This window comes from Aristolochia californica, unplaced genomic scaffold, assembly GCF_029961685.1.
Source record: "Aristolochia californica isolate CCGP_79_NKW_82.1479 unplaced genomic scaffold, dmAriCali1.0.hap1 SCAF_2, whole genome shotgun sequence".
Lineage (NCBI taxonomy): Eukaryota > Viridiplantae > Streptophyta > Magnoliopsida > Piperales > Aristolochiaceae > Aristolochia > Aristolochia californica.
In genome coordinates this window covers 45,006,734-45,076,210 of record NW_027181881.1, presented here as the reverse complement: position 1 = coordinate 45,076,210, position 69,477 = coordinate 45,006,734, and the positions used below count along the sequence as shown (strand labels likewise).

General features: G+C 38.1%; 8 protein-coding genes, 1 long non-coding RNA gene and 1 pseudogene across 10 annotated transcripts; 4 read left to right on the top strand and 6 right to left on the bottom strand.

Moving 5' to 3' along the window:
• Positions 1–530: 530 nt before the first annotated feature.
• LOC137956699 (rho GTPase-activating protein 4-like) lies at positions 531–5,450 on the bottom strand. The gene is made up of 5 exons (XM_068804291.1): positions 4,732–5,450; positions 2,572–2,692; positions 2,371–2,490; positions 1,783–2,013; positions 531–1,244 (listed from the first exon to the last, which is right to left on the bottom strand). Exons 1-5 carry the CDS (start codon positions 5,127–5,129, stop codon positions 657–659), a joined length of 1,458 nt encoding a protein of 485 aa, XP_068660392.1. The 5' UTR covers positions 5,130–5,450; the 3' UTR covers positions 531–656.
• An 8,847-nt stretch (positions 5,451–14,297) lies between these two features.
• LOC137956988 (ribonuclease H2 subunit A-like) lies at positions 14,298–20,775 on the top strand. Of its 2 annotated transcripts, none has more exons than XM_068804677.1 (6): positions 14,298–14,464; positions 14,573–14,642; positions 19,496–19,633; positions 19,767–19,797; positions 20,175–20,312; positions 20,392–20,775. In XM_068804677.1, exons 3-6 carry the CDS (start codon positions 19,611–19,613, stop codon positions 20,488–20,490), a joined length of 291 nt encoding a protein of 96 aa, XP_068660778.1. In that variant the 5' UTR covers positions 14,298–14,464; positions 14,573–14,642; positions 19,496–19,610; the 3' UTR covers positions 20,491–20,775. The 2 variants fall into 2 exon arrangements, with proteins under 2 accessions (XP_068660778.1, XP_068660779.1); XM_068804678.1 differs by having other exon boundaries at positions 14,298–14,472.
• A 549-nt stretch (positions 20,776–21,324) lies between these two features.
• Positions 21,325–22,190, bottom strand: LOC137955902 (glycine-rich RNA-binding protein GRP1A-like). Its single transcript, XM_068803110.1, has 2 exons — positions 21,934–22,190; positions 21,325–21,825 (listed from the first exon to the last, which is right to left on the bottom strand). Exons 1-2 carry the CDS (start codon positions 22,045–22,047, stop codon positions 21,481–21,483), a joined length of 459 nt encoding a protein of 152 aa, XP_068659211.1. The 5' UTR covers positions 22,048–22,190; the 3' UTR covers positions 21,325–21,480.
• A 5,440-nt stretch (positions 22,191–27,630) lies between these two features.
• LOC137956001 (kinesin-like protein KIN-5C) lies at positions 27,631–34,483 on the bottom strand. Its single transcript, XM_068803278.1, has 23 exons — positions 34,369–34,483; positions 34,155–34,284; positions 33,561–33,719; positions 33,075–33,424; positions 32,658–32,796; positions 32,422–32,519; positions 32,182–32,338; positions 31,723–31,792; positions 31,567–31,643; positions 31,002–31,055; positions 30,816–30,896; positions 30,625–30,736; positions 30,463–30,549; positions 30,218–30,393; positions 29,741–29,902; positions 29,519–29,626; positions 29,279–29,437; positions 29,115–29,198; positions 28,833–29,038; positions 28,606–28,707; positions 28,407–28,516; positions 28,100–28,251; positions 27,631–27,996 (listed from the first exon to the last, which is right to left on the bottom strand). Exons 1-23 carry the CDS (start codon positions 34,425–34,427, stop codon positions 27,796–27,798), a joined length of 3,033 nt encoding a protein of 1,010 aa, XP_068659379.1. The 5' UTR covers positions 34,428–34,483; the 3' UTR covers positions 27,631–27,795.
• A 517-nt stretch (positions 34,484–35,000) lies between these two features.
• LOC137957206 (uncharacterized) lies at positions 35,001–36,559 on the top strand. The gene is made up of 2 exons (XM_068804950.1): positions 35,001–35,765; positions 35,848–36,559. The coding sequence occupies exons 1-2, from the start codon at positions 35,025–35,027 to the stop codon at positions 36,469–36,471; spliced, it is 1,365 nt and encodes a 454-aa protein (XP_068661051.1). The 5' UTR covers positions 35,001–35,024; the 3' UTR covers positions 36,472–36,559.
• A 3,343-nt stretch (positions 36,560–39,902) lies between these two features.
• Positions 39,903–42,997, bottom strand: LOC137956837 (uncharacterized). Its single transcript, XR_011113277.1, has 2 exons — positions 42,705–42,997; positions 39,903–40,465 (listed from the first exon to the last, which is right to left on the bottom strand). It is a non-coding gene; the product is annotated as an uncharacterized lncRNA (long non-coding RNA).
• A 350-nt stretch (positions 42,998–43,347) lies between these two features.
• Positions 43,348–46,287, top strand: LOC137955151 (pentatricopeptide repeat-containing protein At4g21065-like). Its single transcript, XM_068802022.1, has one exon. It carries the CDS (start codon positions 43,348–43,350, stop codon positions 45,241–45,243), a length of 1,896 nt encoding a protein of 631 aa, XP_068658123.1. The 3' UTR covers positions 45,244–46,287.
• LOC137956406 (putative germin-like protein 9-2) lies at positions 45,606–46,212 on the bottom strand (annotated as a pseudogene).
• A 242-nt stretch (positions 46,288–46,529) lies between the features above and the next one.
• On the bottom strand, positions 46,530–48,915 carry LOC137956404 (beta-fructofuranosidase, insoluble isoenzyme 1-like). The gene is made up of 4 exons (XM_068803889.1): positions 47,899–48,915; positions 47,238–47,476; positions 47,041–47,131; positions 46,530–46,945 (listed from the first exon to the last, which is right to left on the bottom strand). The coding sequence occupies exons 1-4, from the start codon at positions 48,913–48,915 to the stop codon at positions 46,766–46,768; spliced, it is 1,527 nt and encodes a 508-aa protein (XP_068659990.1). The 3' UTR covers positions 46,530–46,765.
• Positions 48,916–57,622: 8,707 nt separating this feature from the next.
• LOC137955150 (uncharacterized) lies at positions 57,623–62,076 on the top strand. The gene is made up of 9 exons (XM_068802021.1): positions 57,623–57,862; positions 57,987–58,403; positions 58,502–58,664; positions 58,743–58,984; positions 59,093–60,004; positions 60,157–60,565; positions 60,649–60,912; positions 61,021–61,226; positions 61,366–62,076. The coding sequence occupies exons 1-9, from the start codon at positions 57,623–57,625 to the stop codon at positions 62,074–62,076; spliced, it is 3,564 nt and encodes a 1,187-aa protein (XP_068658122.1).
• Positions 62,077–69,477: the final 7,401 nt, after the last annotated feature.

Sequence of the window (69,477 nt, the reverse complement as noted above, 5' to 3'; positions counted from 1 at the left end):
CTGTGAGATTTTCAAGTTCAAATGCAAAGAATATGCAGATGAAGATGTTGAATGATGAATAAACGAAGGACAATGAGCCACTTGTTCGAAAGCTCCTTTTTGTAGTTTTGTATACACACAGGCTTCCGACTGCCCCACACAAACCTGTTGATTGGAACTCGAGTAGAGGCTTTGATTCTGTACAGCTCATAAAGAAATTCGCTGATATGGTCATCACTATCCTGTGGATCAGTAGTATAAATCCAAAAGGAAAAACTGAACACATTCAAAGGAGCTGGATGAGAGAATACCCACATCCAATGAGTGATGTTGAATCTTTTGTATTATTGCCTACATCTTGTACTTCGACAGCCATTCAGAACATGAATGAAGGGTACCAACTGAAGAGAGCCAATTATACAAGTAAAATCAATTGGTAAGTGTTAAGAGGTTTAGGTTCATCAGTATCTGGATTGCAAGAAAGGTTAGCGTATGACAACAAGAAAAAATGACTTAAATCAGAAGGTTAAATAACCCCATCAAAAACAACAACAACAACAACACAAGCCTTTCCAATATCTCAACTTCCAATCCAAGTGTTAAGAAACACTCCACATCAAACAAACAGAACATACATGGCAGCAGCGCAACAAGGCAGTCCACCAGGAGTACAAATTTCACCGCCAAGCTTCAACTCGCTCTACCCTTGAGTTGATGCGGCTTATAATACTAGTCCCCATAGATTTCTCAGTGGGGTTTGAGAAGCAGACAACGTTTTGACCATTGACCTTTATAGGTCCTTCCCAAATGTTTGTATTGCTCGACTGCCCATTCCTGTTTCCACCTGTGCATCTTTGCAGCCGGTCACGAGGAACATTGCTAGCAGTAGCTGCATCTCTCGTCTTTGAGAGAAACTCCGATCGAGGTGCCTCAAGCAGGCAACTGTCATGGATGGCCTTGTCTGATGAATTCAGAATATTTCCATCATAATGACCAGTAGTACTATTTTCTTCCAATGTGCAAGTCTCATTATCTAAAATGGGCTCATTGGCAACAAAAACTGGTTCCAGTTCCCCATGTCTAGAAGGCTCAATGGATGGCAGAGAAGAGCTCTGATTACCACTTTCATCACAATGGCCAGGATGACAAACTGCTGCATCATCTATAACAGATTCTTCTCTTTCTTTGAGTGTCTTAACAATAAGTGTCTTGAGAAAATTCATCACTTGAACAGCATACATCAGTGCTGTCAACGGGTCTGCCATCTGCAATTCAAAAGATTCAATCAATTTTTTGTTTCTTGTGACATTTTTCACCTTGAACTGTAAAATAATTCATTCAGATGGCAAATGATATGATGGTACAGCCAATCAGTCTGGAACCACAACTTCCCACATAACAAAAATGGATTATGCATGATATCATGGTGGACATTTTCATCACCCACCAAAGCCTGATGGCATTCTTCATTAGGTGAAAGCTTATATCACATGTCAATAGAGAGTAGCAGTTTGTTACTCCAAAAGGATCCAGCTCCAGTCAATCAGCTGGCAATCTTTTAATAGGCATGGTAAACCAAGACCAATCAATTCACCTTTCGATTTATTAGTCCCACATTGCAAACTGTGAAGACAATGGGACAGTTGATAGACTCCATTCTCCACAATGGGACAGTTGATAAACTCCATAAGAACCGAATGCAGAGTAAGTTAAATAGCATAGCATACTTATTTTTGTTTTGTAAAGCCACAGCATATTTGAATTGTGGGAGTATAATCTCAGGAATCATCTCTTTCTCATCACCTGAGTCATGTTTGGCGCAAACACCATGGCGACATTGCGTGCATTCATCTTATTGTGTTGCTCCTCCTGAACCACGTCAGCCATTAGGTTGACCGCCCAATCAAGCAGTGCAGCTTCAGTTGGTGGTAGAAGCCTCACAAGTTGAGCACACTCATCTTCTGATTGACATTGCATTACCTGCTCAGGAGAGAGAGAATCCAAAACCCCTGTAGGAAGTTCTCTAAACCATGCCTGCACATAACACAATTCTTATTTAGTAATACAAATTTATTCTCCTTCTAATTTGGAATGGCAAAAAGTCATTTTCTGAAAAAGAATATATATATTTCCCACCTGATCTATATGATATTTTTTAACCTTCTATACTGACACAAGATTCACCACATCAACAACACTAAGCAGTAATGAATAAAATACTCAAAAAGACTGTACCATGTGAAGAACCAACATTTATGGTACTTGACATCTAATCAAGAATCCAAATACTTCCACAGTGCACCAACAAACCCAGATACACGCACTTGCTCAAATTAAAAAGAGAAACATAAAATAAAATAAACCACAGAACTGAGAATCTCAAGTGAATACCTTAATCAAACCAGCCAAACAGTGAACATCGATGCCCTCAGGAACAATCCCCCGGTTAAGCTGATCTCTAACATATTCCTCTTGGCTATTCTCGGCATTTATTCGGAATAAGCCTTCTGCCTGTGGACAAGTTGACATTTTCGTTCATTAAGATATTGCCATAAGTTTAAGCAATCCAAATATCGACGTATGAAAACATACTTGTAGACCTCCTTGAGAATACAAGCGCCTCTGCATCAGAAGAAGTATGGTGGGTACACTATTCCCTCTTGTGTCATATGAACATTGCATAGATTCTGTAGAAACCCCAAAAACATTTGCACTGCAAAAGAGGAGACCAAATAAAGGGCCTGAAATTCTTTAAACATGGAAACAACCATTGCACATGGTCAAGGTCCATGCCCCTGAAGCACTTTACAGAATCAAATGCCATGACTGACATATACATAATGTGTATGTGTTGTGTATATAGTTTGAACAAGTTTAAGAACCAAGAAACACATTTGTCTGCATTCCAATGTTGATTCCAAAAGGCCATAAACCATTGAGCACAAGGACGCTTGCTTTCTAGGTGCTACGGAGCATTTTCATAGATATTAGGTGAATGAATTTCATGTTCTTCTCCTGGCCTGTAGTCTTTGACTAAATTGAGTTGTTGATGAAGTGAATTAAGCAAATTAACGTCCCATTTTTTAAATGCTGACAATTTTCTTAAAAAACAGAGGGGAACATAGCAACTAGAGAGAACCATATTCACAACAAGATGTTGGAGAAGTTAACATCCTTGATCTCTAGTCTGAGTGTGAACCAGGTGTATAAAGAGGAGTTATACACCTGCTTCTCTCGTTATCACCAAAAAAAAAAAAAAAAGAGAGAAGCATGTGTATAACACCTTGAACATAAAAAATTTGATCACCAGTCAAAACAAGCATCACATATTAAAAACTGAATCCAACATATGGCCCTCCCCCTTCAAATGTGTCATGATAAGGATCTCAAAACACAGAGGCAGTATAGACATGAAACTTCTCCATGCCTCTTTCAAAAAAGAAAAGAAAAGAAAAGAAACTTCTCCATAAAAAATATGAAAATTTCTAAAATATGAACATGTCGACCAAACACTTATCCAACTCCCAAAACCTAAAAGAAGACTTCTTGCTGAAACACCATAAGTAACCTAAAGAGACTTTCTACTCATTGTGATTACAGTTCTACACATTTCTAATCATTCTCAGAATGTAGATTAAAAATGAGTATAAATCTTAAACTTCATTCCCCACAGATTAATGCCAAACTACCATACTCTCTAGGAAATCACCTCTTTTTCAAGAATCCATGTTCTATGGTGGACAGGACCAATTACAACATCATCAAGCCCTTAGAAGTAAACCAAACATCTCCATAGACAATACAAACAGCAAACCAACCTCTAAGAATATCCACCTCTTACATTTGAAATTTAAAACTCAACAGCATAAAAAATCAAGATTCGACAAATATGATGAAAATTTCATTTTTTTCCAAAAATCGTAGTACTGACAAACAACAACAACGCTGATACTTGCACAAATAAAAAAAACAACATCAACATAAGATGAAGAATAACAGTGATAACAACGGCCAAGGATAGCACATAAAACATACAATTTGCATCTTCACAGCCACATTCAGCGTCAAAAAATTAAAACTAATGAGGGCGCTTAAACAATATCGAGCCCATCAATTTCCAAAAAAAAAAAAAGTTCAATTCTAAGCGAGCCAAAAAAACACAAACATATCTTTGAAATTCGCTTCAAACCAGGTGAGAAGTTTAAAACTGGTAACCAAAAGGGAAAAGATCCTCCAATCCCACATTACGGATTTGATTTCGAAGAGAAAAAAGATTTCTGGCAAGATGAGACTCCAGAAGCCTTCTACCAACAAAAACAACACATCTTCAGAATTCGTTTTTGCAATAGCCTTAATCAGCTCAAGGAACAACATACGGAACGAATAAATCAACCCACCAAAACGAGGACTAGAAAAGATTAATTTCAGGAGAAATATGAACACTTCTCCAAAAAGTCACACTGCCAGATAAATCTGTATTTCCGAAATTCTTCGAGGCGCTAACAATAGGGAATCCGGGACAACAACCAAACTCAAAACCGCAATGGAAGGTTTTAGCAAAAAAAACTCATAAACGACAAATTCATCTGAAATAGCCACAAATAAAAAAAATCCGTAAAAACAGAAACTCAACGAAGCCAAAATCTTTAGCTTCTCCTTGAACGTCCAGAAAGGTTCATTTTTTCCCCCAGCCATTGTACAAACCAGAGCAGAAGTAAATTGGGCCTGTAGAGGCTTCAAGCGTTCTCCTACCTCGCACTAGGCGCTCTCCTCGGAACCTCAGGTTCAAACTCAACCGGCAACCCAAGAAACCCATTAAAGCGATCGAAGGTAACGTGTGCAACATGTTGTACATTAGTCGGCCAGCCGATCTCCATTGAGCAGAGCTCCTCCCTGCCGGTAGTCTTACAAGCGACAATGGATTTTCTGAAAAGGGTCAGCAAAAGGGCCAAAAGCGAAAGCTGATCCTCTTCTTTTTCTTCTTCCTTGACTAAATCCTCTTCCTCCAAGATTTCTCTTTCTTCTACAGTACTAGAAGAGTTTGAATTAATAAGAGACTGAGTCTGGTGAGAGCTATCATTGCTGGCGCAGGATATGGAGCTTGGAGAAGAAGGGAAATGGGAAGGGGAATGGAGGACTTGGGCAGTCATAGCTGGCAATGCAAATAGGTCCAAAACGGTGAGATGGGGCTAATTTGGGGAAAGAGCTTAGGTTATGAGAATTGAAATTTGAGTAGAGTTGGATTGAAGGAAGGGTTTGGGGTGGTGGGACGTGAGAATCATGAAGTTTTTTTCCTCCGTTGTCTGGCTGGCTTTGGGGGTTTGAAGAAGTAAAGGTGGGAGAGAGAGAGACAAGACAGGGAGGAAGAGAGATTTAAAAACTTTTCTTTTATTCTGATGTATATTTTGAAATCTGGGAGAGATAGGAGAGGGTGGGTAGTGATGCAGATGGGTATATAGAGTGCTTTTTTTCTGCGTGACTCGGACGCGTCGCTTACGGATTTTTTATTACGAAATTTGTGACAGAAGAGGAGAACCATAGGAGGGACATGGCGGGAATTTCTTGTTTGCCCAGAAATCCCTCCCTTTGTTTCAAATTTCATCGACCCACAGTCCCAAATGCAAAAACTGCACATGAAAGAAACACCCATTAAAACTTGAAAACTTCCTTTTGAAAACATGACATTTTGAATAAAAGCTTAACACATTAATTGAAGTTACAGTGACACTGTACAAACTACAATACAAAACATGAATCCCCATTAAACATGTTTGGTTTTCAAACCATGAGAGACTTGAAATTTCGATGATAAGAATTCAGTTTGCATAGCACAGACGATGGAGTGCAGAGGAAGAAAATCATAAGAAACTCCACTGTTTGGTGAGTGTACAGGTGTTTGGGAGGAGGGAAGCACGGAGCCAAATGGGTCTTGAAAAGAAAGCCAAGACCTCGTCATAGAACAGAAAAACAGGAGGGGCATCATGGGAAGCTTGAGGGAAATTGGGGTAGTTAGGATTCCAAAGACATTCCGCGTACTGTTAGGTGAACATGTCTGAGTAGTCTACTGCAAGTCAGTTCAACTGATTAAGAACACATAATACCATAAGTAATTCATTTGTGAAATGAAGATAAATGAGTAAAGTTGGTGTAGGCTCATCGATTTTTATACTGGAAGTTATTTACACCCAATTCCTTTTTCCCCATCTAATTCTTCCCTAAATGAAGCCACCAAAGATCATGAAAGCATAAAAGTTGTAATAATGAAACTGTTTGAAAAACGATTCCTTGGATAAATCGACATGATCATTTATTTAAAAAGTTTATTCCCATTAAATTCAAACCACAATTCCAGATTCAGCTCAGCCTCTCCTTTACCTTTGAGCTTTCTCATCGGGACCCAGACACACCAAAACCCTGTTCAACTTAGATTAATTTTGGTGGAGAGAAAACTAAAGAAACTAACAAGCAGAGCTGATTACAATATAAAATATTTTTAACAGAATTTTATTTTTCGGTGACAGCAAGCACAGTCTCATAAATGGCAAAGTCAGAAGTGGGATTCTGAAGGTGATGTTTTCTGATGGGCAATGATTAGACATGATTGTAAGCCAAGCTTGAGTCAAAAGTACAATGTTTGCATTTGGGAGTGGTGTCTGGATTTGATCACTGGTTGGTATGGTGGGAAAGAAAGGAGAGATGATTGAGAATCTGAGAGCCCCATGTGTTCGCTAATTTTGTATTATTGGCCCAAAACTCTCCTCTGCAATTCCTTTCTTTCGAGTCAATCCAGCGGTGATGGTCCTCGATGTGGAAAAGGGCGACATTGTAAATGTAGGTAGAAAAAGCATCAAAATGAAGGACCGAATAATAAATGAATTTTTTTTATTTAAAGAAAAAGGGTTCACTTCTTCCTTTCTCTCATAGAGAGGTATTTGGGCTTCCCCTCCTATTGCACAGCAGCGACTAGTTATAAATAGACATTGCAACAACGCAAACGCATGTGATAATAATAACCAATGTGCAACATTCAAAACTAAAGTTAAAAATTCAGAATTAGATACAGTTCATCATTGTAGAATGCAGATGCTATCTCAACAGAAATTTCTCACTGAACATATTAGATCCGAAAACAAACCATAGGAAACCTAAAGTATTGGTTGATTGTTAAGAGTAATGTGCCCAGTTTCAAATTAATCACCTCGTCCTTAAGACTTAAATGACAATGTACGAACTAAGACATTTAAGCTGGCACTGCCAGACCCTTCTTTACCACAAACTCATCATTTTGACTTTTAAAAGACAATAAAGCCTAAAATTTAAAATGTCCCTTGTATTCGCATACATTCATTCTAATTTCTTATGTACCAGATCTACTTCACATTTCCTTGTTATTATATTCTGCTGCATTTGCTGCAATAGATTAGAGCTTTTCCCCTTCCTCTATTAGTAGTTATTATTATTATTATTTTGGAGAAATTTGACTGATAGGAACCGACCAGCTCTACTCTACTCTAATTCATGAACTGACCAAACCCACAAAGAGTTCCAACCGCAACCATGTTTGGGTTCAACTTAACTGCAACATCCAAATATTTTTGGCTATAGGAGAAACTCTTTTGAAATGAAAACGAGAAACAACAAGTCTTTTATTTGCTGATCAGCACAGCCTCCCTCGAACAACATAGAGAGAACATGGCAAATTGTTTCACTCAAACCCCAGCTTATGCATCAATCTAGTTCAGGTCATATCTTACCTAAGCAACATAAACAATTGATAACATAACAGAGCTAGGTCAACACAAACAAAATAGGTATAGTGGGTCAATACCACTGTTTTTTTTTCTTGAATAGTAAAAGGATTTTATTAAAAGAGGAGAAAAGGAGAGGGAAAAGAGCCCCCACAACCCGGGGTCACCTTGTCACCTGAGGAGCAGTCAAAATTTTGAAATCATCGTCAGAGCCTACTATCAACTATAAAATGGCTGGCCACATGCTCTTTTTTTTTTTTTTTTCTGTCACAGATCTATCATGTGCATGGTTCATTAATGTACAGTCTTTCTCTAAGTCTTTAAAGACCAACATCATCCATATTTTGCTGCCCCTCGTATACTTTTCAGTTGTCCATCAACTGACAATGACAAACCTCAACTTATCAGCCCACTGTCAGGTCTGTATCTGGTAAGTCCAGACCATCTCAAGCACATCTCAACTGTTACTTGTGTATTGGTGTTATTCTATATCTTCTATAGTATATCCATCTATAGTTTCGTCCTTCTCCTCTCAAAACATTTGTCTGATATCTTCCAATCTTCAGAATCCACTATCCATTAGCTATCAAACATTCTTGTCAATAATGAAGGTTTTGTTAACACCTACTGATCCAGAATTTTCCCTTCACTCATTAGTATCTGATTAACCATACTGTTTTTTTATAACAGCAAAATGTTCCTCATTTTGCATCAATGCAATTATAAATCATATAATTGGAATTTATTTTTATTTTTTAGAAAAGCAGCTAATGTCATCGTTTTCAACATGATGATGGGATATATACTACTATACATCTCTTAGATGCTCCTCCCACTGGTGCATTTTTTGGTACATGATAGGAGGTGTCAGATAAATAAGCCAAGATCGGTTAATGTACTGCATGGATGGAGTAATGAAACATTGGGGAGTTGCTTAACTGAATATTTAGGGAGCCTTCGAATAAACTATTCTCCCATAAAGAGATACCAATTTCATGAAAAAGTTTAATCTGCTCCCATACTAGAGAAAAACCAAACATGAAGGGTCATCATGCTTAGACAAAATATGATGTTTCTAAAGCACATTTTTTTGTGACTGAGCATGGATACTTTGACCAATAAAAACGCTGGGGAGAAAGTGACATCAGACAGAACTATGACTGAATGCAATTTTTAAGCAGTGTATTGCACTTGCCTGTACCGAGGGCAGAAAAAAAAAACTAATTTGACCGATAAAGCTAGCTTTGAAGCTTTGAATTCCAGACGTAGTAATCCAATAGGAACCTCACGAGGCAAATGCTGCAACAACCAGCATTTTACACAAATGCTCCGTATACCGGCACTTTGCATCACAGGACCACATTGAGAGTTTATGACATAGAGGAACTGAAATTTTGGCTCCCTTGAATTTCACCGCTAGAGATCTTATCTAAGTCAGCTAGTAATCCGGCACATAATCCCGAAGTCTATAGTGATATGCAGTTTTTGAAACTTCACATCTATGGATTCTTGATCCAGATTTTAAAAAAAAATGGAAGCTTCGCAGCAATATGGAAATTAGATCTGACCAAATTCCAACATCTCCAACATTTCAGTACACAACAGCTGAGGTTTATCTTTGTTTAACTAAACCAAGGTTATAAAAGTATGTCTTAGGCCATTGTCTCAGCTTCAAATCTGAGAAAATGATTCAAGTGAACTATGAATAACAAGTCATTAATAGAAAATGGCAGACACTATTAACGTGTTATCAATAGTTATGAAATTCCAAACTTACTTTGAAGCTTGTTGTCCATGTATCTGCGGCAGAAAGGTGAAAACCGTATCAGATTCGACGACAATGAAGAGCCTTGAAACTTGAAAATGTGAACAGTTAAAAATAAAAATGACTGTTACTTCTTCAAATCAGGGGGCTGGCCTGATCTGCTCTGGCGACAAGAAAACACGAAGCATACGCATGAAGCGAAGAGAGAAATAACGGAACGCTTCTGTACCGTCTCCTTCTCTCCCGCTTAAACCCTGCACCCCGAGACACCGCGGGAATGGAAACTCTTCGAAAATAGCTGACCTTCCTTAACAATGCTTTCAACATCTGTCACGAGTGCCTAAATATATTTCGATTGTAGGTCCGATACTTTTACTCGTACCTGCCCGGTTTAGACCGAAGCAGAGGGATGGCCCAAGCCGATCGTAGAAAACTATTCTGGATCTACAATGAAATTACTTATATCCCTATAATACCGTAATAAGAAAATTAAATTTTGTTTAAACTTTATTAACTGCAAGTTTTATCCAGAGATAGGGCCAATTTTTAAAAAATTAAAATTAAATAAGAAAATAAATATATAAAAAAAAGTAGATCACTTTTAAGAGGCTCCATTTATGAGACAGTTTTATATAGGGGTGGCAGCGAACCGAGCCGATTTGTGAGCGGCTCGAGTTCGGCTCGGTTCGATTTGATTTATCATGATCCCAAACCGAGTTCGCGATCCAAATAAGGTTCGTTTGAGTTAACAAGTCTGGTTCGGTTCGAAAACTGACAAGTAGGCTCGTTAACTTAATGAAGGCCAGGAGGCGGGAGTCGTCTTTGACTCTTCGAGTTCAGCTTCAATTTCTTCCTCCCCTCATCTACCGTCGTCGAGCCCCTCCCATCAACTGTTGTGTCCACCTCTGTCGCTGTCGACAGTTGCTCGTCAACCACCTTTGTCTCAAACTCTCCCCCGTGTTGTCTCGGTACTCGCTACCTTTGTCACTGCTTCCGTCGCCGCCACCTTTGTCGCAGCCGTCAATCCAGACAACAACTCTTCGTCGGTGCCGCTAGACCCCCTCTTGTCCCTCGCGTCATCTTGGCGGAAAACCAAAGACCAAAGCAAGGGGAGAATAACATCCCCCCTCCCCACCCCACCCCTCCATAAGAGCACAAAGACATCGTGCGATTTGCACATACAAAATTAAAAACACATTCAAATTGTTTGAGGTACACTCTTAATGTTGACTCCAATCAAGTTTTTCAGAAGAATAAATTGATAGCATTTAAGAACTATTGTTGTATGAATCCATGCTCCGAAGAAAAAAAAAAAATGGGCATACGATTAAGTTATTCAAAACCATTTTTCTTAAAAAATTTCTCGGCCTCGATGATCTAGTCTTCTAGTCCTTGAACCATAACGATTTGATTGAGTACAAATGGACAAAACTAGCATTGCTTTTCAAATGAATGTTTTGTTTGATTATTGAATAAAGTTTATGCATAATTATGCATATTTTATGAATAATTTTATACAGAGTTAATATACAGAGGTTATACCCAATTTTATATAAAATATATGCATAATTTTATATACAATTTATTTAACTTGTATTTTATGCGAAGTTTTAAATGTTGGTTGGAGTTCGAACTCGCTTAAAATTATTAGGCTTGAACTCGTTTTAGGCTCCAAGCTAGGTTTGGCTCAAATTCAAGTTCGAAATATTTGGTTCGAATTCAGCTCTATTCGATATCACCCCTATTCATATATGCATTCCTCAACTAAATAAACTTCTTATAATATATATATAAAATTAATATAGAGAATTTTGAGATTATGATGATTATTTTAATTTTTAAATTATCATCAATAATTATTTTGCTGTTATTATATATACAAATTCTTTGTAGTAAAAGGAATAATGGTAAAATTTCACTTAAAATTCCTATTATTTGTCAACCACATTAGCGTGGCCTATTTTGGTAGAGGCATGTGAAATCCGATACGTAACGCAAGATATATCACATATCTAGCTGTATCGATCTAGTTCAGCACAAACTCTTGGACATTATATTTGTGTTTTCAAATGTCGGATACGTTCGCCTGATACGTGACAACTACGAGCAACATGGGCAACACTAAGATAAGACGCATCTGCCGGAGCCCGTGTCAGCCGCTGAGCAGATTTTTTAGAGTTTCTCAAATTTGAATAAATCCAACGGCAGAATCCGATTAAATACGCCATCATTCGTATTTTTTGTGCTTTCTTCCCTCTAAAATTCCAAGCAAGCGCCATCATTGATCTTGACCAAACTACCAATTTTGGCAGCCCAAAACATGACGAAAAATCAGAACCGTCAATCTAGCCGTTCCTATCAGCGATGCTCGACCGGAGACTAGCGGCGCGTCACTTGCTGGGTCCACGGGTGCTCTTTCTAAAAATTAAATAGGCCTTAAGTTCCGGTTCCACTAAAATTTGGTGCTGACGTGGGGAAAACTGAGTGGATAGGCCTTAAGTTCCGGTCTCCACTTGTCGTGCAGCGTGGGAACCGGTCTTTTACAATCGTCTTTCGAAGCCGTTCCCATCAAGGATTCAGTTTTTATACCTGTTTCTTTTTCGTCAAGGACGGGTTTTATCATCTCTTTGTTCCAGGAGAGCAAGTTGAGTCCTTTAATTATTCCGAGATATGGGGAATTGCTTCAGGAAGCGCAAAATCTCATATAGAGAAATTGGACCTTGCGACAGCCTTGCCAGCTCTCCGATCGCCCGCCTTTATGGCCCTGCCTCCTGTCCTCGAAACTTCCACCATGCGAATCGCTCTGCTATACAAAAACGTGGACGCGGAATTCGTACCGCTCGAAACTCCAAACTTCGGTCCGGAAGCAGCGGCGGTGTTGCAGTGTGGGAAAGAGACGATTTCGGGTCTTGCGGAGAAGTTGGTGCGATACGTCGACGGAGGATTTCCCGGTCCGTCATTACTGCCTTCTGCTACGGCGTGTAGGGAACCAGCAATTGTGGCGGCGGGAAGGCTGCAGCATTGGAGCATGTCGTCACATCTGGATCGGATGACAAGATGGGCAGAGGAGGAGGCGAAGCGGCCAAAAGTGAGGCCGCGGATGGAGGTAAGAAAGCTGACGCAGAGCTATTCGCGGCTGGCGGAGGTGATGATGGAACACGCTCAAGTGGAGGAGAAGATCGTTTTCCCCGTCCTCGACAGGGCTAATAGAGGTAATTCATGCAAACCCATTATTGCGTGAATGGCCGGCCTTTATTTGATATTTTACTGTTATTGCGAAATCCATTCGGAATTTACATTGTCTACTCCCCTTTCTGCAAGTAAAAAAAAACGGGTGCACGACCATGCATCTGGTTGGGGGACGCATGGATTCAAATGGATGGTTTTACTGAGCTATTTGATGATATTCCTCACTGGATAATCACAAGCATCTGTAAAACCGCAAACGAGGAGCACGCAAGAGACTTCCCAATCATGAACGGGATAAGAGAGGATATCAAATCCATCGTAGCGCTTGATTCAGGAAGCTCTTCGTACGTCCAAGCTGGCCGATACACTGAAAATATAATATAATATATTATAAAATTGGTGATTGAAACATTCATGTACGCGTATAACCATCATTTTTATTAATAATAAATAAATAAAATAAAAATTATCTCAAAATAACATCAACAAGAACACATGGGATAGCAAATAAATATAAAAAATAATTAATTCAATTTTAATGGTAAAAATAAAATAGATGCACCTAAGTTCTTAGTTTTATACTTTTTTTCCTTATAAATATGTAATTTATTTTATCGAATTCACAATAATGTTATTATATTTTTTATCATTACAAATAATAAAAAATGAGAAGAAAATCTAAAAATAATATTAATATTAATAAATACGATAAATAAATTCTTTAATATAAAAAAGAAAACATCAAAACCCTAAACCCTATAATTTGGGGGAACACATTCATGTGATAAAGAACGTCAGCTCTTTGTAATCATTGTGGGTCCTACTTCTTATTAGTCTTCCTTGATCGTTTGGGCTTGATTTTATCTTCGAACAGTACTTAAATCCACCAAGGTCAAGACAACAACAATAATATCGGGTACTCTCGATATGAAATGTGTTTTTTCCTTGGGATTGAAACTATATATTAATGAAGTTCTTCTCGTTTTAAAATTAGAACAAAAAGTATAAACCAAATTTAATATAAGCTTTAAGTATATCCAGTTTTCATTTTTATCACCAAAATTGAACTGAATGATTTAAATTTTGATGTTTTCTTTTTTATATTAAAGAATTTATTATCGTATTTATTAATATTAATATTATTTTTAGATTTTCTTCTCATTTTTTATTATTTGTAATGATAAAAAAATATAATAACATTATTGTGAATTCGATAAAATAAATTACATATTTATAAGGAAAAAAAGTATAAAACTAAGAACTTAGGTGCATCTATTTTATTTTTACCATTAAAATTGAATTAATTATTTTTTATATTTATTTGCTATCCCATGTGTTCTTGTTGATGTTATTTTGAGATAATTTTTATTTTATTTATTTATTATTAATAAAATAGGAGATTGTGATATTAGTATAAATATAATAAAATAAATAACATTTAAGTAAATTTTTTTTCTCTTAAAAAAACTTGGGTGTAGCTTGACTGGAATTACCCCTACTTTCCCTCTTTTTGCATATGGAGTAACTTTAAAAAAGAAGATTTCCCTCAAATTTTTAAAATTTCCTCATTTTCAATTTTCAAGGCTTTCTCAGGACTCAGGATCCGATTTTGAAGCGGCATTTTTAACTTTCAAGAACCCAATCGAGCGAGCAGCTGCTTAAGTCGGGGATTCTGACTAGCCTAGAGCTTTCGCCTTGGTCATTTTGGTGGGAACTGGGGAATACGTCGCGGGAAATCTCTCGATGGGTTCGGAGCCTCTTCCCTCGTTGTCTTCTTAGCCTTGTATGATGGTACTTCCATTCCAGTTTTTCGAAAATGCGTCAAGTTTCCGTTGAAATGATTTTCTTCTTTGTTTCTGTTTTTCGTTTTCTGAATGCAATACTCTTTCAGGTCCTATGGTCAAAGAATCTGTACTGTCCTCTATCCTATCAGAAGACGCCGACTTCTTTGAACTTTGCAGGTTTTTGAGTTTCTCATATGCCTTTTTCTTTCTTCTCGTAGTTTTAGTTGTTATGGGATTTTTAACATTTTTAGAATCTTCGTGCTGTTTACATTTCCTGGTCGTCGTTCAATTCCTGCTGATTTGGTAACATTTTCTTCCTCCTCTTCATGATTATTTATTGGTTGATCAGCTGGATGAACATTATCTTGAGATTGTGTGCAATTTCTCTAGGAGTACTTTTAGAAAATGTTCTCCTGAGATTGTCTATGACAATTATGAGGGATTGCTGCAAACCCAAAAGTTTACTATTTATGTGGTTTCATAATTATCAGAACTGTTTGTAACTGATGAATTTAGGATCCCATGACAAGGTCCTCGACCAAGGTAGTGAAAGAAGAGAAGAAGAAAAAGAAGAGAATAAAGGAGAAGAGAGAACTTGGTTAGAGAGAGCTCGGGAGAAGAGACAATTCTAAGCATGAATTTGAGAGAGGAGATGGGATATTCAATGATCTATCCCATGGCTTGAGCATCTATTTATAGTTGCAGAAAGAAGTTTACAATGACTACAATGCCCTTAGGGCTACAAACTTTGAAAAAGAAAAGACATAAGCAGATATACATCTTCTTAGATAATTACACCCTTTTGCCATTCTTATGAGAAGACCTTTAAATTACCTCATTTGCCACCTCCTAGACGTGGGGAAGGTAATTACATTGATGCCACTTCGAGGTGTCTTCCAACACTCCCTTTCAACCCTCAAGTTGGGGGAGAGAAACATTGTAGATACCCAGCTTGCCGCATATAGTGGTTAAAATCTTGAATGTGACTGGTTTTTGTAAGAACGTATGCCACCTGCCCTTGTTATGGAACATGTATGAGAGATAAGATTCCTACCTAAAATTTCTCCTATATAAAGTGGCAGTCTACTTCAATGTGTTTTGTCCTCTTGTGGATGATAGGATTTGAGGTGATATGAATAGCCACCTGGTTGTCGCAATATAATTCCATAGAAGCATCTTTATAGAATCCCAATTCAGTAAGAAGGAATCTGATCTATAGAAGTTCACTGATTGTGTGGGTCATAACTCTGTACTCTGTTTTTGCACTAAGCCTCGCAACAACATTCTGTTTTTTGTTTCTCCATGTAATTAGATTAGCTCCAACTAAGGTGCAATACCCTGAAGTGGACTTTTTCTCATCAAGTGATCCAACCCAATCTTCATCTTAAAACCTTCTATATTGAAGTCGCCATGATTCCTATAGAAAAACCCTTTCCCCGGAGTTCCTTTTAAATATCACAGTATTCTCTCCGAGGCTTGCCAATGGGTAAGTTGTGGTTTGTGCATATACTGACTCACTACACTTATTGCATATGATATATCTAGTCTGGTCACTGTGAGGTAAATGAGTTTTCCCACAAACCTTTGATATTTACCTCTTTCAACATCTTCTCCAGAGCTTGCACATAACTTTGTGTTAGCATCCATAGGCGTGTGTTTATTCGTCGATATCTCATCATTTTTGTATCCTTTGGTAGATCTAAAACATACGTTCTTTGAAAGAAGACAATCTCATGCTTTGACTGGAATACCTCAATGCCCAGAAAATATTTTAAAAAGTCCAAGATCCTTCGTTTTAAATTATTTGCAAATTTTCTCTTTGACTTCTTTTATGTCATCTGTGTCACTGCCAGTTAAGACGATATCATCCACATAAATTGCTAGTAATACTTTTTCCTTTAAAAGTATTTTTGACAAAGACAAAATGATATACAGAGCACTTGTTAAATCCAAACAACAACATTGTTTGGCTAAATTTGTCAAACCAAACCCGAGGAGACTGTTTAAGCCCATATAAAGACTTCAATTTCCATACTAACTCCCCCTCAATCACAAAACCAGGTGGTTGATGCATATATATCTCCCTTTGTAACTCAGATCGGTCTACATTTTTCTCATTTTGAACCGAGGCTTGATTGGTAGTGACCCAATCTAGTTTGCCATGAAGCTTTCAACAGATATCTACTAGATTTTTCAATCCACTGTAGTGAGTGCTGACCCGGTTTTTTGACTATGAAGAACCAAAGCCACTTCTACCACATCTTGCTTGGCCTTCTCTATAGTTTATACCACGCCTTCGGGTGGTAGAAGATTTAGCCCAATTTCCTGAGTACATAGCAGCAGATGATACTTCAGTATGAGAGGTGGAGGAAGGATTTGGTATACGAAGTAATGTTGCACTGATGTCATCAAATGATGGAAGTGTGGAGGAGCTGAAAAGTTGAGTCTTAACCACTTCAAGATATGACTTGATGTTTGATAGACAAATAGCATCTGCTAAGGCTTCTTGCTGTTTTTCTTGAACAAAGATGTTAGTGAAGTAGGGTTGAGCAATCTTCCACTCTTGAACCATTCCTCTAAATTGAGCCATGTATGCATGTAGATTGTCCCCTTGCTTTGTATTGAACATGGTTTGGAACACATCATACAACTTTTGTAAGTTTTTTCGTATTAGAGTACAACTTAACACAAGTGTCCCAAATTTGTTTTGCAGTTTCAAGGTAAATAATATTGTTAGCCACATGTTTCTCCATGCTATTAATAAGCTAACTAATGACTAAGGTGTCATTCTTGAGTCATTTTACATAAGAACTATTTTTTTTATCAATGGGTGGAGCTGGTGTAGTTAAGTGACCTAAGAGGTCTCGAGTAATGAGAAACCTCTTAATTGATTGGGACCATCTCGGGTAATTAGGTAACCCTCTCAAGGGTATGGTGGTAATTTTGAGGAGATCACTTGAGCTTTCCACATAGTCTTCAACCATTATAATCAACAAGTAAACAACTTCTTATGTGCAATATTGAAATCCAACAAGTAGGTTGAGAAGCAAACCGATGCAAATATACGAATCAATTTGAGAAGGGTGGACCAACTTGAAGTCAAGTAGTATGCAACATAGATCTTCTATCCAAGAGAAGTCTAAGTGTTGTATCATAGAAGATAGATCTCATACTTTTATCACACATGAACTCAAAATCGGATTGGAGAATGGTCTTCAACTGAGAGAGAATAGGTAAGTTACTATCCTGTTTTAAGCAAACACTAAAACAAGAATGGGAGGCTAATCATGTGTTGCTCATGCCAATTCGAGAGGATTACAATCTTCCTCATTTAGGAGATTATCTCAAATAAAACCAGATCTGGAATTAAACTTGAATCAAATCAGAATCCAGATCTGAAATCAAATCAAATCTTTCAAAGAGGGAAACTTGCCTTCTTTATCAAATGCGCCACCTAGCAAGCAAAAAATAGCACAATCTCTTCTTCTTCTTTCATTAAACTGGTTAGGAAGCAAAAACCATCGAATATTTTAATAAAGGAAAACTCCAAATTAACCAAAACAATGACACTTTCTTTTCTGAAAACAAACAATTTTTGGATGGCTTTAAGAAGGAAACTTCCCTTCTCTAATTATGTGCCAGCTCCATGCCTTCTTTGGCCCCCTTTTTCTCTTTTTCCCTCAAATCTTTTAGGTAAGATACCAAAGAGGATAAGAGAGCTAATGAAATACCAAAAAACTGTTGCAAAGTCCAACAATCTTCTAAAATAAAATCCTTCTCGATACCCTCTAAAACAACCTTTTCTGAGCCCTTTGAGAAGAATCAAGAGGAGCAACAAGTTAACCGATATAAGAACTAAAAAAAATGGTAGAGCAACAAGCTTAACCCATAATAAACTTGGATGCCAATGACGGATATAGTGAACCTTGATTGATACAAAAGTTCCAGCCACAAACATTAGCATAATATGCAAGAGAGAAATAACATAATCGGTCTTGCATGGGGAATAAAAACTGAGCATAATCACCAGCTTCTTATTCAGATTAGACAAGAGAGCCATCCATAAACCATCTTGTAGAGATAAAGAACTATCAGCAATAATCTCATAAGAAAAAACTTATCTTGGCACAACTTCCAGAGAAAACTACTTCATCAACAAGAAGAACTCTACGTGAAGCTTGATCAATAGAGTCTTTCAAATTTCCATCTTGACATGGCAATCCTAAATCCATTGCTTTGATACCATGTGTAATTTAAGATCTCATGATAAGGTCCTTGTCCAAGGTAGTTAAAGAGAAGAGGAAGAAAAGGAAGCGAAGAAAGGAGAAGAGAGAAAGAAGAGAGATAGAGATACAGAGCTTGGGAGAGGAGACAATTCTAAGCACGAATTTGAGAGAGGAGAGGGGAGACTTAAATGATCTATCCCATGCCTTGAGCTATTTATAGTTGTGGAAGGAAGTTTACTATGACTACAATGCCCTTAGGGCTACAAGTTTTGAAAAGGAAAAGACATAAGTAGATATACATCTTCTTAGATAATTATACCTCTATGCCATTCTTATGAGAAGACCTTTAAATTACCTCCTTTGCCACCTCCTTGACGTGGGGATGGTAATTACCATTGATGCCACTTTGAGGTGTCTTCCAATTGTGTAACTAATAAAAATTTGTGCTCGATTTTTGCCTAAATGTCAGAAAGTCTATGTAAGAACCAGTTAATTTGAGTGGGCGCTCAAGACAATTGAGATAAAGTCCTTTATTGATCAGATGCAACCTTAAATATGTCCCCAAGAAAAATTAAGAATATAAGCTTTGAATTGAAATCTCTGTAGTAGGATCAATAAAAAGAACGAGTAGCCAAATGTTTGTTGTCTGGCACAAACATAATCAAACTCTTTAAGTACAACAAGTCTTACCAATCCAAGCAGATATTGAAATTCCTTTCTTATGTTTCTAGTCATCGGTCATCTATTCTTAGAAACTGAGTATAATTTCAATATTTGACCATTATGTTCTTTTTTGTTCTTCAGTTTCAAAGATTCTAAAAGAGGAAAAGAGGGAAGAACTATTTGAAAGTTTGAAGGAAGACAAGTCAATTGGTTGGGCTGTTGATGTTATATAGACCCAAGGGGTCTCTCAGCTGAAATGCTAAAAAATAATTATGCTGGGTAACATGCTGCTTTTGATTCTTTTAATGCAATCTTGAGATTTTTATCATTAGATATATTCCTGAATTGTCATCAGAGACAAAATCAATCTGAATCAAATATCTCATGAATCTGCAATGGGGCTTGTTTACAGAGTTCTTAAAAAGGGTTTTCTATTATCTGAGGTAAATCTCTTCACTTTGACACCATTACATTGGCATCCGTTGCTGAGGATTTAGTGATTTTTCATGGCTCCCTTTAAATCTGAGAAAAAAACTTATTATGCTTTACATTATTATAGGTGATTTAGATGGTCCAGAGCTATGATTCTTTCATGGATGTTTATGTTCTTAAAATATCTTTTGATCACTGTAAAGCTTTCAATTGTTAAATTGCAACGACAAGCCACTTTGAGAGGATGATCTAAAAGGGGCAGTTCTCTAAGAAATTATTAGCCTATTATCTGTCCTTATGAATAGTTGAGATGATTAAAAATTACTTGCTGTTTACATATGATTTTTTTCATATGTGGCTAACTTATCTATCACCTAACTGGCCTCAGGTTTATGTGGATACAGTTGGAGATGGTGAGAAATATAGGAGCAGATTGTCTGAAGAATTTCCTGGAATAAGATTTGTAGTTGCCAAAAAAGCTGATGGAGTTTATCCAGTTGTCAGTGGAACCTGTATTGTAACAAAGGTAAGTTCTTTTGTCTCCTCTTCAGGGTTTCTTCACTTGAGCTCTCATAGCATCTATACTACTGACCTTTATCATGCAGGTGACAAGAGATGGGGCCTTGCTTAATTGGGTACTAGATGAAACTGTAGCACATACGTGCTGGAACTTTGGATCTGAATATCCAGGAAGTAACCAGTAGTATTCCTGTTTTTGTTTTTTGCTCGCGACATGCTCTGGAAGAAAAAAATTACTCGTTTTTTTGGTTATTGAAAACAGAGAGGAAAACAAAGACCATGACTCGTTTTATTTTTTTAATTTGTGACAAACTATAACATAGAACTCTCCCAGCTGTTCTGAACTCGCTGAAAGTTGAGTCCAGTGCGTGAAGGACGCTGCGAGTTTTTCCAACCCTGCAAGCTGGAGCTATAGCTGGTCTGCATTGATTGTACCCTGATTTATTTGTAACAGACCCAATCTATCATCATTTATGACTCGTGTATAAATTGGCTTTAGATTTATCATGTTTGCTGATCAATTGGCTACATAAATGGAGAGGAAATAAGATCTGAATGTGCAGTTCAGTAGCATGGGTTTTCAAAGTATTTCACCTTATATAGGCAATTGACATGGGTATAAAACAGGGTACGAAATCAACCGTGAAACGTTTTCAGATTATAACAGAGCGAGACCCTAATAGATAAGTCTTTTTATAAGATGAAAAGAAATAGACTGCTCTCTGATTAACAAAGCCTCGCATTTCCATGAATCCAAGTCAGCCGCGAGCCCAATAAGTTAAACGAGCGACCACCGTAAAGCAGAGCTTCACCTGAATTTTCTTTTCGCTTTAGCAACAGCATTGGTTGGTATCCGTTCAAGGCCATTGGCATCAAGTTTTTTTTTTGCCAGGTATGGGATTCATTAATCGTCATCAAGTAAACCTAAATCGATGGCTCGTAATGGAGGCAATTATGACTGCCACTCGGACCATATAAGATTTTTGCTTGGTTTCGCACTTGAACCAAAACAGATGATGGAAACGCAAACATGAGCTATATAATCATCAACCAAAGATAGATGTAACACCAAACATAGTACCAAGGACATATGAAATCCTTTCAAACACAACGGAACAAACGCCAGACTATACCCATGCAAGGGCATACAACTACTCTAGGATAGTTAAATATAATTAGCTTCTCCAGCTACCGCCGTCAGAGGCGCCATTCCTGGAGTAGCGGGGTCCGGAATCATAACCACGGTCTCGGCCACCACCGCCTCCGCCGCCACCACTACCTCCATAGCGGTTATAGCCTCCACCGTCACTACGACGCGGTCCGCTGCGGAAGCCGCCGCCACCGCCGTTACCGCCACCACCACCGCCGCTACCTCTTGACTGGGCTTCATTGACGGTGATGCTCCTCCCGTCGAGATTCTGCCCGTTCATCCCCTCTATGGCGTCCCTCATAGCCTGCTCGTTGCTGAACGTCACGAATCCGAACCCCCTCGACCTTCCGGTCTCTCGGTCGCTGATGATCTACACACACAACAACCACACCTTAAGATTAAAACAATATTCGCCAGATCTACACCAAAAAGAGAAATAAAAGTAAGAAAGAACACAGATCTGGAAGCGATCGGTTACCTTCGAATCCACAACATCACCGTAAGCGCTGAAAGCGCGTTCGAGGGAGCGGTCATCGGTCGCCCAGGCGAGCCCGCCGACAAAGCAGCGGTATTCGACATCGGAACTAGCCATGGATGGTTAATGGGTATGAATAAAAACAAAGGAGGAGATACAAAGAGAAAAGACGAACCCAGAACCTAGAACCAAGAACCGAGAACCGACGAACTGAGAAAGAGGGGGAAGATAACCCACCTCTGAGAGCACAAAAAACCCTAAACGCTCCCAACCTTAAATTTATAGTCGTCGTCTCCGGCTTTAGCCACTGATCTAACTAGGGTTAGTTTCTTAACTCGAATGAGTTTGCATTGACGGGATCTGATTACTTCTGACGCGAACGCACTTCTTATGGCTTCCATGGTGGCGGGGTCAGAAAATATCTTATGATGAAGTTACCAAAGTGCCCTTCCATCGTTTCGGATACCGAGTGGCACGGGGGACTAGGTCAGACTGTAATAAGTTTTAACGCTCCTCCGTCGTCCGATTAAAACTTTAGATTCAACGCTCAATTCTGACCGTAGGTGTAGATCCGATCGTTATAGAGCCGACTACAGTTTTGGATAATATCAAAGGAGAGATTCCAAGCACAGAACTTGATTCGATTAGGGTTACCGAGCCGAGTCAACACGAAGCCTCAAGCGATTCTCCGAACTCACGAAAACACAGTTAAAATATATTTAATTGTGTTGGGGCCAATCCGAAGGTTAAAAAAAAAAACGTAATCATGGGCCTACTCCAATATGTTGGCCCATGTCCAGAGCACTTCCATTAAGATTAAATTTAATTTTAATTTTAGACAATTGACAATTAAAATTAAAATTACATTTTGAGGTGAACTTTAGAATTTATATTAAAGTGAGCCTTTTAAAGTAAATAACATATTTAAGGATTTAAAAAATAAATTTTATAAAATTATAGGTAAATTTTGAAAAGGTCAAGGTCTGAAAAGAAAGCTGCCAACATTTTAAATCATTCAAACCGGTCGAGAAAGGCCCTGGAAGGCGATCGAGTGGTCAACCGTCCATTTCCTGGCTTTCGTCCCCATTTGCTCCCTCGCACCCCGTCACTGACCTTTTCGCACCTCAACGTTTCCTCCTTTTCGTTTTCATTTTTCCTAATTATTCTCCTCCTCAAACTGGTGCCAACTTCGTCTAACCTTCTTCACGAGACTCTTTTTAAGTTTTTTTTCCTTCATTTTCTGCTCTATTCTGACTTACGTGCATGGGTTTTCTGAGCTCTCTTACTCCTCTTATATCTCAGTTGAACAAAACGAAAAGTGTAATCTGTTTGATAAGTTATGTCCAACCCCCAATTCCAGTTTCTCCCAGATACAGAAAGATAATGAGCTAATGACTGGCAACCCAACCCAACCCAACCACTCTTTGTTTTTCTCTTTTCGAGGAGTGGATTCGTAGATTACTTTTATATTTATCTCAGTAGTTGAGAGGGAAAATTAATTATGATTGAACTTAAATTAACAAAAGATTGAACTACCAAAGCTGAAAATTTTCTGGATACAAGATGCTGTTAGTTCTCGAACAATCAAGTTTTCTGTAGAGATTTTTATTATATGTTAAGAATGGAATAAATTAAGGTTGAAACTGGGTTTCGAAAGGTCTTCTTACTCTTCAACAATTGGGAAAAGTCATACAAAGATCAGTCCATTGACATTTTAATAAAGCTGAGATTCCGTTTGTTTGGTCACTAGAATTATTGAAAATTAAACAACCTATCGGAGCTCGTGGACTTTGAAACTTTTATGACATTCCCTACACAGAACAGTACAAAAACGCATCGGCTCAATCAACCTTTCCACCTACAGCAATGGCAACAGGACCACTCGCTCTGTAGCTCGCCATCCCTCTCTAAAAGTCATCTTCTTCGTCTCTACTTATACCCTGTAAAGAGAGCCTCAACCCAGAAGGAGAAATCATGATGAAGATGGAGAAGGTAATGAAGCTGGCCAAGAAGGTGAAGGGTATTAGAGGGAAGGAACCGCAATATGAAGCTCTCATGCGCCATTCCTCCGGTGAGTATATCGCACAGACGACGCCTATCGGCTTCTTGGCCGTTTACGTTGGGGCCGAACGGCAGAGGTTTGTAGTGCCCACGAGCTTTCTGTCGCATCCGCTTTTCAAGATGTTGCTCGAAAAGGTGTACGAAGAGTATGGGTTTGAGCAGAGAAGTGGGTTGGTGGTACCTTGCAGAGTTTCCATCTTTGAAGAGGTGGTGAGCGTTGTTGAGTGCTGTCATGGACAGTTTGATCTTCATAAGCTGGTCGATGAGTTCTTGTAGCTGGATTCGGATACCCTTTTCAGGATTTTGTAGAATTATAGAGTTGAATCGCAGAAACCAGGTTCTGGGGTCTGCTGGTTGTATTCAGATATTGTAAATGTCTAGGTGAGTTCGCCGTTCTCCCAATAGGTTGAATGGATTGTGCGTAGAGTTAGATTCAGTGTAATCTCACAGATGTAGAAATTAATCTCTGATCCGGCCGAGTTTCCGTTCTCTTCAAAACTCTCTTGTTTTTTAGCTGATCAAAGAAAAGAAATAGCAATGTTCGTTATAGATAACATTTTTTCCTGTCTCTTTTCCCTTTGAAGTTTCTTCAAGACAGACCTTTCAAAAACCTTGAAATGATCCTGAAGGTATGATCATCTTTTACTTAACCCTTCTCGATCGCACGGAAAAAGGATCGCAAAAGATCCTCCGAACTGGTAGCCTGCAAAAAGGATGAAATCCAAAACGACAAGTTCGTCCTGTGATTCGTTAGAAGGATTAGTTGTACGATTAGCATACGGGATTATGATTGCCGTACACGAAAATTGGCTACATTAAAATATCAAAACGGATGATTGCTGAAGACAAAGGCCACTTCTTAATCCTTTTTTTAAAGCTTTGATTCGTTATATAAGACAAATCGATGCGGCCAAATTAAAAGCTTTGATCCTTGCAAGTTGCAAGGCAGAACTTTTATTGGTTTAATGGAATGAAATCTGAGACTCTACAGAAAAAAAAAAAAAAAAAACTTAGTATGAGACTAAGTCTATCTGAGCTAGGTGCACCAAAATTTTAATTTAATAATTAAATTTAAATTAATCATTTAAACTTTTTATTGAATATCTTTTTAATATTTTATATATTTATTATTGATGTTCTTGTTAAATGATAGACCCAAATACATTAGTGAGTATACAAATCTTGTATTTATTAACTGAGAGAAAAAGTTTCCTAAGTATCTAGTCATTTTGGGATAAGACCTTCGACTCAAATTTAACATGGTATCAGAACAAAGTTCTCATATGTGGGCATTTACCTAAAATTATCCACGTGTCACCAGTGAGGGCCTCCACCCAAATTATCCACGTGCCTACACGTGAAGGGGAGTGTTAAAGGATAGTTTCACATACATTAGTAAGTATACAGATCTTGCATTTATTAGCTGAGAGAAAAGGTTTCCTAAGTATCTTAGTTATTTTGGGATAAGGCCTTCGACTCAAATTTAACATGGTATCAGAGCAAGTTCTCATATGTAGGCATGTACCCAAAATTATCCACGTGCCTACATGTGAAGGAAAATGTTAAAGGATAGTCCCACATACATTAGTGAGTATAAAGATTAATGTTTCCTAAGTGGCTAGTCATTTTGGGATAAGGCCTTTAACCCAAATTTAACAGTTTTTTTTAAGTTTTTTCTTATAGTCCTTATTTCTAATGATAAAATGAAGATAACGATATCAATGTAAATATATGAGAGTCAATAGAATAACTTTTTGAAAGAAACAAGAATTGGGTACAACTAAAGTCGTTTCAACTTGAGTCCAACCTTGTCTCCCTCTTTACAAATTTAAACGCCAATTGGTCACATATTCCTAAACTCACAAAGAAGACAATGTAGAATTCAATAAGGGAGTCAAATGGATGACTAAGGAAGTAACTCGTTTTTCAACACCACCTCCTCTTTATTTTTCTCACTACCATTGGATCTTTGTATTATTTCTCATTTCAGGAGCCTCTTTTTTCTCATTGTTATAACAAAAAATAATAATAATAAAATCAAATGGTCACAGACTCACACTGCCACTTTCAACAGGAGCCATATTCTTGTCTCTCTCAAGGCACCTTACGTAAGAGGCTTTGACGAATGAAGAATAGAATTTTTCATTTCCACTCGTTCGCCGAAGAAATCAAGTGATTCAACTATTGACTTCAACGTTCAAAGCCCAAGCAACCCTTTTTCACATTTAAGACTCTGTTTGTGCTCTTTGTTGAATCTACGGCGTTCCAGTCCAGCAACCCTCAAGGACCTTGCTTCAATTTCCTTCTTATTCAGTACAATGGGAGCGACATGGTGACGAGAAAGATCAGCCAAATGGGACTATAATGGGAAAACGTGAGAGAATGAGTCCACACTGGTTCATGCTCCTAATCAAATAATAGGATAATATGAGGTATTCATCGTCTTCTTTCTCCTATTGTCAACACTGTCTCAGACAGCCACGACTGTAATTATTCAACCTCGACTATCAAGTATCAGGAAATTCGTTTACACATTTAGAGTGGGTTAATGGGATTCAGGCTAAGCTATTTGACGAATCTTTCTATTGACAAAAATGAAGGATCGGATTGGTAGTGTGCCGACGCCGTCATCTCTGAAACTATCTCGAGCTTTATAGGCTTCAGAACAACGCCAAAATTTTAAGCAAAGTCGGTTTCATGTAGTGGAAGGAATTGCCGATAGGTGCCTGATTGGGTATATGGATTTGAAGGACTACACTTTCCAAATCTTTATCTGCAGGAATACACAACATTTACAGATAGAGTATACGTGCAGCAGCGACTGAAAGCTAAAGATTAGAATTTAGAAGCCCAACCCAAGACGATTCTCCTGCTCGATGGCCTCGAGGAAAATCGGATCGACCTTGACTCGGCCTTCCATGAGGGCTCTAAACCGATTCCCCCACCACAGAAGCTTCGCTGTCCCCCCGACCTCCACCGCCGTGTTCAGCACCATCTCCCTCCAGGCGACGTCGGACAGAAATCGCACAGCGTGCTGGCCAAGCTCGACGCTGTGGAGCCGAGCACGGAGGTGGACCACCTTGCACGACTTTGGGGGCTGGTAGCCGGGCTCCATCTTGGCGGAGCCAAGGATGGAGCCGTCGTAATAGACGGATACGACGGATGGGCCGTAAGTGATGGGGACGACGTTCGGATTGTTGACGTGAAGAGTGACGAGGAAGTCTGCGTCGAGGAGGGGGAGGTGGAAGTTGAAGGAAGCGAGAGAGATGGAAATGAGATGGAAGCTCGGGCTTCGAGGTTTAGCGGTGATGAAGGCAACCGTGGCAGAAGTGCAGGCCGCGCCGACGAGCGCAGAGAGCCAGCTCCAGTTCATGGTGCCCACAGGAAGGAAAGTGAAGGCGTCGGGAGGAAGACGAAACCAGAGACTCCACGAAGAGATTTCGAACGACTGGTACAGAAAGAAGATAACTGGAATCGAAGATTAGCGGCGTCGCTTAGTGAGAGGTTCGTGGAGCCACCCGTTACGTCGTGGAAAAATCTGAACAATCAAAATGTATGGCTTACGTTGTTGGATGATTAATCATCGTCTCGCCTCACGTACGAAGATGACCATAATCGATTGCAGAGGATCATATTCCGAATCTGCAATGCTGAGGTAAAGATTATTTGAAAACCCATTTTACAAAACAATATAATTCCTCGATATTTCTCCCACCACCATACGAGACAATAATAAAATACAAAAAAAAAAAAAAAAAACACTAGTTTCTATATACTATCAGGCCATCACCAGATCTTTTGCTTTCAGTTGAGATGAGACAGAGGCAACCGTGGTATGAGAGATGGAGAGAGCTTTGATTCCTTGGTAGCTGATGGGTATGGATGATTTTCCCGAAATTCTTCAAGGAGAACTTCCATGGGCATAGCACGTAAGGATTCAATGGTTACTTTGCTTGGAACATCAGTGTCACACCTAGTAGGCGTGGAGCCACTCGGTTCATAGTCCTGCACACATTCAACTTCATGAGCAAAGCTGGACCCTAAAAAAAGGTAAAGCAAACTGAAATTCATTCTAAAAGACAGGGTATTGGTGTTACTATCATCATACCATGTATCGGTGCTGGAGGGTATTTCGAGTATGTTGTTCAATATCGATGACCTTTGCAGCATGGTCCTCTTGCAACTTCTCAAGTGTGTTACTATGGGCTCCCACTGCTTCTACAATTCCAGAATTTAACTGCCACTCATGCTCCGATACCCCTACAACAAATTTTGACACACCAACATTATTCTTCATAATTATGCACAGATCAATTAGGTGTAAGCTACAGAATTGATTCCTTGATGATCACAATTATATTAATGGAAAGAACCTAGGAAGCAGATCATCCAACAAAATGACATGATGAACGTACTCCCAAAGTGTTGGAGCATATCATCACTGTTCTTGGCAGTGTCTGCCTCTGCCACATCTCGTGCTGAACTAATTTCCAAATCGTGTTGCACGTTAGCATCAATGGTGGTCCTGGTCAAAGAGAGTGTACTCTTATTAACCGATGAGATTTTCTTAAACAAATTTAAATGTGATAATTAAAATTCAAAGAGATTACTGACCTAACACAAGAATCCATTGCCAAAACATGCCTACTTCCCATCTCATTAATGGCTTCACTTGTCTTCTTGAAATGTTTACATGCATTATCAGCTATGCCAACACTGAGCAAGACAACCAAGAAAAAAACAAAATAAGAAAAGAAAATGTAACAAGTGTGAGTAACTATTTCAGGAAACCAGAGTGTACCAGTTGAAGGATATAATTTCACAATAAAGGATAAATTTACCTTTGTTGTAGGAGGCCTTCCATGCAACAATGTTTGGCAGCCATGAACACCCGACACTCTTCAGCTCTGTTTTCTGCTTGACTGGAAAACGTGTGCCATTTCCTTTTAGCATCACATGTAATATTGTTCATCTTGAATGAATGTTCATCCACAAATGTTTTGCTCTGAATAGCAGCACCTCTAAGTTGGCCGAGTCTCATATCAACCTGCCCACGAAACCATTCAATATATTGCTCGAAATAACACAAATATAAAAAAAGATTTGAACTTAAAACAGCATACCAACTCTTTCTGTCGAACTAAGTGACCGGACAGCAAACTAGTCATGTCAACCAAAAGCTTTTCTGCTTCAGACCTGGATTGTTCCTGCATGTCCACACTCCAAAAATAAGGAGACTGATGAGGATGAAAGAGAAAATTTGTTGTTTTTATTCCAGATGGCCTACCTCATAGGCCAACTCGAAATCACCTATGGCCGTTATTTGATCTTCATGTGCACAACTAGCATAGGATTGAAACTTTTGAGTTTCTTCCCTAAGAGTATCAAGCAGACCGACAATGTACTCAGATGTCTCCTTTATATGCTTACTATCGGCATCAAATCTCTGTAAAAATAAATGTTAGAAGAGAGAGAGAGAAGAATGCAAACAGATAACAGAAAAGAAAGAACCCAAGTTTAAACACACCTCACACAATTCCTGAGCGAATGAAGCAATCTCCCCTTGCTGATTCAATAAGGTCCCTCGGAGAGCTGTAAATATTGAATCCGCTTCTCCAAGCTCTGCAGCTAAGAACTGATACATAGGCAAATTGCAACAGCAAGTAATCGAAAATCAGAAATGACTACAGACAAAATGTGGCAAGTCTATCTTTTCTCATCAAGATAAAAGACACTATTAGTTACTCACTTCCTCAAGACAATGGTGATTAATGGAAGCCAAATTCGCCAGCTCCTCCAAATTAGCATTGCTGGTTGCCTGATGCAAGCGCACGACATTCTGGATGCCTTCAACATGAGAAAGGTACAAAGACCTTGAAGCAGCCACCTTTTCCTTCAGCTCTTTCACTGACTGCCAATCAGTAGTAGTTATAATATACCATAGAAAACCACATATGACTTGAGGGAAAAAAAGACCCAAAACATTTCGATAATGATTAACTTATTGGATTTCATACAGTAAACTGCAGAATGGTCCAAGCAAAAACGTGTTTTCACATGAACAGATCACCAAAAAGCAATTGGGAAATTGAAACTACCAATTTAATTATGCAAATGAAGTGAAATCTAGAAAGATTACAAAATTTTCAATTATGTTCAATTACCATATATTAAAAGAAATCAAAAGTAGTAAAAACTTTTTTGGCCACAGAAGTACCAAAAGTACCATATCATGGAAATGTAAACATGACCGACAGAGCTCCTCAACACATTGAAGATATTCTTTTTGCTTAGTTATAGCAACTGCAACAGTACTGCAAAGTGTACCAATATGCTCTGAAAGTGCCAAATGGAAATCATTCACCACGGACCTGTTCTCAGCATTCAACTTATCTTCTCTATCTGCGGAAACAGAATATTGATTAGTAACCAAGAGCTATTTTTCAGCAATAACTGAAAGTTTTAACTTACCTATTTTATGAAATAAAGAAGCATTATCCTGGACAGATTTCTCCAAGTCAGCACGCAAGGTACAGGCTTGTTGTATCAAAGCATTTTCTGAGTCAAAGAATTAAGCTTAGATGCAGAACAGGTTCTGGAAACTTTCAAACAGAGTAATGAATACATGCAGACCTGCTTTCTTCTGCTCAGATATAATAAACTCCTTTTCCTTCAGAGTATACCGCGACTTCTTCAGGTTGTCATTTGCTTCAGCCAATAATTTATGTGTTTCTTCCAAATTTTGCTGCAAATGTTCATCCAGTTGGAAGTCTACTGCTTCAAATTCTAATACAAAGAATACAGATCCAACTTTTTCTGTTTACCTCAGTAGATTCAAGCTTACTGCTCAAACAAGAGGAAAGTAGAACCTCTGTGTCATACTTTGCCTGTAAATCTTCAATTTGCTGCATACGAGATTTTTGAACAATGGTTGATTTTCTAATGGCTGAAATAAAATATCTGGAAACAACCCATAAATTAAAAATGTGCTAGGATCAAATACAGCAAACCTTCTGATTTGTTTCCAGCAATCCTGTCATCTGCTCAATCTGATCAGCCATTGCCTTGATCCATCCAAAGTGAGTACATTAGTAGAAAGTAAAATTGAACTGTGAATCATTGACAGTGAGAATATAAACGTAAAAAGTAAAACAACAACCAGCAGCTAAAACTTCATAATTTAATCTGTTGTCATGTAGATTAGATGACAGGGCAAGTAATATTCTTTTTTTATAGTAAGCACAAATGATAACATACATTTTTTAATATGCTTAATTAGTTACTACGGAAGGCACAACTATGGTTCATTAAAGTACCATAAATTTCACTAGATGGATAGTTTTATTAGACTTACTTGCATTTCCCTCATGAGGTTACAGGATATCAAGAAGAATTTGAAGGTGCAGAAGTCTCACATACAGCTCAAAAAGGTTATTTGAGGAAATGTATACATCTAAGCCGTGCATAACTCATATATTCAAAGAACTCCTAAAGTTCTATTGGCAGTATAAATCAGACCAAAGAAATAAAAAGATGTAGCACAAGGTAACACAATTAAGGTATCAGCACAAATACCTTTCTTTCACTTTCTTCTTGATGATATCTTTCCTTAGGTATGTAGACACCATTTTTTTCACGAGCGGCATAAACCTCTGGACAACAACATACTCATGCTTAAGATCTAATGTGCACACAAAAAGAAAGTGACTATTGACAAAACAAGAACATTACCAGCTTTAAGCCTATCAATCTCTCCATAAAGGTCCTTAATTAGAGTCGTTTTCATCATCTTTTGATTCACCTAAAAGTAGGTACATCAAGTAATTATGATAATGGAAAAGGAAAGAAAACATCTGTTCATGACCAAGATATCTTCTGTAGCATGTGTAATGCAGTATGTTCAAATAATTATTTATAAAGAAAGTGTGCAGTGAATTACATCCCAAAGGAGAAAATTTTACCATATGTGTTTATTTCGGTGCCCTGAAAGGCATATATTTGATACATTAGACATCAGAACAAATAAATAAAACTATGATCAACTTTATATAGTGTTTTAACCAATAAAATCATGAAATCTGTCTATTGAACTAGGCAGCATATTAATGCACCAAACACTCTTTCCTAATTGCATTACAGCAGCAGTTTGAAAACCACAAACAATTAGAGAATACTGAGGTCATAACAAACCTCAGGCTTATTCTTTATATTCTTTGCCCGATGAGCATAATCCAATGTACTGAGTGTTTCCTCAAGACAATGGACTGATGGAGAGACAGTAGCAATTATGCATGTTTTTGTTCTTCCACCCAATGAATCCCGAAGTAATCGTGTGAGCTTGCTATCCCTGCACTTTCATCCAAAAGTTAAAGCAAGAGCAAACAAGTAATGTAGAAAATAAAAGCTAGTTTTATAGTTAGAAACTGGCACCTGTACGGTATGTGTCCTAGGTGTTCAACAAGAGCCGTTATAACACGTCCTAGAGTCAGCAAGCTTTTGTTTATTTCTCCAGCTTCTCTTGCCCGGCCCTGAAAAATCATAGTAAAAAACCTTATAGCTTTTTGGGAGTTCAGTAAATCACATTGAAACTGAAATTTGTAACAAGAGAACACAGACACATCTTTTTTTTAGTAAAGTCAAACACTGGAAAGCCAGAATCACTATACCTCCCTTGCACCTGATCGAGAAATATTTTCTGAGCCAGCTAGATCAACTAGATTTAGCTTGCCACATTTGATAAGTTCTTCACCTTCAGGAGTTGCTTCTTTTATATGAATTGTAATTGTAAAGAGGGAATGTGATCGACTGAAAAAAAGTAAAAAACATGTTTTCCAATAACTACCAAGTAGATAAACACATATTCTATGGTGAGAGTGAGTGAGAGAGAGAGAGAGAGAGTAACGGAACTTATTTAAAAGAGCAAATAACAACAATAGATTGCTTTCTTCCAAGATTATGATGAAGGAGCCAACAAAACCAGATGAAACAATTAGGGTGTCAGCCTAAATGCGTTTCACCTAGCCAAAAAATGTTTTCCAATGCGATAACCTGAATAAATTAGGGCATAAAAAAAGAAGATTTACCTAGACTGTTTATTCAATAAGGTTTCTGCAGTACGCCTTTTTGCAGAGCCCCTCTCTAGTAAGGTAAAAATCTCATTCGCACTTGAAACAATCTCCTCTTCTAGACCTCTTACCAGGACCCCTCCTTTCCCATCTTCCATTAGGAGAAGAGGTTTTTTCAACTTCTCCTCCAGAGCAACCTTTGACAGCTCCTCCGGAGCTAGCAAATCTGTAATCTCTTCATTATACAGCTCTAAAAAAGTGACCTTAACACTGTACTCAGCATTCTGACTCTCCAAGGTGTCAAATATTTGCTTAACAGCTCTGGGTATTACACCAGCATCAAGAGGCAGTTTCCCCGTAGGACCACTCTGCAAATTAGTAACATTATTTACGACTAGTTGGAATATCATTATATCAATAAAGATATAAAAATTTCATGATAATAGATGCAAAAAGCACTATAGATGACATTTAAGTGAACCAATGAAACCAACGAATATTCACCTTTGCCTTCTTGCATTCACCTTCCATTGTATATGTTTTCCCGGTGCCAGTTTGTCCATAAGCAAAAATGGTGCAATTAAATCCTTCTAGTACTTCATTCACAATAGGCACTATGGCTTGCTGATATAAATCTTTCTGCTGAGCTGAGGGACCAAATACCTGCACAGAGAAATTACTACTTTGTGAACCAAATGACATCAACAGAATATTTAAGAAAGGCCACTAATCAAGATTTTAAGACAGATATACGTAAATCCACTATTCGTCAGTTTTAAATAAATAAAATTTAAAAAAAAACTAAAAATTGAACGTGGGAAAATAATGCGCTTTTACTTAAATTTTTTTTTTTCCGGAGTGAAATCATATTAAAACATTTCCGGGAGAAGCATTTACTGCAAGCGGAACACTATCTAATTGAAAAATAAACGAATTTGAACCATAATGATCTGTAAAACTAAACGTATAGCTGATCCAGCCTTCAAAGGATTATGAAATTAAAGACCTAAAACACTCGAAAAAATTTATAACATAATTAACCGAGACAAAAAAAATAAAATAAAATATATATATATATATATATATATATATATATACCTTATCAAAAGTAAAAACACGGTCCATCTGCTTTCCGGCAATGCTCTGTGTAACCGCAACCTCTCTTTGATAATCATTGCAGGTAACGACTTGGGGAGCATTATTCCGCAACTCTTCCTCGCTAAATGGTCTGAACAAGAATGAATTGAAAATAGTCAAAATCCGTGAATATGTAAAACCTTAAAAACCTTTAAAACCGCTATGGATACATCACCTGCAGCGAAGCAGTACTTGCACATTTACCCCTTTCTCTCTCTCTTGACGGCAAGCCATGTCGAAGAGAAATGGTAACTAGGACGACCGACGATGGAGTCTCTTTTCCAGTTTTCTTTGCTTTGGTTTGGACAGGAGAGACGCAAAGGAGCGGATTAGTGGATTCGGCTTAAATTTGAATTTTCGATCTGAGCGCCTTTTTTAGATGGACCTGGACCGTCCCTGCACCTAACGTATGGCCCGAAAGCCCAAACCCAAAAGTAGCAACGCAATTAGGTCCCAATGGTTCCCCAAATTTACTGAAAACATGAAAAGAGAAGTATTTTAAATAATTTATTAAAATATAATTTCATATAAGGATAAAATTTCTAATTCATATTGATCCTCGTAAATCAGATTTATGTTTCTAATATAATTTTAAAAATAAAATTATTAATTTTCTATCCTTTTTTTAAATAAAAATTCGGAATTTATTCTGTCCATTGGACGAATATTGTCGCCTATTTAATAAAAAATAAGCCATCTGATTATCTTTCACACGTCTATACGATGATTGGCCGATGAAGATTGGATTGGTTAATGAAGTAACCTTTACGGCTTTGCCTCTTCTTCATTCGTCAATTGTCACTCGTCATTACTTCCCTTTGGCTGTCAGTCATGGAGGATCAGCCAAACAATCCAATCTCACGGCCGCTGGGCACGACGGAGCAGAGCTGGGTCAGAGCCGTTCTCGGCGGCACCGGCATCACCGTGTTGGCTGTCCTCCTCTCAACTCCCCCCGATATCTCTCTCCTCCGGATAGGCCTCCATAAACTTTGTAACATCCACCCTATCCTCCGCTCATCTCTCTTCTCCTCCGTAATTTACACACCTCCTCCCTCTTCTTCCCCTCTCCTCGAAATCGAATCCTTCTCCCTCGCCCCCACTTTCAACCTCCTTCTCTCCCTCTCCTCCCCTGACACACCTCATCTCCCCCCTCTCCACCTTCTCCTTGAGCGCGAGCTCAACCGAAACGCATGGTCCAATTCGACGTCAGAGCAACTTCTCTTCGCCACCCATTACGAATTGCCCAACTCAAATTCCGTACTCGTGCTGCGGTTCCACGCTGTTGCCTGCGATCGCACGTCGGTGGCAGCCGTGCTGAAGTTGCTGCCAGAGATACTGAGGGGAGCCGGAGCAGAGTGGGACAATGGAAAGAACCCCGGTTTGGCCGTGGAGAGCACGATTCCGACGGGGCGAGGCGATAAGTCGTTTTGGGCGCGTGGCCTCGATCTGGCTGGCTACTCGTTGAACATGATGAGGTGGGCTCATCTGGAGTTCGAAGACGTAGGTACCCGTCGGTCGACGGAGGTGATACGGATGCAGATGGGGGAAGAAGAAACTCGTACTATCGTCGAGGTAAGATATGAATCAGAAACCCGAACCAGAAACAGCAAACGTATTTCACATTTGATTGCAGAAGATTGAATTAATCTTGTAGGGATGCAAAGCGAGAGGGATCAAACTATGCGGGGCTATAGCTGCAGCCGGATTGATCGCTGCTCGTTCATCCAAATCCAAGCAGCTAGAAGATACCCAAACCGAGAACTATTCAATCGTCACTCTCCTCGACTGCCGAAAGCTTCTCGATCCAGTCCTCCATGATCACAATCTGGGTTTTTACCACTCTGGAATCCTGAACACACACAACATAAGCAAGGGAGAAAAGCTCTGGGACGTAGCCGCGCGGTGCTACGACGCGTTGTCAAACTCCATCAACGCCGATAAGCACTTCAAGGACATGGGAGATCTCAACTTCCTGATGTGCAAGGCCATCGACAACCCTGGGCTTACTCCATCAGCGTCTCTTCGGACTTCTTTCATGGTTGTGTTTGAGGAACCCGAGATCGAAGACGGCTCGCTGGAGCTTTCTGGTTTGGGTCTGCAGGACTACTTGGGCTGCTCTTCTATTCACGGGGTGGGCCCATCTATCGCTATTTTTGACACTATCAGAGATGGACGGTTGGATTGTGCTTGCGTGTACCCTTCTCCTTTGCACTCCAGGAAGCAGATGACGAACCTTGTTGATAATATGAAGATTGTTCTAATCAGCGAAGGAGTGTGATCGGTGTGTGGACCCAAGAAAACTGTGTGGTCGAGATCGAAACTTGGTCAAGGTCCATAATTGTAACTTTATATAATCTTACGGTCAGTTTCGGGGTTTCATGTGCCAAGAACATCACCCTCTTAGGCTAGGGGTGGCTTCAAACCGAGCAGGCTCGCGAGCGTGTTCGGCTCGGTTCCGATTCGGTTCGACTCGTTATATATCGAACTCGAGCCGAACTCGAACTCAAAAATGGGCTCGTTTAGGTTAACGAGCCGAGCTCGAGCAGAACCAAGTTCGGCTTGTCGGCTCACGAGCCGACTCGTTAATTTTACGAGCGGCAGGATGGGGCAAATTTTCGGGAGTCTTGCATTCTCTCTCTCGAACAAAAAAATTTCGGACTCTCTCCCGCCCTCGCTCTTTTCGTCTCCTCCTTCCCTTCTCTTTTCTTCCTCCGAAATTCCCTCTCTTGGCCTCCATCTCCCTTCTCCCTCTCGTTGTCGGTGCCCCTTCCGCCGCCGCGGCACCTAATCCTTTCCCCTGCTCATCGCCTTCTCTGCCTCTCATCATCGTCATCGACGACTTCGTCTTGTTGTACCCCAACTAGAGCGGCTGCTCTGGACCATCTCTCGTCGTCGTCACCCCCTACCACCGCCTGCTGCCACTGTCAAATCAATCGGCCACCGCTCTCGCTGGAACGGCACAGAACCCCCGAATACCTAAAGTTCGGATACCTAAGTTGAGGGGGGAGATTATTTTCCCCCATCGACGCTTCGTCCCGCACAACGTACGAACTCGCATGTGTAGTTCGCACATGCGAGTTTCGCATGTGTGATTTTATAAAAAAAAAAACTTACAAATCCTATTCTCAGCCTGTTTTTCCTCTGGAAGATGCAATAATACGTAAAAATATAGTGTGTTAAAGTTAGCATTTGATCAAATTTTCCTGTTTATTTTTTATTTTTTATAATTAATCATATACACATTTAATTGGCTCACGTAATTATTGTATTAATGTATAATAAACTGCAATCATTAAATAATATAATATCTAATATAATCAATTATTATTTTAATTATTTTAATTATACATTAAATTACTTATTTGTGTTGTAATCATATTTGTTTTACCAAATTTGGGGTTTAAATATTATGTTTTAATTAAGTATACTATTATAAGTTACTCATTTTCTTGTTTTTTATATTTTTCTTATTTTGGGGCACTAACATTGGAAACTGTTTTACAATGTATATGAACTCGTCCACACTAACACCAAGTTTGAAATTGAATTTCTTGTAGAAGAATTAAATAAATTTGAAGCATGAGATGAAGATGAACTTTAAATTTTAAGTTTGTTGACGTTCCCTTATAATTCTCATATCCACAGTAGCTTCAGAGTCATTATTTAGTGCCTGTGGTAGAGTAATAGACTTGTATCGTTCTTCCTTGGATCCAAATACATTTCAAACTTTGATTTGTGGTAGTGATTGGGTTCGGACTCTTCACGATATAAAGAAAAATCAAAAGGTGAATTTCTTTGATTAATTATTTATTACGATATTTTTTAGTTTTATTTATTAAAATTTTGTTTTATGTTTACACCATGAGAAGAAGAGTACAAAGATAATGCTACCAGCTACATGATTTTACTTTTTTTTCTCATCATGATAATTTTAATATTTTTAACAACATTAAGTAACTAGTAGTGGAAGAGTATTTTTTTATCTGACAATAACTAATTTTATTTTTTTGTTTTTGTCATAGGTGGAGATTTTGCTTAAGCAAGGACGTATATTATTTTCTAGCATGAAGAGAAATAACTATAATTTGTAAATTTATAATGGATTTATAGTTTTTATTTGGATGATTGTAAATTGATAGTGATATTTCATTTAATTTTGTAGTGTTTGATTATTGTATAGAATTTATTTATAATATTATGCAGTGTATGGAGTGTTTAGACTATTTTATGGAGTGTATAAACAATATCTTGGAGTGTTCATGGAATGTATAAACAATTTTATGGAGTATTTATGCAGGTATTATGTATGTTGATGATGCCCAATTTTAAATAGAGGTCATGTCAAATTTTATACAGGTATTATATAGAATTGATATAAATTAACTAAGAAAAAGGTAATTATGTAATTATTAGTTGTTTTAAATTATAAAAAAAATGATACATATATAAAATTTTATCTAATTTATTAATTAGATACTATATTATATTTAAAAATAAAATACAATAATGTAATTATAATATTATTTTATTTTATAAATGATAAAAAAGCAATCATAAAAAATTATTTATAAATACTTTATTCATAAAAATAAAAACAATGATAAAAAGAAAGAGAAGATGAAGAAAACAAAAAAAGAGGAAAACAAAGAAGAAGAAAAAAGATGAATTCAGGTAAAATTTCAGATTCTATATTTTTCTAAAGGAATGGAGTAATTTACTTTTCTTGTAAACTGAATTTCACTTCACTTTGATATGTACTAAAAGAATTTTCACTTAATCAGTAAAATTCTTAGATGTACTGAGAGAACTAGTCTCAATAGGGTAGCACCAAGCCAAACCGAACTTAATCCAAAATGTCAAAGTGGTTCCGTCCACTCTTGTAGGCGGTAGCTTTCCGCACCTAACAGATCGGTCTATTGAGTTGTATTGGCTAGCCGCTGACATGGTATCAGAGCTGGGCACGCCACGTCCCGCGTTCGAATCCCATGAGAGGCGGTCAAGAATGGGTAGGGTGGGTGTCAGAGTGGTTCCATCCACTTTTGTAGGCGGTAGCATTCCGCACCTGACAGATCAGTCTGTTAGGTTGTATTGGCTAGCCGCCGTTCAAATTCCGTGAGAGACGGCTCTAAAATAGGCGGGGTGAGTGTCAGAGCTAGGTGGTTCCGGTCTACCTAGGTTAGGTTCTGTCTGCCCCTGGTCCACTGATGGGTTAGGTACTTGGCTTTCCGCACCTTAAACGGTTAGTATTTTCGGGTTCTATTGGCTAGCTATCTGACTAAGAACTCTGAAGTTTAGCCAGCCTGAGCGAAAATAATCTTAGGATGGGTTACCTCCTGGGAAGTTGGTTTCACACAAAAACAAACAAGATGTTGAGGAATTTGAAAGGGTTGAACAATTGATAGTCTTTAAAGTTTGAGATAAATAAGAGCAATCATAAAACAATTAAAGAGGGAACCAATAATAACAATGAAGGTAAAAAATATTTTTGTAATCAAATATATCGTAACAAATTGGTTTACAAGCTAATTCAGTTATTGAATCGATTTATATCTTGAACAGCTTGTGAATCGGTTTTATTGAATGCTAATTCGGTTTTGTTGAGTACTAATTGAGAATATAATTAACTGGGGATGGTTGATGATTTGATCATATGATTCCCACCTATTTTCAGCTGGATTTTATTTAGTATGCAATTTATGAAATAAGATATTTCAACAACAATATATCTCAATTAAGCAGAATCATTTACAGGTAAATCAAAAGTTTCTCATATAAGCAGAGTGACGGAACAAGAAAAACGCAAAGAAACTGCAAACAATCTATCATCTAGTTTTCTATTTCCTAGGACCTGAACATACCCATTTGCCGGGAGAAGATACGCATTAAGCTCTCCTCGATTCTTATCTTCATCAAAGGGATTCTTCCGAAGCAGACCCATTTTTATCTCAAACCCAGCTAAAATGGGTATTCCAAGTTTCCAATTCACCCCATGAACGGAAAGATGAGTACGAATATCAAAAAGACAAATGCAGCGAGGCTCGCAGAGGGATTGAGGACTGCGACAGGGGCTGTATTAGTAGTGCGGTGGGGATGGGTAGCGCCGGCAGCCGCCCCCGCACCAGCAATCAAAGGGATCGTACCAGCACCTGAACTTGACCCAGTCCCTTTTCCAGGCGAACCTCCGGCACTTCCTGTTACACCGCGACCACCAGCACCAACACCAGCACGACCACCGGCTGTCGAAAACTTCTCACTGCTTGAACTGCCAAGAGCTGCAGAAAACTATTGATTGGGAAAGTGAAAGTGAAAGGGCAGGTAAAGTACTTGTCTGTACTTGTCTGTGTGCGGAATGGAAAGTGTATTGTTAAATATTTATTTGTGTTAGTATAAACAATAGAAAATGTAATATAAAGTATTTGTTTTTATTAGTGTACACAAAGTGTGGTTTAAAGTGCATATAGATTATTTATTAAATAAAATATTTTAATATATTTGATTATCAAAAAATTAAATTAATATTAGTAAATAAATAAATTATATTAAATATAATAATTAAATAAATGTTTACTTTTATATTATTAAATTTATAATCAAATTTTAATTTTATAATATCTTAATATAAAATAATTATACAAATATCGGTACAATACAAATATCATAATAATAAAAATAAAAATAATACAAATATAACTCAATCACCTTTTTAATATAAAAAAATTATATTTATTCATACAAAAGTACAACATAAAAAATATTTAGTGACATTAAAATATAATAGTCAATAATTTTACCACATCTAAATTACTAAAATATCTCGATAATATGATGTTCTTGCAGATTGTACTGTAGACTCCCTATGAGTACGTGCAACGAAAATAAATTATTAAAAATAAATAAAAAATAAAAAAACATAAGTGAATATAATAAATAAATAAATTATTTTTTAATAACATAAGACCCGTTTTAACCTTAAAAACCACTAATTTAATATAATAAATAAATATATATTTATCAATAACGTAATATATTTTTATGTATTATTAATTAATAATATATTTTTCACAAAATTTAAAACCATTAGTTTAATTAATTATAACAATGGGATAATTAAACCAAAATAATTTATTAAATATTTTAATTATGACTATTAAATCACTAATTTAATATAATAATTATAAATTAAATATATTAAATAGATAACAATAATTATTTTATAAAAAATATAAATTATTATTTTTACGACGGTTTAATTTTTCCTGACTTAGAAAAAATTAAACCATCGTCTTCCTCAACGGCAGGAGACTACGACAACGGGCCAACGGGCAACGGCGACTGAAGCGACGCTCCAACGGAACGCCGAGAGCGAGAAGAGAGGGAGATGAGAGGCTCTACAACAAAGGCTCGGCCTCCCGTGTTATGCGACAAAGAGGAAGAGGAGAAGGAGGCTGAGAGAGAAGAGAAGTCGAAAGTCGTGAGAGAGAAAAAAAAAAATTCTCCGAAACGTCGTTCAACAAGGTTCCTCCCCAATTATCCCCGACAAACGAGATGTATTTGAACGATGGTAAATAAAATCCAAGCTCAACCCTTCGAATTTTACTTACCATCATTTTATGCGAGAGATGGGGAAAAACGAAATACAATTGTATTTCACTTTTACCCATCACTAATGCGCACTAGAGGTTTTTTACACTTTACATGTTTACACTTTACATGTGTAATGTTAGTAGTGCGGGACAAAAAGGCAATTGACCAACTTTGCTAGTTGGCTTTTTTCACGAAGCACGCAACTGCCAGATACGACGCTCGTGAAATTCCATATTTCGGAGATATTTGTCCACCAAGATGCATGTTAAAAAAAATCACAATCTTGACATCAAATCATGTCGAGATTTTTTAATTAAGCTAAATTATTAACCAAATCATTTCTAGATCTTAATTCAAAAGCGGTTGTGCAGTAACGAAAAACACCTGAAAACGTGTTGTGTCGATAACTTGGAACGAGGTAAGCTGTAACTAGGATGAGAAGAAAGGAAATAATCAAAGTCATGTATCTGCCAGAGAAGAAAAGTTTCGGCAGATCTTTCTGTGATTACTCATAGGAATAATATTGCGATAAAAAAAATTAAAAGAAAAAAAATAGAAGCTATTCGGATTTGCTTAAAGCAAAAGAAAGCATGCTCTAATCTGTGTAATTTGTTGAGATGGTTCGATTGGCCAATTATAGATGCCATAGATTACAGATTCGTTTTTTGTTCTTTGAGTCTATGGATCCATTTTGTGCAAGTTTCGGTGATCCGGGTGAAAGTATCGTGGTTAGCAACAGCTAATGTGCTCTTCTCGATAGATGGGAGAAAAGAAGAAGGGGTTTTAGTGTTTTACAGGCAAAAGTGAAGCAGGGTAAACAGCTTCCGAGAGAGGGTTGAAAACAAAAGAACAACCTATCGATCGATAAAACTTAACATAAAACTAAACCATAAATGTTTGCATAAAGAGGAAGAAAGAAATAAATACCTGTGATCATGTTGCTAGGAATCAGCGACCCGCCGAGAAGAATGGAAGCGAAGAAGAGGAGAAATACAGTCGTTCCCATTGCCTTGTTGTTTTCCGAGTTGAGACTATTGTGGGAGAGAAATAGACAAAAAGAGAGCGAGCAGGCAACGCCGAACGGAGCTGCAAAGACCAGGCCGCGCAGTTGGATGGGCAAGTCGGCGAGAATCAAAGACGAAGGCCAGAAATGTAGGGCAATTTCTGGATTAAATTTCTGTCAGAGGAGGAGGAGAGGCAGATTTGCCCGAACGAGAGGGCAAAACACAAGAAAGAAACACGTATGACACGGAAAATGTATATTTGTTGCTCCCTAGAATTGAAAAAAAAAAAAGGAAAAAAATAAGTTAGTAAAAATAAGATAATGATTTAAATTATTATCGTTTTATTCAGGGACCGTTTGTGACACCATAGTCTAAGGTCTGCAATGGGTTGGGTTAATCTCTTATTGGGTTTTTAAATAGTCTTGGGTGGGTTTGGGTAGGTTAAGGGGCGGCTCGCCGGTGTCGAGCAGCAAAAGGCTTTGGGGGCAAATGCTTAAAATGATGTGAGGTAGAATTTGCTACATTTCCCGCTTGTTTTTTGAGGAAATTAGCCGTTGATTATCCCTATGATCAAATTCAGATGTCGGAACTGCTCTCTTTATAACTATGCAAGAAACTCTTTTTCGTTTTCTTCTGCTTTGGCTGTTGTAGATTCCTTCCAGCATCAACAGCAGCAACAAGAAGTCTCTCGCCCCGAATCTCTACCTCAGATCTCTGAAGGCCGTTTCCCCGACTCTCTTGATCCCAGATTCTTCATTTCTGATCTAAAGAGCTGTCGGAATGTCTCTGAAGTTAAGCAAATTCATGGACAAGTCACGGTCCTTGGGATGCTTCAAAGTCTTCTCGTGACGAACAAACTTTTGTATATGTATGCACGGTATAAGGCCTTGGATGATGGTTATACTCTTTTCGGTACCACAGAAGAGCGAGATGCCGTCTCTTGGGGCGTAATGGTTGGAGGGTTTGCGAAGGCTGGGGACTACGATGGTTGCATGCGGATTTTTAAAGAAATTGTGCGGTTAGGGCTTCGTCTCAACAACTACACCTTACCCTTCGTTTTTAGGGCTTGCAGGAATACCTGTAACCTTCAGATGGGTAGAGAGATTCACGTTCTTGTGTGCAAGTCCGGGTTGGATTCTGATCTTTTTGTATCGGCGGCCATTGTAGATATGTATGCCCAATGTGGAGACGTTGAAGATGCTAGGAAAGTATTTGATGACATGCCGAAGAGAGACTTGGTCACGTGGACTGTCATGATCGATGGATATGCAGAGTGTGGAGCGGCCCACGAGTCCTTGCTCTTGTTCAATAGAATGAAGGAAGAAGGGGTTGTCCCAGATAAGGTCACACTGGTGACAACTGCCTATGCCTGTGCAAAACTAGGCGCCATGCATAAGGCCAAGTATATTCATGATTATGTTTTAGAGAGGAAGTTTTCGTTAGATGTGATTTTGGGAACTGCAATGATAGATATGTATGCCAAGTGTGGGAGTGTGGAATCTGCAAGGCAGATTTTTGACATGATGAAGGAAAAGAATGTAGTTTCATGGAGCGCCATGATATCGGCATATGGGATACATGGGTTTGGACAGAAAGCTCTAGAGTTGTTTCCTTTGATGTTACAGAGTGGGATTTTGCCCAACAGGATCACCTTTGTTTCAGTTCTATATGCCTGCAGTCATGCAGGCTTGGTGAAAGAAGGCAAGAGGTGGTTTAGTTCAATGCGGGAAGACTACTCTATAATGCCTGATGTGAAACACTATACGTGTATGGTTGACCTTCTAGGTCGTGCTGGGAGATTTAATGAGGTGCTTGAACTGATGGGTGCAATGGTTGTAGAGAAAGATGAGGGGTTGTGGGGTGCTCTGCTGGGTGCTTGTCGGATCCATGGCAATATTGCATTAGCCGAGAAGGCTGCAGAATGTCTTTTGGAGTTGCAGTCTTCAAATCCTGGATATTATGTACTGCTTTCAAATGTTTATGCAAAAGCAGGCAGGTGGGATGATGTTGCCAGGGTAAGGGACCTAATGACCAGCAGAAGATTGAAGAAAATTCCAGGTTGGACTTGGATCGAGGTCAACAACAGGACCCACCGATTTGGAGTTGGGGACAGGACCCATCCTTGTTCTGTGGAGATCTATGAAAAACTCAAGAGCTTGAGTGTAAAGTTGGAGCTGGGTGGATATGTTCCTGATACAAAATTTGTGCTACATGACGTAGATGAGGAGCATAAGGTAGGCATTTTGTACACTCACAGTGAAAAATTGGCGATTGCTTTTGGTCTGATTAGTACTCCTCCGGGAACAACAATCAGGATCACAAAGAACCTCAGAGTTTGTGGGGACTGCCACACATTCATTAAACTAGTTTCAAAGATTGAACAGAGAGAAGTTATAGTTCGAGATGCAAACAGGTTTCACCATTTCGGTGAGGGATCTTGTTCATGTGGGGATTACTGGTGATTGAAGCTTTCGAGATTGGTTTATTATGACCGTTATGACCGTTATACTCAGAGTCCTCCAGGTAAGCCAAGTATAGAACTGATAACATCTGTTCTGGCTGATGTAAAAATCAGTGACAGAGGCTTTTCACTCACGGATACTATCCAAAAGATGTGGAAAATTCAAGAACCTCAGTTCGTTGATTCTACCGTTGACATTAAATTAAAGCCATATGATTGAACAGCTGAAGAACAAATGGTTGGTAAAGAAATTAAAAACTAACAACAGTGATTTATTTCAGAATAAAGATCAGAGCTTTTGGAATGATAAGAGTGAGCAAAGCAGCTTTTTATCTTCTTAGTGGCAACAGTCGTCCAGAACGTCTATGCCTTGGGTGCAAAACTGGCCTTGATTTTCTGAATGGTGGCCACATCTGTTTTGAAAGATTTGGCAAGGATCCCTTCATCAATGCTGGTGTTAAAGAGCCAAGAAGGAATCAACATAGTGCCAGCATTTGCACCACCAAATTCAGAGATTCCAGTTGCTGGGTCTGCATTATACTAGTAATGCACAAGCCCCTTGGGGAAGAGAAACATTTCTGCGACTTGCAGTGTCTGAGTGTAGAGTTTGTTAGTTGTATCAACTAAACCCACCTCGATGGACCCATCAATTACCAGAAACAGCTCAGCAAGGATGTGAGTGTGGTCAGTTGATCGACCCACGGGGAATTGCTGTAGAGAATAGGAGTCGCTCTGACCATCGAGAGCAGGGAACTGAGCTGTGCCCGCTCTTGTGATCGTTAAGGTTGGGGGATCACCTGACTCAATCGCATTCCCCAGAAAAGGTGAAGAAGTTGCCATCAACGGCATTGACATTCTGAGGCAGGATGAAGTCTGAGAGGATGTCAGGGTCCCCTGCGTTAACAATCAGTGATGTAAAGCTTGCAATTAACAGCAAGAGGACTGCGTGTCCGGCAATGCTTAGATCCATTGTTTGCAAAAAACGAGAATGTCTCCGCGCTTTGGTTTTTTCTCAGTGATTGACAAATCTTTCATTAGAGCCGAATTTATATGTTTGGGAATTTTTGTTTCCTAGGAGCAGCTGAAAACAATGGCCTGCAACAATTTCCAAAGGGACTCGTACAGTATCAGTACAACAGCAACGCACATTACCCAGCAGTGGCTCTGTCGGCCTACGGCGGTGCCAATGCTGGTTCTGTGCATATTCCGAGCACTCTTTGCGTCTGGCATCGATGTTAACATCCTTGCCAAGTTGTTTAAGACGGATGCAAAAGATAAAGGCAGGACTCACCCTTATGTCTTGGTATTTAATGGAACTGTTCCAGTGAATAATGCCTCTGTGCCTCTTTGAGGTTGTAACTCTTAATCTATTTCTTCGCTCTCTTTGTATTTCATGTCACACGACGATTCGGTTTGGGTTGTAGTCGGAGATGTTTAAGGCTAAAGTTACGATTAGAAATCTTGAGCAATTAATGTCCCTCCGTAAGGAAACTGAAATACAATTAGATTAATTGAACTCAGTTCTAATTGATTATTGCTTTAGACACGCTCCATGCTTCCAGCTTCGAAATTGTTACAGGCTGCCTGCCGTAATTGAATGCAAACAAATTCGCCTTCTCACCCAGAGCCTTTGTTGGGTAAACTCGAGCTGTCATGCAAGTTTTTCCTCCAGCGCCGAAACTCTCGATAATAGAGTGGTCAATCTACGTAAAAAACAGGAGGAGAGTATAGCTTGGTCAATTCCCCAAACAGCTGAGCATTAGTTAGAAGACAGCATAGTGGAAGGGTCGAAGCTTACCAGACTCCTGAGTGACAGCTTCCCATCCTTCAAGTCTACGTCTACAAACCCTCCATATGTAGTTTTATCTACTTCTGGTCTTAAAGTCGACCTGTTAGAAGAACACGGAAATTAATTAGCTAATTGGATATAAATGCATATTTAATCAACTTTTGTTACTTCCTGGAGCATATTAGGCAAGAAAAAGAAAAGAGTACCTGCTTTGGTCAGAGCACATGACGACTACAGGCTTGTTGCCATCTTTAAAAACACGGAAGTACACCGCACTGTATTCATCCAAATTTTCTGAGGCTAAAATTAACAAACCAAAAGGCCCAATTGAACCAGCGGCCTTGGAATCCTTTTGATTACACAGGTGCTGAGGGTTGGTCCACTGAGAGTCGAATACCTCAGCATTTTCCAACATCGGCAGATCGAATGTAACTTCGACATCAGCCTGTTGGAACGATAATCAGAGTTGTTAATGAGTCATAGTTGTTTTATCAACTGCTAAAGCTTTCCCCAGTAAAAGAAAAACTCAAAACAACTTATGGCAACTCTGTTCTATTCCCAGAACAACACCAAAAAACAGCTCTTTAGATCAACTTTAGCGCACACATCTAAAGGCAAAAAATCCAATGTAAAATTGCATTTCGACAGCTAGATAAACTAAGGAGATCATGCAAAAGAGCAAGGCTTCACTCCTGTCAGTCACTAGCATCACTGAAGTCTGATGAAATTGTTACTAGTTATAAGCATTTTCACAATCATATAGGTCTTCACTAATGAGTTAACACAGATAAACTCAACAAATTAAAGAAAAAAGGCGACTAACCCTATGATAATCATCCCCAACAGTGGAAAAATTCAGAAACTAACCTGCGAAGCTGTTATCCCCTGTACTTTAACATGCTGTCCAGGGCTAATGTGCGTATTGTGCATTTGAACTCCACTCTCTCGCAGAGATTCAATCTCCTCTACAGGCCATTGCAGAAGCTGCTTTCCGCTGGTATCAAGCCACACGGTCCTTGGAATTGCCTGGACGCCAGCCCAGCCCTTGGAGATATCATCATTCACACTATCAGACTCGTTCATCCAGCCCCAGAGCACTCTCCGGTTCTTTGATTGATCAAAAACTGTCTTCGAGGCATAAAATTTCCCATAGTCATACCTCAACCCTGTAGCATCGTCAGCAGACGTGTTTTGTGGGACGTACCTATCGAACTGGCGAATATAGCGACCAACAGTGTAGTACTCAAACTTGGTATCATCCAGACTGACTTTCAAAACATGTTTAACACCATTTCCAGTTATTGAAGTATCCAAGCCGTGTCTTCTCCCATCCTCAGAAACAGGATAGAAGTCAGGGCACTCCCACATCCCAGTATCCTTAGACGAATGCAAAGGATGTTTTGCTTTGACCCAATGCTTGAAGTCTTTGCTTCTGTATAAGAGAGCCATTCCTCTTTTTCTTCTTTTGTTGCCCACCAGGACTTTCCAGTGCCCATCAGCAAACCAGGCAGTGGTAGGGTCACGGAAAGAACTGGCATTAACACCGTTTTCCTGGGTAGGTACCATTAAGGGGTTGTGATCAGGCTTTTCCCATTCAACTAGATACGGGTCCGAGAGATCCTTGGGTACAGCAATGTTCTGGACTTGTCTATTCTGGGTATCAATCCCTGTGTAGAGTATGACAGGTTTGTTCCCAGGCAGGATGGTGGCAGACCCGGACCAGCATCCATTGATATCAAAAGGCTTAGAAGGGAAAATTGCAGGCTTGAGGGGCTTCCAGTTGATCAAGTCCTTTGAGACAGAGTGTGCCCACACAATGTTGCCCCAAACAGCACCGTAGGGATTGTATTGGTAGAAGAAATGATAGAAGCCATTATAGTACATCGGCCCTGTTTATTTGAAATAAACCGATTCAGCCATTTGAAGCGGAACTGAAAAGTTAAAGACACAAAAGCTCATCCGAAATCCCACAGTAAACCACTCCAATAAAAGAACTGCCATATAAAGTATGGGAGAGCATAGCTTTCGAGTCAGAGCCAAAACCCATTCCTTATATGTGGAGGTTCAGGCAGTGAAAACTCGAAGAACAAAGTTCTATGAAAATAGAAGAGGAAGAGGAAGAACGAAGTTACCATTTGGGTCTGATCATTCGCCGCAGTAGTCATGGGTGCACCCAAAACAAGCAGAAACTTGTGTTAGCAACAACCAAAACATGATCTTGGACAACAGAAAAACATTAAATCATTCTACATCACCCCCTCGCTGCCCCGGGGGCGCCGACGGCTTCGGCTCACAGTAACCCCGCCCTCCCGAAAAGAAACGAGAAACGGTTGAAAGAAACAAGTAGTTCGAAAATGTACACACCGTTGATCCAGTTCTTCGAGGGCTGGAAATGGTACGCAGTTCTGTAAAGCGGGGTGACTATGGATTGCTCCGTGGACTGCAGATGGATGTAGTGCGCATGTGAGGCCTCGACAGAGGTATCTGGGGCGAGTATGGTGAGGGAACAGAAGAGGAAGACGACCCAGACGGGGGGAGGGAAGACTTTCTGGGTCGCCATGGAAGGAAAGGGCCCGAGGTATGGCTGGAGCCTGGACGAAGGCTTGCTCCAGCTGCAGGCCTTAAATAGAGGAATTGTAGTGGAGGACAGAAATTATCGGAAAAAGGAACAAACAAGGGAAAGAAAATTAGTAAATTCTTGACCAGTTTTTTATAGGAAATTTTTGGATATCACACAATTTTTTTTTAACAAAATAATCAAAATTTTAACTTATTTGCAAAAATACTTAAATTTGACATCAACTGCACGTGTGTACAGTCAAAGGATAACAAGTTCCATCACTAAGCACATAATCCTCCACGTAGGATAACAAGTCATCTCACTAAATGGCACATAAGTCTAGTTTACCTTTTCTCTTCCATTTTCTTCTCAGTATTGATTTAGGTTAATTTTTAATTAATTTTTTTAAATAGTAATTTCTGGTTTTTAAAATTCTTACAAATTTTGATAAAAAAATAAAAATTTGATTATTAATTATTTCAAAATTCTTTTTAATATAATTAATATTTTATTTTACTTTAAGATACTATTTAATTTAATACAATATTTAGTTTTAAAATTCTTATTTTTTGGTACAAATATTCTACCTTTTTATAATATCTAAACATAAAATACGTATTAATTAATAAAAATAATATATTCTTAGCTATTTATCACCTTTTATTATTGATATAAAATATTTTAATTGAAAATTTATTAAAAATATTATTTTAAAGTTTAATTTATCAGTACAAGTTTTATTACCTTATATGTATAAATATTTAAAAATAATATTTTATTTTTTAATTTAAAATTCTAAAAAAAAAAATTAAAAATATTTATTTGATGATGTGTTAAGATGACATGACATCCTAAGGTATATGACATGGCTTTCTGATGATGTGTCAGTTGATGTGGTGTAAGAATCTATAGGTGTTGATTTGGCATGATGATGTGGCACCATGCAATCGGTCAAAACTTGAGTGTATACATGTGTAGTTGATTGGTCAAAGTTGGGTATTTGTGTAAATAATTTTAAAAATTAGTTATTTGTGTTATTATGTTAAAAAAATGGAGAATATTCTAATTTTTTTTTAATATCTTCTAGATAATATGGCAACCATGAATAGGTAAAACAACACAAAGGAGCATCGTGTTGGACCCACTTCATGGTATTCTACGTCATCTTTTATAAAAGTCGAGTGAATGATTATTCTTCAATAGTATATTTATACCGAGCAGTAAAACTCTAATAACTTCATTAAAATGAAAATTCGAGATTGTTAGATATTGAAACATATCTGAAATAATGTATAGCTAACTTATACTATGTTAATATATTCCTTTATCTCAATACATTGAATCAACGAGTGTTTGTGTATAGGAGCTGAGAGTGAACTTGGGGACCAATATGGATTAATGAGTCTTTGTGGATGTGGATAGGGCTAGATATGTCAGAGTGGTTCCGTCAACTCTTGTAGGCGGTAACTCTTCGCACCTAAGAGATCGGTCTGTTGGATTGTATTGGCTAAGCCACTATCATGGTATCAGAGTTGGGCACGCCACGTCTAGCATTCGAATCCCGTGAGAGGCGGTCAAGAATAGGCGGGGTGGGTATGAGAGTGGTTTCGTCCACTCTTGTAGGCGGTAACTTTTCGCACCTAACAGATCGGTCTGTTGGGTGTATTGGCTAGCCGCTGTCAAAATAAGGGTGGTATTGAGCTGAACTTCATATATTCGAGTTTTGTTTAATTTGAATATTTTGAACTTGAGTCCAAACTCAAACTCAGTCTAAAAAATTAGAATTGAGCTCTAGCCCAAAAATTTTAACGGCTTGAGCTCAAGTTGGGTTCGAGCTCTAACCTACATTTAAAACTAAAAAATTATAAAAATAAATAAAGAGAATATTATGATGAACTTAGTACCATCAAACTTTAAACTATCACAGAGGAGTCCAAGACTTTGCAATGGAACATACTAATGTATAATAACCGACTTAATAGACCTAAAACAAAAATCAAACACCTCTATCTATAATGTTTATTCCATTAACAAACAACAACATTAGATGTTGAGGGACCTAAAAGGGTTAGAATAATCAATCATCTTTGAGGTTTAAGATAAATAAGAACAACTATCAACCAACTAAAGATGAAATTAACGAGAGTAATTAGAGTAAATAGTATTTTCATAAAAAAATATACTAAGGAGTCGGCTCACGAGCTAATAAGTCGAACTTATAAAATCTCTAGTTTGACTTGGTACACTTAACGACCCTTATTTCAAGTTTGACCTCGAGCTGAGTTGAATGAGTCTAACTTTTATATGGATAGGACATTTCTGGATAGGAGCCAACTAGACATTAGGGGTGATTAGTGGGGCAATTGATTATAACTTAAAAAGTTATGAATAGTTTTTCTCTCCCAAAAGTGAGGGATTAAAATTCTCTTTCTCAACCATAACTCTCTTTCTCTCTATCAATGGATAACAATCAAATGGATGCACGAGCTTGCTAAAATTAGGTCCAACATTAGGTTTTATGGATTATTGTTCTTAGAATTGCAGGACATTTTCAACATTATCCTTTACTTTAGCAGAAAACAAAAACTTTCCCATGATAGACAGCCTCCTTGACCTTTTCTAGTTTCAAACAATTTTTTTTTTATAGTTCCATAAAAATACTCCCCACAATTTGAATGAGAAGCTTATCCCTTTTTTCATATCGTTTCCGTGGAGAAGTGAAGGAGCAGTTGGGAGTCTAACATCGTTAATTCAAGTTTCAGAGAGAATATTGGATCAACGATGATGACTTTTGGCGTCAAACCACGTAAAGGTGACGACAGCCACATTTCTGGATTCGATTTCCGCTCACGACTGTCCATCCAAAAGTTGACGAGTTGCCGAATCCAATCGGCTGGCTACCAAAAGTTTGTTGGATGGCCAAAAATCATTTAAGAACTTAATCAGCTGTTTGTTATCAAAGCTTTGTATCTGAAAGTAAAAAATCATTTAAAAACCAGTCTGGATCCTTGCAAGAATCCTCTGTAAGAGAAATAATGAGAATGCAAGTTTCTGCTAGGCAAATGTTCCATCATCCTCTTTCTGTAAAAACTTACGCCTTTCACCAATAACTGATCTTGTCCCACCGAGAATCTCTTCTCGAGTTCTCTGTTTCTGGTTAGCAGGTAAAGTCTTTCGTAGTGGAACTGCACGCACCAGACTTTTTTCTCTCGAGTGCCAGAGAAACCTGATCTTCTCTGCCCAAAAGAAACAGAAATTTTCTGGTTTTTCACTTTTTCCTCTCTCGGTCGCCAATGTGGGAAGTAGTCACTGGTCGCCAAAAGCACGATGGAATTGTTTAGTCACGTTGCCGAATTCCTGACCAGTGTAAAGACAACCACACTGCGATTGAGATTTGATCCCGCACTACGGATCATTCAACCGAGTGGAAGGTGAGGAAGATGGCAGGATCGTGACAAGATAGAGAGGACCCTTCTTCTTCTAGTCGTGTTCGGCTTTGTATGTTCGAAACACAGAGAAAGGAAATGTAGGTTTGATGGTGGTAAGCACTATTGGGCGAGTGGGTTACATGTGAAGAAGAAGGGATGTTATCGTGGATTAAAGCCGACCTGAGAGAATGGATCCAGTGTGCAGAGAATCGGATACTAAATGTTTCAGAAGTTTTGGGAGTTGGAATTGACTGTAATGAGTTCCATGGATGCAGAAATATACCAGATAGATTAACCCACGGGGATAACAAATGCAGAAAATTATGGCCCTCATGTTCGTTTAATGTAACTCATATTTTTAAAATTACTAATTAAAAATTAATCTTCATATTTCTAATTATACATGTTTTTAATATTATCAAATGATTACTTTGGTACCTAGCAATAAAATTTTAATATCTAACTTCACAAAAAAATCTGATATTACACCTTAATTTTCTCTAATATGGATCAATACTAAGAAGGGAGAGCAATTTTCTTCCTCAAAATCGAGAAACTATAATTTTATTTTCAACCATAACTTGGCCCTTTTAAAAATAGGAACTCTACTCACTAAGAATTAGAAAAAATATGCTCTAATGTCTATGCTTGCAATAGTTTTCTAGTTAGCAATGCAGTCTTGGGCTTTCAATTTCTCTCACAAGGTTTCCTATTTTTGGAAGCCTCATAAGTTGTGAATAACTAAATTTTAGTTGCATTTGATATCAAACGCTTAGCCAATACAACCCAAAAGACCGGTATGTTAAGTGCGGAAAACCAAGTAACTAACCCATCAGTGGACCAGGAGTGGACGAAACTTAACCCAGGTGGACTGGAACCACCTAGCTCTGACATTTAACACATTTGAAAGGATAAATAGAAATAGTTTCAAAGTTGATTGAGGTAAAACAATGTTTCTAAACACTAAGACTCTAGACTATGTTTAATGGATTGTTGAGCATATGCTTGAATTTGGGTTTTCCAAACAATGAATGGTAGGGGATAATCTCTTTTCTTTTAGGGTATGTTGGAACTAGGGGTGGCATCGAGCCGAGTCGAGCCCGAACCTGCATATGTTTGAACCAAGTTTGATTCAAATATTTTGAGCCGAACCTCGTCTGCCCAAAAATTTTAACCGAGTTCGAGCCGAGCTCGAACTTCAACATACATTTAAAACTTTTCAAAAAATATATATAAAATAAATTGTATATAAAATTATGCATATATGTTACATAAAATTGGGTATGACCTCTACATAAAATTGGGCATAACCTATATATATAATACATGTATAAAATTGGGTATGACCTCTACTTAAAATTGAGCATAATCTATGTATATAATACTTATATAAAATTCGGCATGACCTCTACTTAAAATTGGGCATAATCTATATACATCATACCTGCATAAACACTCCATAAACACTCCATAAACACTCCATAAAATTGTCTATACATTCTATAAACACTCCATGAAATTGTTTATACACTCCATAAAATAGTCTAAATACTCCATACAATGCATAACATTATGAATAAATTCCATACAATAATCAAACATAACAAAATTAAATGAAATATCACGATCAACTTACAATAACTGAAAATAAAAACTTAAATCCTTTAAATAAAATCCTGTTACTATTAGAGACTTACTAGAAAATTACAAGAAATATTTTAAATTTTTTAAGGAAAGTTAAATGGACCTCTTATTACCTTTTCTACAGAAATAAATAATAATTAATAATTAATTTAATATATTATTATACTTATCGATAACTTTTTAATCAAATAAAATATCAAACACAAAATTACAATAAAAATTGCCTCATGCTAAAAAGATTATATCATCAACTGTCAAATACTTATTCAAAATTTTTCTATACGATTTTCTAGCCCATCTTGGCAAAAAAATCTTGCTTAGAAAATTATATGATTTTTTAACAAGAATTTATAATTAGAAAAATATTTTCAAAAAACATGAGGCGCTAATTATCCCTATATTTCTATTAAAAATATTTTTTCAACATTTATTGAAAAAACCACTAATACTCTAGAAACGTATTTCTACTAAAATATCTTTTCAATTTCTTCAAGAGCCATGGGGAAGGGACAAAAAGTTTTTTTCCCCCTTGTTTATGATCTCGCATGTAGGGGTGACTTCTAATAAATTATATATAAAATTATGCATATATTTAAAAAAAATAATGATAGGGGAGGTTCAAGATTGAATTTCAATAATAGATTAAAATGCACCAATATTAATCTTTTTTACTCCAATTGTTGTCTAGTTTGTTTGTAATTTTTGAATTTGGCTATAAATTTACTATGACCTCTTTAGTGCCCCTAGATGAAAATTTATATTCTAGAAAAAACTAAAAATATTTTCCTATGATACATATTCCCAAAAAAATCTTTAAATAAAATCCTATTACTATTAGCGACTTATTAGAAAATTACAAGAAATATTTTAAAATTTTCTTAGGAAAGTTAAATGTACCTTTTATTGCCTCTTCTAGGGATATAAATAAAAATTAATAATCAATCAAATATATTATTATACTTATCGATAAATTTTTAATCAAATAAAATGTCAAACACAAAATTGCAATGAAAATTGCTTCATGCTAAAAGTATTACAACATCAACTGTTATATACTTATTCAAAAATTTTCTATACAGTTTTCTACCCCATTTTGGTAGGAAAATCTTACTTAGAAAATTATATGATTTTTAATAAGAATTTTTAATTAGAATTTTTTTTAAAAAAACATGAGACATCATAGAAACTTATTTTTATAAAATGAATTTTTAATTTTTTCAAGAGCTATGAGGAAGGAGAGTTTAAGGAATTTTTTTTTTTTTTTTACTTTATGATCTCGCACGTGCTAAATCGCACTGTGAAATCATCTTCGCGTGGGGGAGGGGGAGATTATTTCTCCCCTGAACTTACTGGTTCAGGTTTTCCGCTGAGACGACATGGAGGGGAGGGGGTTACGACGCCGGGGATGACGGCGACGGTGATGGAAGCGGCGACGGCGAGGAGAGGAAGAAATCGAATGGACGGCCATAGAGGCGGCCGACAAACAGCTGTCGACGGCGGTAGAGGCGACGACAATAGCTGACAGGAGGGGCTCGGCGGTGACGAGGGGAGGAAAATCCCCCCCCCCCCTCGCTCTCGCTCACGCTCCCCCGATCCCGACTCACCTTGAGCTCGCTCGCGAGCCAAAGAACCGAACCTGGCTTTGGTTGAGCTCGGCTCGTTAAGGTAAACGAGTTGATTTCAGAGCTTGAACTCGATAGATAACGAATCGAACCGAGCCGAACTCGAGCCGCTCGCGAGCCGGCTCATTCGAAGTCACCCCTAGCTGGAACTGATGGAAAAAAAAAAAGATAAGAATTTAACCATTATTATTCCAAAAAATAGTTAGCGAAATAAAGAATTTGATCATTATCTTATTTTAATAATTATTTTTAGAAATAATAATGATCAAATTTTCTTTTCTTTTTTAGGATTCCAAACCCTTCCTTAATCCTTAATTCACACAAGTATTCATTCTTTTTAATTCCTGTGTCTTAGAATAGTTATCCATCCTCGGTTGAAAACTGGTTTTCACCCATGAAACTTGCTTGAGAAATACAACCAATTTTGTCCGTCTCACTCCATTTGCAGATGACCTTATAGAAACACAAGCTATTGGTCTCTATTGGAGCACCCACCCAAAGGCCTGGAGATTTCTCTTCTGCGTGCCCATAGTCCAGTGGCTTTAAAAGAGAGCTTTTGAAAGCCAGTTTAAGCAAGCCTGATTGTTCAAAAATTATTCGGACTGATAAATGGAGGCATCTTCTGTGTATCCATTTTTCTACAAACATCAACCTGCGGAGGTTAGTTGCGAAATCCATAGCATAAACGTTATTTCATCAAGAACTGTCAGCATTTGAACCCTTCTTTCGTGGGTTCCATTTGGATTTTGTTCTTTTTCACTTTAAACTCAGCCGTCGCAAACTGTTTCCAAATTTAAATCCTCTCGCTTAGTCCTTGACGCCATTGTTTGTCCTGCTCATTATTCCAAGAGATTCCAGTGAAGGATATGGTTAATGGCTGCTATAAGTGTTGGAATCCACTGCTGATTCTTGCCGTCTAGTCCTCTAATATTTATAAAGAAAGACCTCAGAGATTAATCAGCTTATCTGTTTTAACTTTCCTGTTCTCACGGATTCTTTGCGCTAGGCAGTCCTGGGGAGAACTGTGGGACAATTTTGGCTGCTTGCTGTTAGAATAACAAGGTGGGTAGCTAACGATCCCATTTTCAAATAGTTTGGAAATATCGTACGTTATTACTGCCCTCGGTTTCGTCAAGAAGACCAATGCCGCATCAGCGTCTTTTGTATCAACCCAAACGTCAAATGGCAGCCGCAGATTCTCCCGTGAGAATTTTATCTGAATACAAACAACTCGAATATACACTGGAATACTCTTTAAGTTTCTCCTTGTCGACGTTTCGTGCAGCTATAAATCCGGTAGTCAGCATTTGGCGAGTACGGAATGTAGGTTGCAGAGAATGGACAGAAGAGATGTTCACGAAGGTAGCTACGACGCGGTGGTCGTTGGGTCGGGTTATGGGGGCTCCGTCGCAGCATGCAGGTTATCGATGGCGAGCTTTAAGGTCTGTTTGATCGAGAAAGGTCGAAGATGGGAAGCCGAAGACTTCCCGACTAACAGTGTTCAGATGTTGTCCGCTGTTAGGATGGATATGAGAAACTGGGGTTTGGATTTTGGCCGGAAAGACGCTCTGTTTCAGGTTGGGACTTCCCGCTTTTCTTCTCCACTAATTCCAGCCACTTCTGCTAGCGATGAAATATAAATCTAGCTGAATATCAAACTAAACCAGTAGCGAAAAACCAACGAATTCAATGATCCTGCAGGTACACATACAAGGTGATTCATTAACAGGAGTGGTTTGTGGGCTCGGCGGAGGTTCTCTAGTGAATGCTGGAGTTCTGGTATCAACTCCTGCACGTACAAGGAAGAATCCAAAGTGGCCTAGGGAATGGGAGAAAGACTGGGAAGCCTGTGAATTATCCGCGCTGGAAATTTTGAAGCCCCAAAGTCTTCCTGTAGAATTCCCTAGTGCCGCTGTGATGAGAGAAATAGCTGAAGAGATCGAAGACATTAGGCCTGATTCGATCAAATTGACAGTGAATTTTGGTGGAAAAGATGACCAAGCTTCAACAGGGCCTCAGTCCCTTGGGAGCTGCTTAGCATGTGGGAATTGTATGTCTGGCTGTCCATATAATGCTAAGAACTCCATTGATAAGAATTATTTGGCTCGGGCAATTCAGGTATCATTATTGTAGACATTCTTCCAATATTTGTCTTCGTATTTGTGTTTAAGTTCTTCACATCTTTTGACAAACTGAATTTATGTTTCGATCGTAAGGCTGGATGCATAGTGAAGACTGGATGTTCAGTTCGGTTTGTAGTGAAGAACCGAGATGCAGATTATGAAGGACTAGGGAGAATTGATGAAAGAAAGAAAAGAAGGTGGCGGGTCTACTCGGATGAATTTGAATATGTTTGTGCAGATTTTGTGGTTCTTTCAGGTATGTTTTTTACTGAAAGATCTATGCTTAACCATGATGAGTTTATTTCTTAGTGATTAAAGCGGCATGGAGTTGCAGCTGGTGTCTTGGGCACTACAGACATATTGTTTCAATCGCAAAGGAGAGGATTAAGGCTTTCAGAGAGACTTGGTTTTGGACTTAGCTGCAACGGCAACAATGTGTCTTATGTTGTTGGAAGTAGAGCACCATTGCATGCCAATGGACTGAGCAAGGAGCAATTATCTCGTGTTCCTTTTCAAGATAGACCTGGGCCAGCTATTTCTTCATCCTATACTTCTTCTCTGGGATTCACAATTCAGGTATTCACCTTCATAATCCTGGATCTCCAGTTTTTGAATCCATTTCAGCTTCTTTTCTACTGTCACGTGCAGTTTTTTAGATATTTTGAAATGGCTATTCTTCTGCAGAATGGAGTGCTTCCAATTGCATATCCATCCTTAGTATTTAAGGGGATTTCCACCTACGGTTGGCCATCTGGTTACTGGTTCTTGCATGGGTTAATTGATAAGGTCAAACACATGATGGGCCTAAAAGCTACTCAATCCATGGTGCTCAATATGATGGGATATGATGAAGCCGATGGGCGAGTTACATTAGATGAAAACACCGAAAAGATCTGTTTCACTCCTCCAACAGACCCACTACTACCTCATAAGGTCCAAGTACTCCAAAGGCTTACAAAGAGATTGGGAGGGATTCTGTTCATGTCAAGGTTCAGGAGTTCTTCTGTTCATCTGTTAGGAAGCTGCAATGCAGCATCAAATCCTTCAAATGGAGTCTGCAACCCAGATGGTCAAGTTTTCGACGCAGAGGGTCCACCAGTCTCGGTGAACCATGGTCTATACGTTTGCGATGCGTCTCTCATTCCTTGCCCAGTGGGCATAAATCCATGTCTTACGATTGCAGCAGCAGCTGAGCATGTCAGCCGACACTTGGTACAAGAGGTCCACAGGTATAAGAACTTAATGACACCAAAGCTCCCTTTAGCACAACCTATGCCCTTTACAGGTCAACAGAATTCTGAAAGAATTGCCAGAGTAGTTAACATTAGCCCAAACAGTGGATTGAACGAGAAACTGGATTCTTTTGCTGAGCCTGCCAACATTAGTACTAAAATAGTGATTATAAGAGAGACCCTTATGGGCTATGTGGGAGGCATGCCCTGTGCAGCTTATCTTACAATGAGAATGAATTGCAAAACCCTGGAGCATCATGAAGAAAGAGATTGGATCAAGGACTCGATTCTTAAAGGAGAGGTTAGAGGATATGTTGTCATACAAGGTGTGGAGAAAGATAAACTTTATATTATAGATGGGAAGGTATCTATGTGCAGCAGCAGCAGACGAACACCATATACACAGTACATGTCCTACCATCTTCTCTTGGTTTCATCATCAGGTTCAAGGTAATGTATGAAATTAACTGAGATTTTAAAATGGGTGCACTTACTCTTCACTTTATGTGTTTGTAGATTCAGAATCTTACTGATAGAGTAGAAGTTCTTTGCAGATATTATCTTGAAGGGAAGAAGATTATGAATCCTTATCTTCTAGCTGCTTATGCTTGGAGAGAATCCACCACATTGAACATAAGGCTAAAGAAACTTGGTAGAAAAGATGATAACGAGATGAGAGAGTCCCTCCACCTAATGGAGACACCGACTGATCTTCAGGGAGAGCTTTGTTTGTCACCATTTCAGCTACTGAGGAGCTTGATAACTATGACAGGGACCAATAAATGGATGTTTGTATTTGCTTTTCTGAAAAGCCTATGCAGGACTTATATTCTACAGATACCTCGATCACACCATGCAGACTTTTGTCTGAAGGATATGACCAACACAGATTACCCATTTAGTATCAGTCATGAGGTGAAATCAGGTATTACGAAATATAAGATATCTATGATATTCTCTGTTAAAAATAGAACTACTAAATTTCTCAGTTATTTGTTTTTCGGGTAGGTGATGGAGTTACCATTAGTTGTAGACAATGGAAATGTAATCAAAATCCATGGAAGTTTGAAGGGAAGATGAAACCATATCCTGTTCTTCTTATCAATGGGCATTCAACAGAGAGTTTTTGTTTGCCAACTGAACCGACTGATCTTGTTAGAAGACTAATTGAAGAAGGTTACGAGACATGGCTCCTGCAACCTAGACTGCATCCGCTCCACCCGTCAAAGAACTTTACAATTGAAGATATTGGAAAGTTTGACATACCTGCAGGTACATATCACAATGCTGTATTACTCATTTCTAATTCTAGGTTTCATTTCGTTCTATTAATAAATGAATTGACAGTGGTTTTTCTATTTCTGAATACTGTCAATATAGTGGTTGGAAAGATTCTAGAGCTGCATGGGTCATCAGTGAAACTTCATGTGGTAGCACATTGTGTTGGTGGGCTGGCAATTCATATAGCTCTTATGGGGGGCCATATATCCTCAACACAAATTGCTTCTTTGTCATGCACCAACTCTTCAATGTTCTTCAAGTTAACTACTTCTTCACTTTTAAAGATGAGGCTTCCTCTCATTCCTGTGAGTTCCTACGTTCTACCATCTGCTCAAACAAGTAGAATAGGCCATGCATCATGGTGACCAGAGATTTGGAGCTAACTAGCTCAAATCAGTCGTAAAGATTTGTTAACTGCATATTTCTGTCTTAACCAATTTGCAGCTCTCCATGGCTATACTTGGAAAGGATACAATCTTGACTATGTTCCAAAATTCAGAGGATAGCTTTCGGCATCGATTTATCAAATACATAGCCCGACTGATCCCTCGCTATGAGAGATGCACTTGTGAGGAATGCGAGATCTTCTCAGGCATCTTTGGTAACACGTTTTGGCATAACAATATTAGTGACAAAATGCATTACTGGTTAAACAAACAGATCCTGCCAAGACTTCCCCTGTCAGCTTTCCCCCACCTCAGAAGTGTCTGCCTCTCGGGATTCATTATTGACTCCAAAGGAAGAAACACATATCTGATGCACCCAGAAAGAATGGCAGTTCCCACGCTTTATATCTCAGGTGGAAGACCTCTCTTGGTCACTCCACAAACATCTTTACTGGCTCATCAGTACATGCGTCTTCACCAACCTGGATTTCATCATAAGAGACTGGTTTTGGAGGGTTTTGGGCATTCAGACCTTTTGATTGGAGAAGAGTCTCATAAGAAAGTCTTCCCGCACATTTTATCTCACATTGAAATGGCACAGCAAGGAAAGGGTGAATGCAATGATATGAAACAAAGAAATTGCAGGGAGGAATCCTTGTCTTGGTTGAACTCAAGAGAAGAATATGATGGACTTGAAGTCCTCTGTTGTTTGTTCCCTCTCTTTGTTCTCTTGCTTATGGGGTATCTATATATCCTCTTATCAATTTAAAGTTGATACTTGGTTTTGGGTTATGCTGATTGTATGGATAGTATAGACCAAGAGAAGAATTTGGACCAGGAGTCCTCTGTTGTTTGTTCCCTCTCTTTGTTCTCTTGCTTATGGGGTATGTATATATCCTCTTATCAATTTAAAGTTGACACTTTGTTTTGGGTTATGTTGATTGTATGGATAGTATTTATGTTCATATTCTTTTAATAAATTTTAGTCATAAAAGTAACACTCTACTTCAAAATTATTTCAATTCCAGTTAAATAAGAAGTCTATAATACATGGGTGACATTTAAATCATAAAAATACTAGGAATATGACTTTCTGAAATGGCTGTATGCAGTCATACTCCCTCGGTGGCTTTTCTTGTGTTAGTGTATTAATCACCTTTGGTAATGTAAGCAGCAGAACAAAGTATTAAAATAGAAACCCTTTGAAGGTCAATAAATTAAGCAATTCCAAACTCTAAAATAGTCAAAAAATGATGAACTATAGCTATGAAAATGGTAACATCTTCCATACATGCCAGCCAAACTGCATTAAGAGATGGATCTCCAATTCCTCTGGAATTCACCGAAATAATCTGCACAAAAGGATAATGCCGTCAAGTTGGTCTATTCAATTAGCATAAAATAACCGTTTCATATCCTCTCAAAGGAACATGAAAAATTAAACTACTGGTAAAATTAACTATATTAAAATAATATAAACGAAAGACCAACAATAACTGTAAGCATTCCTTTTCATCTCTCACCAATATACAAACCAAGATTCGGGTCACAAAGTTATCCACAGTTCTGCGGCTTTATATACAATTAATTGCAACTAGGTTTTATCTCGATAACGCTAACTGACCTGAGAGCACTTGAGGAGTGCAAAGGATAACCGTCCCTGCTAGATTCAAGATACATCTTGCTTTTTGACACACGAAAGGGAACGAGAAAAAAAAGGGAGTTTTGGAGCCTAAGAAAGAGGAGACGGAGGTAGTAGAGCTGAGGGAGATGCGACGCCAGTTACGGCGGTGAAATGAAGCGGAGTAATTCCGAGTGGTGCTGCATAGTGAGAACTCACCAGATACGTTGAGCTTCGAAGACAAAAAAAAAATCCTTAGACTGGAACATAATATTTTTAAGATTTACCAAATCCTTTCTTTTAAAATAAAAAATTGAATTGTTTTCTTTAATATCTAAAGGACGTGACTTTTTGGCAATTAAATTATTAATCACGTGAACTTACAAAACGTTTCTAAAATGTTTATAACTTATAATAATGATTATTTTGTAATAATTTCCTATGGGTAACACCTAAAAATGTTGATGTACCATTAAGAAGATCTTCAAGAGTTAAGAAACCTGTAATTTTTTCAGAGTATGAAGTGTACCTTCAAGAGTTTGACATGAACATTGGTGCTGAAGATGATCCTATTATGTTTTCACAGGCCATGAGTGGACATCAATCCACATTATAGAATAATGTCATGAATGAAGAGTTCGATTCAATGGCTAAAAACCAAGTATGGGATCTTGTTGAATTACCCAAAGGAGAGAAAGCCATTGGTGGTAAGTGGGTTTTTAAAACCAGAAGAAACTCTTTAGGCAATATTGAAATATATAAGGTAAGACTTGTACCCAAAGGATTTACTCAACAAGAAGGAATTGATCACAATACCTTTTCTCCAATTTCAAAAAATGATTCATTTCGAATAATCATCGTATTAGTAATCATTACGATACGGAGTTACATCAAATGGATGTGAAAACAACTTTCCTCAATGGAGACTTAGAAGAAGAGGCAACCTGAAGGTTTCATTTAAGAGGAGAATGATCACTTGGTTTGTAGACTTGAGAAATCCATATATGGACTAAAACAAGCCTCCCGTTAGTGGTATTTAAAATTCCATGATGTTATTTATTCATTTGGTTTTACAAAAAATATTATGGATCAATGTATACCATAAGGTCGGTGGGAGCAAAATAATTTTCTTAATCCTATATGTAGATGATATTTTACTTGCTTCAAGTGATTTAGGATTACTTCATGAGGTTAAATAATTTCTCTCAATGAAATTTGATATGAAAGATATGGGCGAAACTTCTTATGTCATAGGCATAAAGATTGATAGAGACAAATCCCAAGGGAAATTAGGATTGTCTAAAGAAACCTATATTGACAAAATTCTAGAGAGATATCGTATGAATAATTGTTCATCTGGTGTTGCACCTATTGTCAAAGGTGACAAATTAAGTTTGGAACATGGTCCATGAAATAATTTAGAGAGGGAACAAATGAAAAACTTTTCCATATGCTTCCGTAGTTGGGAGTTTAATATATGCTTAGGTTTGCACAAGACCTGACATAGCATATGTAGTGGGGATGTTGGGTAGATATCAAAGTAATCATGGTTTGGACCATTGGAAAACTGTAAACAAAGTCATGCGATACCTTCAAGGAACTAAATACTACAAACTTACATACAGACGACCTGATCATCTGGAAGTGATTGGATATTCAGACTCTGATTTGGCTGGTTACCTTGATTAGAGAAAGTCAACATCGGGATACGTCTTCTTATTAGCTGGAGGGGTCATTTCTAGCATAAGTGCAAAGCAATCTTTAATTGTTACTTCTACCATATAAGCAGAGTTTGTAGAATATTTTGAAGTATTATCACAGGCTATATGGTTGAAGAGTTTTATTTCAGGGCTTGAAATTATTGACACAATTTCTAAGCCATTAAGGATTTATTGTGATAATTCCGCAGCAGTGTTTTTGGCCAAGAACAATAAGAGTGAAAGTCGTAGTAAGCATATTGACATAAAGTTTTTAGCTATTCGAGAACATGTGGTTGTAGAACACATCATCACCGGATTAATGATTATTGATCCGTTGACAAAAGGTCTTACCACCTGTTGCTTAGAAGGGACATGTTGAACATATAGGACTCAGTTCTATTATGTAATTTATGTAATTGAGACTCTCTTTATGTTTGTATAACAATTTGTCAATTGAAAAACTCCATTAAATTCATTTTTGTCTTCTCTTATTTGATTGTATATGTAAAGTTTAGATAATAACAATATAAGATAATCCTGAATAAGCATTTGGAAGTTCATTCATAAGAATTGTGCCACGTAAGTTCTCATTCAAAGGAGACAATTGCAATGTAATAAGTGGAAGTTAATACTTGCTATAAAGGATTTACTGTCATGATTCATGTAATTTAATCTTTCTTGTTTGAGTATAAGGATATTATATCCATGAGAAACATTCTTGAAGATGTATCAATATTCAATAATACATATTAAGTATGCGAATGAGTCAAATGGGAGAATGTAAGTCAGTTTCCATAAATTACCCATTCGCTGGGTGGTTTCCCGAGTTTAAGTTAATGGATCTAGTCCAGTAGATGATGCATGAACGTTGCCATCGACAAGACTCTAAAATAGACGAGACGTTTCGATTATCGCCGAAAATTGAGCGCCATGATGGGAGGTATGTTTCCGTTTAAGTTTATGAATTTCAGGATGTTTAGAAGTTCATATGAAATCTTACAATTTCATCAAGAACTGTCAACATTTGGACCCTTCTTTCGTGGGTTGCATTTGGATTTTGTTCTTTTTGACTTTAAACTCGGCCGACACAAATTGCATCCAAATTTAAATCCTCTAGCTTAGTCCTTGTCGCCTTTGTTTGTCCTGCTCATTATTCCAAGAGATTCCTATGAAGGATGTGGTTAATAGAGGCTTTAAGTGTTGGAATTTACTGTTGATTCCCTCTATCAGTCATCTAATATATTTAAAGAAAGACCTCAGAGATTAATTAATTTGTCTGTTTTAACTTTGTTGTTCCCTCGTTTTGTCACATTGTCAAATTCTTGACCAGTGTAAAGACAACCACATTGTGATTGAGATTTGAGCCTGCACTACGGATCATTCAATTGAGTGGAAGGTGGGGGAGATGGCAGGATCATGAAAAGATAGAGAGGATCGTTGTGGGGGACACATCAATTTGTTGATAGTTTTTTCATCATCACTGCTCGAAAACTTATCGGAAACTGATCTCTTCCATAGAACCATCGATTATCCCTATATGGCTTTACTACTTATTCATAATTCAGATTTTTTTATCTGTTTTTTATTCGAACCGTTGTCCATTATGTCAGAGAAGGCATGGGTAGTGTCAGAGAAGTCATGGGCTGTGTCAGAGAGGCATGGGCAACGAGACACGGGTGACGTTTTTCTTTGGTGTGCCTTGCACTCAAGTATATGTTTACTTCCTCGGTGCACTTTTTTTTTTTTGTGTAGCAGCAAAAGAAAGAAAGCGGTTGAAAAAGGGGGTCGGGATCGTTCTTTGTAGTTCACCTTCCGGTCTTCAGAGTCTTGCCCTTCAAGTAGCCATTAGGACAACAAGTGGAGAGGGAGGAGGAAGAATAGCAACTCACAGGGTTTAGTACCATTGCCGACAGCAGTAGTGACAATACTACAACAGTAAGATAAGTTGTTCTCTGGTCTTCTCTGTTATTGGATTGAGTTATGTGTTGTGATTTGAGAGTGTTGTAAATACCCTGTGTATTTTTCTCCCTATAATAAAATATCTACAATAGTCTGTAGACGTAGTCAAAGTTGGGTGAACCACGTTAAAATTGGTATATTGTTATATTTGTTTCCTAGTAAATCTGGGTAGAATTTTTCTTAACAACTAGTATCAGAACGAAGTTGTAGAGAAAGTTAGTAATGATCCAAAGATAACAGGATTCGAGTGGGAGCAATGGCCACAGATGAAGGGTAGGTAAAAATTGAAAAGTTCGATGGTGCGGAATTTGGTTTCTAGAAAATGCATATAGAAGATTATCTGTATCAGAAAAACTTATATCTACCACTTGAAGGAGTGAAGCCAGAAACTAGTAAAGATGAAGAGTGGAAACTCCTTGACAGAAAAGCCCTTGGAGTTATCCGATTACGTTATCCTGCAATGTTGCTTTCAACATAACAAAAGAGAAGACCACAATAGGTCTCATGAAGGCTCTCGTCAGTATCTACGAGAAGCCGTCAGCCTCAAATAAAGTGCCTCTGATGAGGTGATTTTTTAATTTGCGGATGACGGAAGGAACATCAGTAGCTCAATATATCAACAAACTCAATACAATTACAACCCAATTGAGTTCAGTTGAAATTGAATTCGATGAAGAAGTACATGCATTGATACTTTTGTCTTCCCTACCAGAAAGTTGGAATGCCACCGTTACAGCAGTGGGTAGCTCATTAGGAAGCAATAAATTAAAATTCAATGATGTTCGTGATTTAGTTCTCAATGAAGAAATCAGAAGAAAAGTGTCGGGTGAAGCGTCAACTTCTTCAGCATTGTCTACAGAGGCAAGAAAAAAAACTAGAGGAAATAGACCTGGCAGGTCAATCCATCGAGGCAAATCTCAGAATAGAAGGTCTAAATCCAGAAATCCCAATAATTCTCAAAACTCAAAAATCATCTAGTGTTGGAACTGCGGGAAGACCGAGCACTACAAAAATCATTGCAACAGTGCACCGAAGGATCAAGAGGCAAAGGTAGAAGCAAATGTTGCTTCCACCTCAGGGAATGATGATGCATTGATATATTCTTTGGAGAGCAAAAAGCAGTTTTGGGTGTTAGACTCTGGAGCATCGTTCCATGCTACCTTGCAGAAAGAACTCTTCGAGAAATGTCCAAAAACCTTGGTAAGGTATATCTCAGTGATGATCAACCGTGTGATATTGTAGGCAAAGGTGTAGTGAAGATTAAGTTGAATGGGTCTATATGGGAGCTAAAAAATGTCAGGTATATTCCTGACCTGAGAAAGAACTTAATCTCAGTAGGACAGTTAGCCAGTGAAGGCTACACCACGACCTTCCATGGTGATGATTGGAAGATTTTGAAGGGTACATTGGTGGTTGCACAAGGAAAGAAGAGTGGTAGTCTTTACATGACAACAAAAACATGTTGTACATTTGCAGTTGTAGTAAGCAACCAAAGTTCCAACATGTGGTTTTGACTTAGCCACATGAGTGAGAAATGAATAAAGATTATGCACTCCATAGGGAAACTATCAGGTTTACAGTCAGTAGAAATTGACATGTGTGAGGATTGCATACTTGGAAAACAGAAGAGAGTTAGCTTTCAGACACGTGGTAGAACTCCGCAGAAGAAAAGGCTGGAGCGCGTTCATTTTGATGTTTGGGGGCCAATAATTATTTCATCGATTGGTGAAAAATAATATGTGACATTCATCAATGATCACTCTCGGAAGGTATGAGTTTACTTTCTAACTCACAAATCTGAAATGTTTGATACTTTCAGAAGATGGAAAACTATGGTTGAAAATGAGACAGGTCTTAAGATAAAAAAACTTAGGACTGATAATGGGGGTGAATATAAAGACATCAAATTCAAGAAGTTTTGTTATGACCACGGGATCCGAATGGAGAAAACCGTACTAGGTACGCCTCAACACAATGGGGTAGTTGAGCATATGAACATAACTGTGATTTAGAGAGCCAGAAGTATGCGTATGCAGTCAGACCTACAAAAGAAATTCTGGGCAGAAGCAGTCAACACAGCAGCTTATGTGATCAACCGAGGTCCATCAGTTCCAATTGAGTACAGAATACCAGAAGAGGTATGGAGCGAAAATGAAGTAAAACTCTCACACCTTAACGTTATTGGTTGTGTGGCATATGTGCACATCAGTGATCAAGACAAAAATAAGCTTGATTACAAATTCAGGAAATATACCCTCATCGGTTATGGCGAGGATGAGTTTGGATACCACATATGGGATGATGAAAACAAAAAGGTGATCCGCAGTAGAGATGTGATTTTCAATGAAACAGTGATGTACAAGGATAGACATATTGCAAACAATAGTAACTCAGTAGAGAGTGAGCCAGTATATACAAATGTGGATGTGGTCCTAGATGATTCTGTAGCAAATACTTAGCCAGAGGAATTTGTTTAACATAATAGTGCACAACAGTCTGACACATCACAGTCTCCTACTCCAGCTTCTATATTGAGAAGATCTCCTCGACCTATAGGAGATACATGAATTATCTACTATTGAATGATGGAAGAGAACCTGAATGATGGAAGAGAACCTGAATGCTATGAAGAGGCATGTTAGACTGAAGATGCTAGCAAGTGGGAGCTTGCTATGAAAGATGAGATGAGTTCTCTAATCTCCAACCAAACATGGGAACTAATTGAGTTACCCATAGGGAAGAAGGCCTTTCATAACAAATGGGTGTATTGGGTGAAAGAGGAGCACGATGACTCTAAGAGATACAAAGCCCAACTAGTTGTCAAAGGATTCCAATAGAAGGAAGGAGTCGACTACACAAATATTTTCTCCTGTTGTGAAGCTCAATACTA

What these genes read in the sequence shown, in the direction of transcription:
- LOC137956699 (XM_068804291.1), bottom strand. Translation starts at nt 5,129, where the DNA reads ATGACTGCCCAAGTCCTCCATTCCCCTTCCCATTTCCCTTCTTCTCCA. An exon ending in ATTCTCAAGGAGGTCTACAA is followed by an intron (nt 2,491 to 2,571) that starts GTATGTTTTCAT and finishes ACTTGTCCACAG; the next exon opens with GCAGAAGGCTTATTCCGAAT. An exon ending in GTTTGGCTGGTTTGATTAAG is followed by an intron (nt 2,014 to 2,370) that starts GTATTCACTTGA and finishes TGTTATGTGCAG; the next exon opens with GCATGGTTTAGAGAACTTCC.
- LOC137955151 (XM_068802022.1), top strand. Translation starts at nt 43,348, where the DNA reads ATGATCAAATTCAGATGTCGGAACTGCTCTCTTTATAACTATGCAAGA.
- LOC137956988 (XM_068804677.1), top strand. Translation starts at nt 19,611, where the DNA reads ATGCTAAAAAATAATTATGCTGG. An exon ending in AGGGTTTTCTATTATCTGAG is followed by an intron (nt 19,798 to 20,174) that starts GTAAATCTCTTC and finishes AACTGGCCTCAG; the next exon opens with GTTTATGTGGATACAGTTGG. An exon ending in GAACCTGTATTGTAACAAAG is followed by an intron (nt 20,313 to 20,391) that starts GTAAGTTCTTTT and finishes TTTATCATGCAG; the next exon opens with GTGACAAGAGATGGGGCCTT.
- LOC137957206 (XM_068804950.1), top strand. Translation starts at nt 35,025, where the DNA reads ATGGAGGATCAGCCAAACAATCCAATCTCACGGCCGCTGGGCACGACG. An exon ending in AAACTCGTACTATCGTCGAG is followed by an intron (nt 35,766 to 35,847) that starts GTAAGATATGAA and finishes TTAATCTTGTAG; the next exon opens with GGATGCAAAGCGAGAGGGAT.
- LOC137956001 (XM_068803278.1), bottom strand. Translation starts at nt 34,427, where the DNA reads ATGGCTTGCCGTCAAGAGAGAGAGAAAGGGGTAAATGTGCAAGTACTG. An exon ending in ATATAAAGAATAAGCCTGAG is followed by an intron (nt 31,793 to 32,181) that starts GTTTGTTATGAC and finishes ACCTACTTTTAG; the next exon opens with GTGAATCAAAAGATGATGAA. An exon ending in GTAAGCTTGAATCTACTGAG is followed by an intron (nt 30,737 to 30,815) that starts GTAAACAGAAAA and finishes GAACATTTGCAG; the next exon opens with CAAAATTTGGAAGAAACACA.
- LOC137956404 (XM_068803889.1), bottom strand. Translation starts at nt 48,915, where the DNA reads ATGTACTATAATGGCTTCTATCATTTCTTCTACCAATACAATCCCTAC. An exon ending in ATGTGCTCTGACCAAAGCAG is followed by an intron (nt 47,132 to 47,237) that starts GTACTCTTTTCT and finishes TTCTTCTAACAG; the next exon opens with GTCGACTTTAAGACCAGAAG. An exon ending in AGCTGTCACTCAGGAGTCTG is followed by an intron (nt 46,946 to 47,040) that starts GTAAGCTTCGAC and finishes TTTTTTACGTAG; the next exon opens with ATTGACCACTCTATTATCGA.
- LOC137955902 (XM_068803110.1), bottom strand. Translation starts at nt 22,047, where the DNA reads ATGGCTAGTTCCGATGTCGAATACCGCTGCTTTGTCGGCGGGCTCGCC. An exon ending in GTGATGTTGTGGATTCGAAG is followed by an intron (nt 21,826 to 21,933) that starts GTAACCGATCGC and finishes TTGTGTGTGTAG; the next exon opens with ATCATCAGCGACCGAGAGAC.
- LOC137955150 (XM_068802021.1), top strand. Translation starts at nt 57,623, where the DNA reads ATGGACAGAAGAGATGTTCACGAAGGTAGCTACGACGCGGTGGTCGTT. An exon ending in CAGTCATGAGGTGAAATCAG is followed by an intron (nt 60,566 to 60,648) that starts GTATTACGAAAT and finishes TTTTTCGGGTAG; the next exon opens with GTGATGGAGTTACCATTAGT. An exon ending in TGAGGCTTCCTCTCATTCCT is followed by an intron (nt 61,227 to 61,365) that starts GTGAGTTCCTAC and finishes ACCAATTTGCAG; the next exon opens with CTCTCCATGGCTATACTTGG.